Source organism: Pongo pygmaeus, chromosome 21 (assembly GCF_028885625.2).
Source record: "Pongo pygmaeus isolate AG05252 chromosome 21, NHGRI_mPonPyg2-v2.0_pri, whole genome shotgun sequence".
In the NCBI taxonomy this organism is placed as follows: domain Eukaryota; kingdom Metazoa; phylum Chordata; class Mammalia; order Primates; family Hominidae; genus Pongo; species Pongo pygmaeus.
Genome location: NC_072394.2, coordinates 50,528,560 through 50,600,435, shown reverse-complemented (window position 1 = coordinate 50,600,435; position 71,876 = coordinate 50,528,560). Strand labels below are relative to the sequence as shown.

The 71,876-nt window shown below is 47.8% G+C and overlaps 3 long non-coding RNA genes across 3 annotated transcripts; 1 reads left to right on the top strand and 2 right to left on the bottom strand.

Annotated features, from left to right (window-relative positions):
- The first annotated feature begins 25,200 nt into the window (after positions 1–25,200).
- Positions 25,201–35,529, top strand: LOC129021707 (uncharacterized). Its single transcript, XR_008496124.2, has 3 exons — positions 25,201–25,302; positions 26,564–26,693; positions 34,846–35,529. It is a non-coding gene; the product is annotated as an uncharacterized LOC129021707 (long non-coding RNA).
- On the bottom strand, positions 31,296–32,417 carry LOC129021706 (uncharacterized). Its single transcript, XR_008496123.1, has 2 exons — positions 32,090–32,417; positions 31,296–31,699 (listed from the first exon to the last, which is right to left on the bottom strand). It is a non-coding gene; the product is annotated as an uncharacterized LOC129021706 (long non-coding RNA).
- A 16,009-nt stretch (positions 35,530–51,538) lies between the features above and the next one.
- LOC129021705 (uncharacterized) lies at positions 51,539–59,271 on the bottom strand. The gene is made up of 4 exons (XR_008496122.1): positions 58,883–59,271; positions 57,010–57,252; positions 53,308–53,420; positions 51,539–53,160 (listed from the first exon to the last, which is right to left on the bottom strand). It is a non-coding gene; the product is annotated as an uncharacterized LOC129021705 (long non-coding RNA).
- Between the last annotated feature and the right edge of the window lie 12,605 nt (positions 59,272–71,876).

Genomic DNA, 71,876 nt, shown 5'->3' with positions numbered 1-71,876 from the left:
TCCAAACCAAACAGTATTCACAGGAAGTTTCCAAAAAATCAAGGTTTTAAATTTTAATTTAATGTATCTGTTTCTGCCAAATATTAACTATTGTGTCTTTTGCCTTTCCTTTTTTTTTTTCTTTCAGGAAATGATAAAAAGAGGCTGATGAGTTTCGGGTGTGGTTCAGCCTGGGAAGCCTCCTTATTCACAGGAAGCCAGTGCTGGGCTTACACAGCATCAGGGGATCATCCATCACACTGTGATCTAAACTGAGGCCTGCAGAAGTTGGAACAATGTTAAGATGAAAGCTTAAATCAGCCCCAATTAAAAGATGGTATGTCATTGAAATCACAAGGATGTTCTCTATGAGGCCTTAGAGCTGAAGTTCTCACGCAGTCGACTCCAGCACCCATCAGTGCATCTCAGACCTTTTCTAGGTTTGGTCCCTGCATTCATCAGGACTCTAGATTACAGGTGGCAGAAATCAAATCAAATGGCTCAAATAAAATGGACAATTACTAGTTCATCATATCTTTTTAAAACTCCAAATATAGACTTTCAGGCATGGTTAACTTCAGGTTCTAGGTCTAGGCAGCCTTCTTCCCCATCTTCAGGTCTGCCTTCCCCTCTGTGGGCTCCATTCTTGGGCAGCCTCTCTTTGTGGTGTGGCGTGGCTTCTGGCAGATCCAGCAACTCCCATAGAGATGTGAGTTTTGTATCCCTCAGTTTCCATGGGAGAGCTAAGTCTCATTGGCTCTGACTGGACCCCTTGGCTATCATTGAGCCAGTCTCTCTGGCCAAAAGGGCTGGAACACTCTGACAGTTCAGTCCTAAGTTAACTCATGCCACTGTAGAAAAGCCCCCAGTCTCAGATTTCGAAGAAAGATGTGGCTCTTTGTAAGAGCTGTGTCATAGGAAGGGGGAAAGCACTCACCAGTTTCCTAATAGAGCAAAACGTCACTTGTAATCTAGGGTCCTGATTAATGCAGAGACCAAACCTAGGAAAGATCTGGATGCTGGAGTCTACTGTTTGAGGACTTCAGCTCTAAGACCTCATAGAAAACATCCTTTCAAGCTTTCTTCTATACCCAAGGTCCCTCCAACGTTTGCCTGGAGAGGAGAGACGGTGACTCTTGGGTGAGGAACAGGCTGAGCGGCAGAGGGGCGAGCAGACCTCCTCATTGTGGATCCACGTCTTCATAGAGGCTTTTGAGAGGACCCTGACCACATGCATTTGGAAGAGGTCACTATATTTTTCCAGTAAAACATTTAGGATCTGTAAAGAGGTCACGGTATTTGGCTAGGGGATAAAAAGAACTGAGAGTTTCTTTGCCAGTTGGGATTTTTAACTTGTAAAATACGTGGCTTGAAATTCTGTTGATTTGGCTGGGCGTGGTGGCTCACGCCTGTAATCCCAGCACTTTGGGAGGTTGAGGTGGGTGGATCACTTGAGGTTAGGAGCTCGAAATCAGCCTGGCCAACATGGTGAAACCCCATCTCTACTAAAAATACAAAAATTAGCTGGGCGTGATGGTGGGTGCTTGTAATCCCAGCTACTCAGGAGGCTGAGGCAGGAGAATCGTTTGAACCCAGGAGGCAGCAGTTGCAATGAGCCAAGATCACACCACTGCACTCCAGCCTAGGCGACAGAGCAAGACTCTGTCTCAAAAAAGAAGATAATTGGGAAATGTTATTTGAATATTTAAGTGATCAAGTTGAGTATGCATTTCTAGGGGATCTTGGATGACTTAGAGTCACTGTGCCTCCTCTCCAGGCAAACCTTGGAGGGGTCTTGGGTACACTTGGGCATAGAAGGAAGCTTGATATTTTGCTCTATTAGGAAACTGGCAAATGCTCTCCTCCTTCCTATGACATAGCTCTTACAAAGAGCCACATCTTTCTTTGCACAATGTCACTCCTGCCATCTCTCCAGTCTCATGTCCACCCCCATTCCTACCACTCCACATTGGTCTCCTTTAAGTTCCTCATGTGTGACAAGTTCTGTACACAGATGTTCCCTCCATCTGGGATACCCTTTCTGCCACACCTTCAGCCAATGAGCCTATTCTTATCCTTCTGGGCCAAACTTGACTGTTACCTCCTCCAGCAAACCTTCCCTGACAACCCTGTCCACCAGGCTTTCCTCTCCCTCACCCCCAGGATTCTCCACCTCACTTCATGTTTGTTTCATTCCATGTGTGTCTGTGGAGTACCTACTCTATGCCAGGCACTTTCTAGGGGCCAAGACTACATCACTGAGCAAGCAGACAAACATTACTGCCCTCATAGAGTTTATATTCTAATAAAGAGAAGAAAGAAGTAACCCAAATAATAAGGAAATGTTATAGTTTATTAGAGGGTGATGAGTGCCATGGAGATCAATATAGCAGGAAGGAGAAGAAGGCTGAGAGGATTCAATTTAACAGGAATAGGGAGAAAAGGGCTCCCTGAGGAGGCAACCTTTGCACATGAATCTGAGGGAGTAAATGATACAGTGATGCAAATATCTGGAGAAAAAGTCCATGAAAAGTATAAAATAAATAAAAACAGTGCCAGGTTGGAAAGGGAGGGAGTCAGGAGTCAGTGGCAAATATTCAAATATTCCCCTCTTGATGTCTCAGCAGACAATGAGACACATTCTACATGGTTTCTGAGAGGGTCTCCAGTGGATCGAGCCTAGTTGTCCGCCTGTGTGCCCAGTTGTCTATTGGTGCATAGCAAACCACCTCAAAACTTTGTGACATAAAACAAGAACCAGTTTATTCTGCTTGTTGACTCTATGAGTCAGAAAATCAGATAAGATATAGCCCTAATGTGTGTGAGGCCTCTGCTGGAAAGAGTTGAAGTTCTGCCAGTGACTCAAATCACTAGAGGCTTGAATCATGACAGAATTCTTCACTCACTTGTGTAATGTCTGCCTGCAATGGCTCACAGATTAGCCTTGGCTAGGACTCTCCAGCAGAAGGCCTAAATGTAACCTACTCATGTGGCTTGGGCTTCCTCCCAGCATGGCAGACTTCAGGCACGGTAGCTCAGGATTCCAACAGCAAGTGTTTTAGCAAATAAGGTGGAAGCTAAATGATCTTTTATGACCAAGCCTTAGAAAATCACATAGCATAACTTCTCCTAGCTGGAAGAGTCACAGGAAAGGACAGGGAGCATAGAGCCCACCTCTAGATTGGAGGAGCATCAAACATCTGCAGCCATATTTTAAAACTGCCACACAGTAACTAACTCAAAATGCATCCTTATATTAGCTTCTTCTCTTTCTCTATTTCACTCTTCCCAGTCCCTCCACTTCAGTTCCTCGGATTGCTTCCATAATCTATCTGAACACAAGCCCTTGACTCAGGCTCTGCTTGTGGGAGAACCCAAGCAAAGACACTCCCCATAGCTTCAACCTCAAACAATTTGGGGACCTTCCAGGTTTGCAAGATGTCGTTTGGTTTCGGCATAAGTGAGTTCTAAATTGAGTCCACTTCAATTGGAATTTCTAATGGTCATTGGAGCAAAGGAAACACGCCAAAATCTGACATAGTCACACACTCTTTCTTTCACAGGACTACTTGGGTTTTCCAGTTTTATTTCTCTCCCCTTTAGCAGCTGCTTACTTTTACTGGACAGAATAATTCATGGGAGAGCTTTATAATAACCTTTAAATTCTCTACTTTATGAAGAGAAAGAACAATACTAAATGCATGAATATTAACACAGGTGAATGTCTCCCCTCTCTTTTCATTTGGCTTCATAAACCCTGTGACATGGCAGGACTTGGATCAACTCAAATTGTATCAAATTTAAGTGGTCTCACTTTTTAAAAGTCCTCTGGGAATTCAAATATATTTCCTCTACAGGTGATTCATTTTTCTCCCACCCACTTTGAACATATAAAATTCATAATATATCAAGCATAGCATCGATTTATTTCAAAATTCACCATTAACTAGGACCATTTTTAGACCCTGTGTTCTTGCCCTTCCCTAAAAGTAGCCTGCAGCATTTTCATAATAAAAAGCAGTTCGCATGCTTAAAATCTTGAATGAATTAGAAATTATTTCCAAGAAATCCATGGGTCGATTTATAAGCAATAAGCTTTTTTTTTTCATTTGAGGTGTGCTTTACAAAAGCATTTTCCTACCTCCTCCAACTCTGGGTGATGGCTGTTGATTCTGATTGTGGCTGAAACCATGATGATGAAGGTAATAATGATGCTGCTGATGGCAGAGGTGGTGATGGTGATGATGAAGTTGATGCTGCTGCTGATGGTGGAGGTGATAATAAAGTTGAGGGTGATATTGATGATGGTGGCTGTGTTGCTAGTGATGGTGAAGGGGATGGTGATAATAATGGTGGTTGTGGTTGTGGTGATGATGAAAGTGAGGGTGATATGATGGTGATTTGTGGTGGTGGTGATGATGAAGGTGGTATTGATGATGGCTGTGGTGGTGGTGATGATGAAAGTGATGGTGATATGGTGGTTATGGTGATGAAGGTGATGGTGATATTGATGGTGGTTGTGGTGATGATTAAAGTGATGGTGATATTGATGGTGGTTGTGGTGGTGGTGCTTATGAAAGTGATGGTGATATTGACGATGGTGGTTGTGATGATGGTGATGATGAAGGTGATGGTGATATTATGGTGGTTGTGGTGCTGGTGGTGATGATGAAAGTGATAGTGATATTGATGATGGTGGTGGTGGTGGTGATGAAGGTGATGGTGATATTGATGGTAGTTGTGGTGGTGGTGATGGTGAAGGTGATGGTGATATTGATGGTGGTTGTGGTGGTGGTGATGATTGAGGTAATGGTGATATTTATGATGGTGGTTGTGGTGGTGGTAATGAAGGTGATGGTGATATTGAGAATGGTGGTTGTGGAGGTAGTTACGTGAAGGTGATGGTGATATTAATGATGGTGGTTGTAATGGTGATGACGATGAAAATCATGGTGATATTGATGAAGGTGGTGGTGCTGGTTTCTCACATGGGAAACACTGATTGAAGATAAAAAGTATTAACTGTGGATAGTTCATTGAAAAATACAAAATATTCCTTTCACATTCCTGGTGCATCTGGTTACACTTTTAACCTCATTGAAGTGTTCACAGGTAATCACCAAAGATCCTAATTTGAGAACCTTAACCACAGAAACATCTGAACCCAGATGAGTCCTTCCAGACAACAGTGCAGGTCACGTCACTGGGTCAGGGTTTCCTTGGATGGGATTGAAGAGGTGGTTACCATGCAGATCTCTAGGAGAATGCATTGCTTCAGCTCAAGAGGAAGCATTAGGGATTCCTCAGTTGGGTCAACTGTGGAATAACTTAGGAAAAGAAGTCCCTGTTTGAAGACACACCATATAAACGAATCTCTCTCTTGAAAAAAATGAGCCTTTGATATGGTTTGGGTTTATGTCCCCACCCAAATTTCTTGTCAAATTATAATCCCCAGTGTTGGAGGCGGGGCCTGGTAGGAGGTGATTGGAACCTGGGGGCAGACTTCCCCTTTTGGTGTTCTTGTAATAGAGCTCTTATGAGATCTGGTTGTTTAAAAGTGTGTAGCACCTCCTCCCCACCTTCCTCCTTCTCTGGACATGTAAGACGTGCCTGCTTCCCCTTTGCCTTCCACCATGATTGAAAGTTTCCTGAGGCCTCCCCAGCAGCCGAGCAGATGCCAGCATCATGCTTCCTGTACAGCCTGCAGAACAGTGAGCAAATTAAACCTCTTTTCTTTATAAATTACCCAGTCTCAGGTATTTTTTATAGCAATGCAAGAGCAGACTAATACAGCCTTTCTTTATCTGCCCTCAGTGGAAACTGACTAAGGAACACATCACATCACATCACATCACATCACATCACAAGCAGATGTCAACCTTCACAAAAGCATCTCAGGCTGCACTCATCTGGTGAAGAACTTTCCACGCCATTTGTGAGAAGGGCCACAGGACCTCCTGCACCATCATGCTTTCATCTAAAGCAGACTAGCCAGGTTCGTAAGTCATCTGCACAAGCCTAGCCAGTGTACAGTGACCTGCTTTGATGCGGATGACCACAAGGAAGATGTATGTGAAGAGTCAGCTCACCTGGGAGCCACCACACCCCATTTGCCTTTTCTTTTCTTCCAAAATAAACAAGTAACTCATGCAGCAGTTTCACCCATTATCAAAGGCAAGAAAGAGATGGGGATAGAAGTGAATATATTAATCAAACTCAGCTCACAGACCTACTCCCTTCTTCAGTTAGAGCCTGTAATTTGGGTGCTGTGATTTCTGAAGTCAGTGAAATGCTAAATAGAAGCATGTCAGCTGGTATCAAATAGATCCTCAAAATAACATTGCTGGGAATGGATCCTTTGATAAAATACTCCTTAAAAGTTTCAAGATACATTTTTTTTTTTACAAAAAAACATTGGCAGAATTTTCTTCTAGTTTCCAGCTTTACAAGGATGATTTTCATTCCAAAATGTTTTTAAGCTTGCAAAATATCTTACTTCTTTCACTCCCCCTATACTGAGTTGTCTCTTTTGCATTTCGCAGTTAATTTTAAATCTGAGATGGATGACTTCTTTGGTGCTGAGTCACTGGAACAGAAATGGCCTAATTTTCTATTACATGTGAGCAAAATGGGGAGTCTGAGGCTTGTATATGGGCAACATGAAATATCCCTTAAGAGACTGAAAACTACAAACTCTGCTAGCCAAAAGAATCTCTGATGTTCTCCAAGCATGGTTTTTCTCTTGTAGGTTTTTCCTGGCAATAAAAAGGGAGGGTTTTTTTAAATTAAATACTTAATACAAAAATTAAGTATTTTTATCTTCCTAGCTAGACCATATGTGCTATGAATTTAGCATCTGATTTTTAACTGTCCTAGTGCCATTCACTATCCTTTGAATCTCAGAACAAGTGCTTGGTAAATTCTTACTGACAGCTTGATTAATGTCTCAGAGAATCACGAGATGACAGATTTGGGTGTGAGCTGGGATCATTGAAAAAGAAGGAAAAGCCTTGCTTTCATTAAAAACAAAGTAGCTGTTATGGACCAGATTGGATTCCCCTCCAAATTCATATGTGAAGTCCTAACCCCCAGGACCTCAGAATGATGTATTTGGAGACAGGGTCTTCAAAGAGGTAATTAAGGTTAAGTGAGGTCATTTGTGCCAGCCCCAAATCCAATAGGACTAGTGATATGATTTGGATCTTGCCCAAATTTCATGTTTAATTGTAGTCCCCAGTGTTGGAGGTGGGACTTGGTGGGAGGGGATTGGATTATGGAGGTGTTTCTCATGAATGGTTTAGCACCATCCCTGTGGTGCTGTTCTTGTGATAGTGAGCGAGTTCTTGTGAGATCTTGTCATTTAAAAGTGTGTAGCACCTGCCCCTTCTCTCTTGCTCCTGCTCCCATGTGAGGTGCCTGTTCTCCCTCTGCCTTCCACCATGATTGGAAGCTTCCTGAGGCCTCCCCAGAAGCCCAGCAGATGCCAGCATCATGCTTCCTGTACAGCCTGCAGAACCGTGAGCCAATTAAACCTCTTTTCTTTATAAATTACCCAGTCTTGGGTATTTCTTTACAGCAATGTGAGAACAGACTAATACAACCTGTGTCTCAAAGAAGAGAGGACACAGACACATGCAGAGGACGCAGGGAGCAGATGACCATCTCCAAGCCAAGGAGAAAGGCTTCGGAAGAAATCAACCCTTCTACCCTCCAGAATGCCGAGGAAGTACATTTCTTGTGTTTAAACCACCCAGTCTGTGGTAATTTGTTATGGCAACCCTTGAAAATGAACACAACCACTATCTTCCCTTTCGCTGGGGTTCCATTCTCTGAGAGCTGATATTGCTTATTCACATGCAATCCGCGAGTGAAATATGACATGTTTTTACATCAAAGTCAAGGATGAGAGACATTTGAACTTGAGCTTAAATATTCAATTTATACCTGGCCAGACAGACTGTCTGTAAAATGCGTTGTCCCCAAAGAGTTTCAAATGATTTATAATCCCAACAGTGAAAAAGGAAGTGGCCTTCTTATATTAGTATTTGAAATACTTTCCAACTCCCACCAAAAAAGTAACAGGCAGTTAGATCATATCTCAAAAACTAATCTGAGCAGAAATGTCAAGCCCTGAACTGGCCAGCCTCTCTATTAGGAAGCAGATCTGGAGAGACCAGGGCTTGCCACCTGCTTCTCTCATGTTACCTAAGCCTTATAATAAGAGTATGGATCTTCGAAAAAAAATAATGCATTAAAACGAGAAAACATAGAATAACCCATGTTGAGTTCATGCTGAGCACGGAGCCCACTCAATGCCCCTCAGTCATTGCTTCCCTCCCTCCACTTCAATGGTCACCAACCTTCAGCTCCCCTTAAAGCTCTTCCTCTCTGCCGGCTTTTCCAGATCTCCAAAGCTCCCTCTCCTCCCCTGGCTGGCACCCTGTGCTCCCAAAGCCTGGACTGGGCCTGGAAGGGACATTCTCCTCTGTTCTCCTCCACTTTCCCCCTGCAGCCTGGGGCACAAGTGTCGGGAGAAGGTACAGATGCCTCAGCTTGTTGTTCCCCAACTCCTTCCCCAGTACTTGGATCCCTTCTCTGCCCGGGGCTCCCTGTTTCAGAACTGGCCCCTGAGAATTGCATCTCTGGGGCTCCCTGCCCTCTGGCATCCAGTTAGGTTCAGCCAAAGGGACTCTCCCCTGGAGGTCATAGGGCAGGAGGGGAAAAGTCAGGGTGCCTCTTCGCTACTCTCCCTGTGGTGTGACCTTCCCTGCAGGGCTCTCCCTGGGCTACCCATGCACTCTCCTCCACCCACCCCTCCAGCCGTGGGCTCTGGGCAGCTCTCTCTTCTTGCTGGTCCCCAGGTGCTTTCATCATTTAACAGTTCCCTTAATTCTGCCCCAAACCCCCGCTGTGCATGCCTCTGTTTCCCACTGGGGCTGGGGCTGAAAAAAACTGCTAGACCAAGGCCAGGCACGGTGGCTCATGCCTAGAATCCCAGCACTTTGGGAGGCCCAGGAGGGCGAATCACTTGAGGTCAGGAGTTCGAGAACAGCCTGGCCAACATGGCGAAACCCTGTCTCTACTAAAAATACAAAATTAGCCAGGCCTGGTGGTGCACGAGTGTAATCCCAGCTACTTGGGAGGCTGAGGCACGGAATCACTTGAACCTGAGAGGCAGGGTTTGCACCAAGCTGAGATCATGCCACTGCACAAACCAGAGCCCAGGAAACAATCAGGAACCGAGTCCCTGACCCAAAGGGGGCTCAGCAGAGAGGAACCGGAGTCTGCAGCCCTGGGTGCCACAACTCTGGTTCCTGCCACAGAAACCAACGATGCCACACATGGCCACCCCCCATCCCCAGTCCTGCGCCTCATTGGCCCTGTGCACACAATGCCACGGGGTGCCCCAAACCACAACCTGCCCTGGGGCTTGGCTCCTGCAGCTAAGCCAGGCTAAGAGCAGCAGGGAGGGGTACAGGCTCTCCTTGGAACCCTGACTCAGCCCCTTCCAAGCTGTGTGACTGTGGGGAGGTTATTTGCCCTTTCTGGCCTCAGTCTCCTCCCCTTTAAAATGGGTGGCATGATGGACCTGCCTCGTGGGGTGGGAGGGGCTTCAGTGAGATGCTGCAGGCACAGTGTTCAGATCCAGGCCTGCACAGGACGGTCTCAGTAAACCCGAGCTCTGGGGATTTCCCTGTGCCTGGGACGACCTGCCCGGCTTGCCTTCTGCAGCCCAGGCCTCTCCGTAGACTGCGGACACTGCACAGATTTCTTCCATGCATACGTATTCTCCTCAACCCCCGCTCCAGGCCACATTCTTCCCTTTAAGGAAATTCTATGTCCTGCGGTCAGTGTCTACACCCCTGCCTCACCACCACTCACCCCGGCACTCCCACTGGGCTTCCCAGCCCTGCTCCTCAAAGCCTCTCCTGTGGAGCTCCCTGTGCTCCCCCTAAGAACCTGCCCAGTCCCTCCTGGGTGTCCACAGTGGTTGTCCTGGGCTGTTGTTCCTCCTGGTCTATCCCTCTGCTACTGTCTGAAGGTGTCTCCCAAAATTCTCGTGTTAAAACCCAATTGCCAACGTGATAGTGTTAAGAGGCGGGGCCTTCAGGAGGTGATTCCAGCATGAGGCCAGAGCTCCTGGATGTGACTGGCACCCTTCTACCCATTTGGACCCAGAGAGCAGCCCTCACTGGACACTGAACCTGTCAGCGCCTTTGTCTTGGACTTCCCAGCCTCCAGAACTGTGAGAAATAAAGTTCTGTTATTTATAAGCTACCCAGTCTCAGGCATGTTGTCACAGTAGCGGGAATGGATGAAGGCCCCTTTCTTGTTCCCATGCTCAGCCAGGCTTTCTCTGCCACCCTTGTCCTCTTCTCCTGCCCCTAAATCCAGGGGTCCCTCCATTGAGTCTGCCTCTCACTCACTCTGCTTCCCCTCCTGGGGGTCTCAGCCCCCCTTAGACCACAGACACATGGGGTCACAGACACACAGGGGACTCCTTAGCCACACCAGCCAACCACTCTCCTGGCTTCAGACCTGCAGATCCACATGGGTGTCCCACGGCACCTTCAACTCAGCCCGATAAATTCACCCCCAAATGTAGGCTCTTTGGGGGTCACCGCCTCGGTGACAGGTGACCCTGTCCCTCCAGGCCCATCCGGAACCCTGGGCAGCTCTTTTATCCCCTGTCTCCTCCCTCTCCCTCTTGTCTCAAACCCAAGTCCTACTGAGTTGACTGCTAAATGGCTCTTGGCTCTGTTCTATTCCTTCCTCCTCTGCTGTCACCCTCCTAGCTCAGGTGACCATCCTTTCTCACCTACATGATGGTCTCACCCACCTCACAGACCACCCTGGCCCTGGGCAGCCCCTCCTCCTCATCCCCCACACCATGGACAGAGGGACCTTCCGTGGTCACGTCACATCCCTGCTAACCTCACTGAGGTCTCCCACTGCATTTAAAGACACCCCCAGTGCCACATGTGGCTGAGAAGGTCCTACATTGTCTGCCCCTACAGCCCCAACCCCTGCCTTCTTCCCTTGTCATCCTCATCTCAACACTCTGCTTAAACCCCACTGAACTTCACTCAGGTTCTTCAACTTGCTGCACCATCTTTGCCTCCAGGCCTTTGCACATGCCATTTCCCTGCCTGGAACTCCTTTTCCTGCTCTTTTTGCCTGCCTGAGTCCTCATCATCATGAAGTCAGCGCAGCCACAAGCCCTCCTGGAAGCCTGTCCTGGGTTTGCCGCTCCTACCTGCTCCCATAACAGCTGAGCTGCCCAAACACACAGACAAGTCACTGCTGGGCACTTCTCATTTCCACAAGCAAAGGACAGTGACCTCATAGTAAACTACTGAAGGAGCAGCTGTTGTTTCTCCCTGCCCATTTTCCCATCTTCCATCTACAATTTTTTTCCATATAATTCCATTTTTCCTTGAGAAAGTCTCTCTTCCTTTCCCCAAATCCATGTGGCAGTTCCCAGGGCTGGTCCATTCCCGGTGGGCCTGTGACCCAGGTCTGGCCCATCCGTGTACCACATCTTCCTAACCACAGCAATTGACTTAGGATGGAATGTGACCCAGACTGGCCCAAGGATTACCCTGCCTCAGAACAGTTAGCAAGAAGACCCTCTTTCTGGTAGGGCTGAAAGGGCTGAAAGAAGATACACCTGGTGTTCCATTTACTGCATAACAAATTGTTCCAAAATCAAAGAGCTCAAAATAACTATTTCATTATTCCATGGGTCCCATGGGTCAGGAATTCAGACAGAGCAGAGCAGAGTGGTTTGTCGCTACACCACAATGTCCAATGCCTCAGCTAGGAAAAATCAAACACAGGGAACCATCTAGAGCCTCTTCACTCAATCTGGTAGTTGCTGCTGGCAATCAGCTGGGCCCTCAGTTGAGGCTGTCAACCTCAGCACCTCCATGTGGCCTCTTCATACAGTCTGGGCTTCCTCCCAGCATGGCAGCCTCAGGACAGTAGGACTCACATGCCAGCTCAAGCTTCCAAAGGCAAGTGTCCCCAAAAACAAAGCAAAATCTGCACTGCTTTTTCTGACCTAGTCTCACAAGTTGTGCAGCACCATTCTCACCTCTATATACTGGTTTCCAATGAGTCACAAGCCTGTCCAGCATGAAAGAGAGAGGACATAGACTGACTTCTTAGTAGGAGGAATGTCAAGGCCACATTGTAAATGAGTGCCTGAGATGGGATATTGTTGTAGCCATCTTTGAAAAATAGAAGCTATTGCCATAGCTGGTGCTTGCAAAAGCAAAGAGCCTTTCTACTGATGAAGCGAACACAGAGGAAAGTAGAGGCATCAGAAGGGAGGGACCCAATGCTAATAATGTCATGTGAACACCTGGATCCATCCATGCCTAAAACCAGACATTCTGGATCTCGTACATGAACCAATAATTTCTCTTTTTACCCTAAGAGCTATATTTCAATCATTCACAACCAAAGGAGTTGGTGTTTACTAATCTTTACCTGATTAGTAAAGAAGCAGCACAATGCAACAGGTAAGAGTGTGCTCTTTGGAACCAGAAAGCCCAGGTTTGAATCCTGGTGCTTCCTGTTCAAGCTGTTTAGCTTTGGAAACAGATTCTCAGTGGTCTGGTTTGCACCACTTGCCTATATTTTGAAACTAGCCCAAATGTCCCATAGAGCTGATGCTTATGGTTTTTCTGAATAAACATAAAAACTGATCCTCCCAGTTTGGTCTCAAAGCTTGAGAAAGTTACATTTGTGTTATCTGAGTTCCTTTCTCAGGAAACCAACCATCAGGACTCCCAGATAGTAACAAGGAATTGAAACTCACCAGATGACTACATTTAGACAATGAAACACCAGACCCCTCACCCATGTCTGCCTAAGCCATCACTTGCTTCCTATTGAGCAACTCCTCTTCCTTACCCCTCCCTATTTCCTGTCTTCCCACACATGGTTACATTTTGTCCCTGCTACGTAAACCCCTAGTTTTCCTCAGTGAAGGAGACGGATTTGAGGCTGATATCTCATCTCCTTGGCTGAAGCAACTGATTAAAGTCTTCTTCCCTGACAATACTTCTGCAGCATCTGATTAAAGCTTTCTTCCCTGACAATACTTGTTGTATCAGTGCTTTCTGTGTAGCAAGCAGCAGGACCTAGCCTGAACCCCTGGTGTTTCAGCAACACTTTAACCACTTGATTTACAGAAACCATCAAACTGCATGCAGAGGTAGGCAAACAATTTCTTAATCTAACCATGAAAGAAAAGAATGATAATTCAAACTCACTAAAATTCAGAAGTTCTATTCATCAAAAGCATCATTAATAAAGTGGAAGGGAGTAAAAAGGCAAATCTCAGATGGGAAGAAGACATTTGTAATATCGTATACTTGACAGTGACTTGTATCTAGAATATACAAAGAATTCCTAAAAATCAGTAAGAAAAAGGCAACCCAATTAGATAAGGAACAAAGGATTTCAACAAACCTTAACAACAGAGGACATCTGAACATCCAATAAGCATGTAAAAATATTTTTCATATCATGACTCGTAAGAAAAATGCAAATTAAAGCCATAATGAGATACTTCCACACATCCACCAAATAGCTACAATGTCAAAAGACAGACAATACCAAGTGTTAGCAACGATGTAGGACAACTGTAACTCCCATGCTGTTGATGGGAATGCAAGTCACTACAGCCGCTGTGAAAAATGTCTAGAAACATCTACTAAAGCTAAATAAATATCCACCCCCCCCCCCATTACCCAGTCCTTCCACTCTGGGAAATTATGCGACAGTAATGAGTATGTACATTCACCAGAAGACGTGTATGCATGTCCATGGCAATTGTATGCCTAATAGAAAAAAAATATTAGGCCAGGTGCAGTGGCTCATGCCTGTAATCCCAGCACTTTGGGAGGCTGAGACGGGCGGATCACAAGGTCAGAAGATCGAGACCATCCTGGCTAACACAGTGAAACCCTGTCTCTACTAAAAATACAAAAAATTAGCCAAGCGTCCTGGTGGATGCCTGTACTCCCAGCTACTCCGGAGGCTGAGGCAGGAGAATGGCGTGAACCCGGAAGGCGGAGCTTGTAGTGAGCCAAGATGGCGCCACTGCACTCCAGCCTGGGCGACAGAGAGAGACTCCGTCTCAAAAAATAAATAAATAAATAATATTAAACAGATATCCATTAGCAAGAGAATGGATAAGTAAATTGAGGTCTATGCATGCAGTGGAATGCTATGTAACAATGAAAAAAAAATGGACCACTGCTACAAGAAACAACATGGAGACATTTACAGATCCAGCAAGGAGCCAGGAAAGCCAGACACAGAGGACTAAATATGCTATGAACTTATTTATACGAAGTCCAAGGACAAGCAGGGCTAATCTCAAGACTAACCTATGGAAGTTGAAATCAGAGTAGTGGTTTATTGTGGGTGTGTGTATTAGTCCATTCTCACATGGCTATAAAGAAATACCTGAAGCTGGGCTGGGCGCTGTGGCTCACCCCTGTAATCCCATCACTTTGGGAGGCAGAGGTAGTCAGATCACCTGAGGTCGGGAGTTCGAGACAACCCTGACCAATATGGAGAAACCCCATCTCTATCAAAAATACAAAATTAGCCAGGTGTGGTAGCACATGCCTGTAATCCTGGCTACTCAGGAGGCTGAGACAGGAGAATCGCTTGAATCCAGGAGGTGGAGGTTGTGGTGAGCCGCAGATTGTGCCATTGCACTGCAGCCTGGGCAAAAAGAGTGAAACTCTGTCTCAAAAGAAAGAAACAAGGAAGGAAGGAAGGAGGGAGAGAGAGGGGGAGAGAAGGAGGGAGGGAAGAAAGGGAGGGAGGGAAGGAGGGAAGGGAGGGAGGGAGGGAGGGAGGGAGGGAGACCAGAAACTGGGTAACTCGAAAAGAGGTTTAATTGGCTCATGGTTCTGTAGGCTATCCCGGAAGCATAATAGCTTCTGCTTTTGGGGAGGCTTCAGGAATCTCACAGTTATGGCAGAAGGCAAAGGGACAGCTGACATGTCAAACAGCCGGAGCAGCAAGAGAGAGTGAGGGGAGCTGCCACACACTTTTAAACAACCAGATCTTATGAGAACTCAACTCAGGACCAAGGGGGGATGGTGCTAAACCATTCATAAAAACTCTACCCCATGATCCACTCATCTCCCACCAGGCCCCACCTCCAACACTGGGGATTACAATTCTACATGAGATTTGGTGGGGACACAGGTCCAAACCATATCAGTATGTGTTGAATCACAAGGGGTGTGAGGAAGCCTTCTGGCTGTTGGAAATGATCTGTATCTTCCCCTGAGGGTTGTCACATGTGTGTGTCCATGGAAAAGTGTACTGTGTTTATACTTAAGAAGTGATCGAACTTAACTTTAGATGCTCGCACTGAGATTCTTCTACTGAATCTGGTCTTTCAAGTTTAGCCATTCGGTGGATCTATATTTGTTCACAGTTACAAGTACTGTGACTCCTGTGACTATTACCATGTATAGTGTCAGTTGAATTGGCCTTAGGGCGGCATATTGATGAGTTCCTCATAAAAAGACAATTATAGATGTCCCTCAGTATCCCTGGGGAATTGATTCTAGGACCCACCCGCCCCCCACAGATATCCACAGATGCTAAAGTCCTTTGTATAAAAAGACATAGTGTTTGCATATAACCTATGCGTATCTTCCCATATACTTTAAATCATTTCTAGGTTATGATACCTAACACAATACAATGTAAATACTAGGTAAATAGTTTTTATACTATACTGACTTTTAAAATTTGTTTTCCTTTCTAATTTTTGTTTTAGTTTATTTAAATCCAGATTCTGCACAACATATTGATTTTTTAATCTGTATTTTTAAATTGTTGGGGTTTTTTTTCAAATGTTTTTATTCACAGTTAGTTGAATCCACAGATACAAAACCCATGGATAGAAACAGCTGACTATACATCTTACATTCTATGGCTGAAGTCCAGTTACAGGGTGCCCTTAGATGGGGGTGAGAGAAAATTAGCAAAGATGATGTGACCCAAGGTGGGGAAATCCAGCTCTCTTTATTTGGGCTTCAGCAAGAGCTGACCAAATCTCTTTTTTTCAACAAAGGGCATTTTTAAGTTTCATGAAGCCAGAACAGAGGAACTGAACTAAATAATAATGTTGGGTGTTTTTTTTTTTTAAATAAAGAATGCTTCCTAGTGAATTCCGTGCTGCCAATTCATGCCAACATTGAGGCCTACAGCATGGATAATTTGGACCTGCTGCTGAGAAGAGTAAGACTTTGTGTTAGCTGTGGGCAAGATTGCATAGACCTGGGATGCTCCTGGATCCTAAAAGGGAACTGTTGCAAACATGCGCCAGCCAGGCCAGACCCCACCCGTGGTGGTTGCCATGGTGACAACACAATGGATTCCTCAGGGAGAATGTGGCAGCATCTCTGGTCTTAGGGAAGTGCTTGTGGTAATGAATTCCACCCTGGCCTCTTCAAGGGCCAGCCTAAACACAGTTAGGCAGAGATATTGAAGCGTTTGCTCTCCCTGCTCCGTCCCTTGGTCAAGTTGTTTCTCGGGTCAGCAGGAGGCCAGGAGCTTCCCTGTAGACCATGCACACCCTGTTCTGCAGAGAGAAGCCGAGCATCCTCCCTGGAAGTGCTCAGGCCCCACTCGGGTGCACAGAACCTTCAGTTCACAAAATGCTCCTGAGCTGCTCTTCCCACCAGCTTCGCCGAGGTTTGAAAGAGCCATATTAGTGTTCTTTTTTTATTTCTCTAAGACATATTATTTTCCCACATTTCACACACACACACACACACAGAGGCATGCATGTGTGCACATCTGTTTTCCAGAGAACAAGTGTTATTTGTTATGTCATTCAGCCAGAAGGAAGTTCACACAGCTTTTCACAGACCTGTCTTCAACTCACAGAAAAAAATCCCTTTCTGAACATCCCTGACACCTTCTCAGCCCCCCTTTTTGAGACGGAGTCTCGCTCTGTCGCCCAGGCTGGAGTGCAATGGCTCAATCTCGGCTCACTGCAAGCTCTGCCTCCCCGGTTCACACCATTCGCCTGCCTCAGCCTCCCGAGTAGCTGGGACTACAGGCATCCGCCACCACGCCTGGCTAATTTTTTGTATTTTTAGTAGAGATGGGGTTTCACTGTGTAAGCCAGGATGGTCTCGATCTCCTGACCTCGTGACCTGCCCGCCTTGGCCTCCCAAAGTGCTGGGATTACAGGCATGAGCTACCGTGCCCTGCTCCCCGTCTTCTTAAATACCTGAGGGGTAAGGCATATATCAGTTAGCATGTTTGGTGTTGCAAACAACAACAACAAAAGTCCAACTGAACTAAACATTAAAGGAAGCATTAGGTTTCTCCAGTTGAGGTAGAGGGCCTCAAATGGGTTTGATCAGTCTTGGCTCTGTTTCTTTGTGCATCTCTTGCTCTGACTCCAATGCCAGAGACTTCATTCCCTCTGAATTTCCTTGTGGTCACAGACTACTGTTTGCATCCTCACTTTCCAGAAGGGAAAAAGCTTCTGTTTCCCAGTTGTGAATCAAAAGTCTTATCTTCAAAATCAATTAATGTAATCCATCACATCAACAGGCTAAAGAAGAAAAATCACATGATTATATCAATAGCTGCAGAAAAAGCACTTGGTAAAATTCAACACTCATTCATGATAAAAACTCACTGAACTAGGAATAGAGAGGAACTTCCTCAATTTAATAAATAGCTACAAAAATCCCATAGCTAACATCACACTTAATACCAAGAAACTCCACTTAGCTTTCCCACTAAGATCAGGAAAAAGAAAAGGATGTTCCTTCTCCCCACTGCTTTTCAACATTGCACTGGATGTCCTAGATAATGCAAGTCCTAGCTAAGACAAGAAAAGGAAATAAAAGGCATATAGATTGGGAAGAAAGAAAGAAGACTACCTTTGCCTATAGATGGTCTGGATTGTCTATGCAGACACACTGAAATAATCAACAAAATAACTCCTAGAACTAATAAATTATTATAGTGAGGTTGCAAGATACAAGGTTGATATACAAAAGTCAATCACTTTCCTATATAGCAGCAATGAACAAGTGGAATTTGAGATTAAAAATGCAATACCATACACATTAGCACTCTTCAAAATGAAATAGTTATAAAACTCACAAAATATGTATAGGTTCCATATGAAGAAAACTTCAAAACTCTGAGGAAAAGAATTTTTTAAACTAAATAAATGGAGAGATAGTCCATGTTCATGAATAGGAAGACTCAATATTGTCAAGATGTCAGCTCTTCCCAACTTGATCAACAGATTCGATGCAATCCCAATCAAAATTCCAGCAAGTTATATTAAGGATATTGACAAACTGATTCTAAAGTTTTTATGGAGAAGTAAAAGACCCAGAATAGCCGCGCACGGTGGCTCACGCCTGTAATCCCAGCATTTTGGGAGGCCAAGGCGGGTGGATCACAAGGTCAGGAGATCGAGACTATCCTGACCAACATGGTGAAACCCCGTCTCTACTAAAAATACAAAAAAAAAAAAAAAAGCCGGGCATGGTGGTGTGCACCTGTAGTCCCAGCTACTTGGGAGGCTGAGGCAGGAGAATCTCTTGAACGTGGGAGGCGGAGGTTGCAGTGAGCCGAGATCGTGCCACTGTACTTCAGCCTGGGCAACAAAGTGAGACTCTGTCTCAAAAAAAAAGAGACCCAGAATAGCCAACACATAGTAAAGGAGAACAAAATTGGAGGACTGACACTACCTGACCTCAAGACTTACTGTAAAGCTACAGTAATCAAGACAGTATGGTACTGGTGACACTGATAGATCAATGAAACAGAATAGAGAGCCCAGAAATAGACCTACATAAATAGAGTCAACTAATCTTTGACAAAGGAGCAAAACCAATACAAATGAGGCAAAGACCTCTCAACAAATGGTGCTCCAACAACTGGACAAAAAAAACCACAATGAACCTGGTCGCACAGTTTACATCCTTCACAAAAGTAACTCAAAATGGAACACAGACCTAAACATAAAATGCAGACTATAAAATTCCTGGAAGATAACATAGGAGAAAATCAAGATGACCTTGGGTTTGGTGATGACTTTATAGATGCACCAAAGGCATAATCCACGAAAGAAAGAATTGATGAGCTGAACTCCATTACAATTGAAATGTAATGCTCTGCAAAAGATACTGTCAAGAGAATGAAAAGGCAAGCCCCAGACTGGGAGAAAATATTTGCAAAAGACACATCTGATAAAGGACTGTTACCCAAAATATAAAAAGAACTCTTAAAACTAAACAATAAGAAAACAATCCGACTAAAAATGGGTCAAAGATCTTAAACTACACCTCACCAAAGAAGACGTACAGATGGCAAATAAGCATATAAAAAGATGCCCGCTGTAGTAAGCAATTAGGGAAATGCAAATTAAAACAATGAGACCAGCCCCGGTGGCTCATACCTGTAATTCCAACACTTTGGGAGGCCGAGATGGGAAGATCCCTTGAGCCCAGGAGTTTGAGACCAGATTGGGCAATGTAGGGAGGCCTCATCTCTGTTTAAAAAAAAAAAAAAATTAGATACCAGCAACCACCTATTAAAATAGAGAAAATCCAAAACTCTGACAACAAATGCTGATGAGGATGTGGAGCAATAAGAGCTCTAATTTACTGCTGGCAGGAATGCAAAACGGTACAGCTACTGTGGAACACAATTTGTCAGTTTCTTGCAAAACTAAACCTACTCTTACCATACAATCCAGCAGCAGTCATGCCCCTTGGTATTTACCCAATTGAGTTAAAAGCTCATGTTCACAAAAAAAGCCCTGCTTATGGATATTTACAGCAGCTTCATTCATAGTTGTCAAAACTTAAAAGCAACCAAGATGTCCTACAGTAGGCAAATGGATAAATAAACTGTGATAAATCCAGATAATGGAATATTATTCAGCACCAAAAAGAAATGAGCAATCAAGACATGAAAAGACAAGAAGGAACCCTCAATGCCTATGGCTAAATGAAAGAAACCAGCCTGAAAGGCCATGTACTATATGATTCCAACCATACAACATTATAGAAAAGACAAAACTATGACAGAAGATCAGAAAATTAGTGGTTGCCAGGGATTGGGGAAAGGGAGCAATGAACAGGTGTAGAACAAAGGATTTTCAGGGCAGTGAAAATACTGTGTATAATATTGTAAGGATGAACATATGTCACTGTACATGTATCCAAACCCATAGAATGTATAAAACCAAGAATGGAGCCTAATGTGAACTATAGTCTTTGGATGATAATGATGTGTCAATGTAGGTTCATCGATTTTAGCAAATGTGTCACTCTGGTGTGAGATGTTAATGGGGAAGATGTACAGGTGAGGGGGCCAGGGATATGTGAAAAACCTCTGGAACCTTCTGCTGATTTTGCTGTTAATCTAAAACTGCTCTAAAAAATAGTCTATTACAATTGAAAAAGTTCTATCTTCACTCTGATTGGATCAATTCTGAACCAATTCTAGTGGCTAAGGGGAATACTGTGCATTCATTGGCTTAGCCCTGGGTTATGTGATCACCTGTGAACCAATCTCAGTGGCGAGGGGAATGTGATCCTGCTGTGGACCCATCTTCAGATCACCAAATGTTTTCATGATGAAATATTTCACCTTTCTTAGTCAGTCTGGATGGTCTAGACTTGAAAAAGTAATTGACTCTGCTTCCAGCTCTCTTCCCATACTCCTGAGTTAAAGCAGACACTATTAACTCCTAAGGATGGGGGCTGCAGGACTCACAGAGAAAATGGATGCAGAGAGCTGGCCTCCAGGACCATCATGCTAACAGAAGAGGCAAAACACACATGCTCACACAAGCACACTGTTCCGCAGCAGCCAGGCCTATGCAAGCCTACCCTCAAAATTCTGAGGAAGCTGAAAGGTCGAACAGAGAGGCTGACAAATCCAGTTTCTTAGGAAGAAACATGTAATAGCGATGTGCAAACAAAAGCCATGTCTGTCTCCTGGTTGGAGGCGAGACAAGGTGGTGGATCCCCACACCATTACTCCCCAAACCCATAGGGAAGCAGTAATTCAGAAGGGATGTGTAGAACTATTGAAGTAAGATAACATCAAGGTTGTTTGAACTAAAGGAAGGATTTACAATAAGTACCTGCTCTTACACAAGGAACGATAGATAAACTGAAAATCTTAGAAGTCTTCCTGAAACTGGGAGTAATCAAAGCCAACATGGTGGATTTGCTTCCAAAATGGAGCTGCTCTGGCCTCCACATATGTACACATGTACACACACACACACCCCCAGCACATGTGCTCACAGGCACACACCCCAGTGCACATAGACATATGCACACACATACACCATGCACTTCTCTGGAAGAGAGGGGTCTAGGGAATAATCTACTTCCTGGAGACCCCCATGGCTCCACCATCATAATGTGGGTTGACAATTTGAGGTATGGATTAGTCCACTTCTAAAAAGTAAAGTTTGTTTTTTTTTTCTCTCAATGGGGTTTCTAAACTGTTGCACAAAAAAAGGAGGCTGAGATGATGTCCAGCAAGAAAGTCACCTGTATAAAAAGATCTCTGTCATGAGTGGGGCCCAGAAGTCAGGGTAATGCCCAGGAAGGACCCCAGACAGACCAGAGGAGTCAAGTCCTGATGCCAAGTGCAGGGGCTCAGAAGTCAGGGTAATGCCCAGGAAGGACCCCAGACAGACCAGAGGAGTTGAGTCCTGATGCCAAGTGCAAGGGCTCATAGCCCAGCCTCCCTGCAGGACCTCACTCACTGAGGTACCCACCCCAACAACAGGGTAACTCCAAGAGCCCCTTGCACCTCAATATTCCATGAGGATCTCCAATGATGAGTTTCCAAGGGCAATTAGTGAGAAAGGAGAAAACAAGAAACCAGTCAGGCAGGCAGTTAGGGTGGGTCCTCAGTTGAATTCTTTCAAACAAAGGAACAGCCTGATAACTCGAGCTACAGGCACAGATAAGGGAACTTGCACAGGGGAGCTTGCCTGAGACATGCTCACATCTGCACAGGTAAGAAAGGCTGCACAGGTGACTTGCCCAGACATGCCCACAATGGAAAATTCCATCCCCTAACACATGCACAGTAAGAAGAACAAACAATATGAAGTAACTGAAACTAAGGGGCCACAGGTGCATTAGGAGGATGGGGTGGAGCTACCAGAAATTCGAGCCTTATACAAATTAGATGCCCAGCCCTCATCAGTTTCTTATAAAAGCCTTTGCATTCAACAGTAAAAACAGCAACCCTCTTTCAGGCCCCCTCTCTGTGGCAGAGAGCTTTCTTCTTTTAGTTATTAAACTTTCACTTCTACCTCACCCTTTGTGTCCATGCTCCTTAATTCTCTTGGTCCTGAGACAAAGAACTCTGGATGAGATCAATTGGAAAGATTGTAACATTTGGAATTGACATGCTACCTAGGGAGGTCTTTACTCTCCAAGCCTAAAGAAAATATTGTGCTTACTTCTCCAACCTCCCCTGCCACAGTTTTTGGCCAGGGATGAGTGAGGTGGAGGGTTGTGCTTTGGGTGAATAGAGGCACAGAATGAAAAATAAACTACTTTTTGAAGCTTTGTATCTGTTTGTACCTACAGTCACTTTGTTTCTAAACTCAAAAATCCCTTTTACAAAGAAAAACCCTAAGCCTTGTAATTAGGGCTTTTCAAAGCAACTCAGCTCCCCCTTACAGGGCCAACTGCAGACAAACTTGAGAATGGTTGTAGAGCATAGCAGATACCTGGTGCCGAATGTGATGGTAACAAGAGTCCAAGTTGACTGATCTCTCTGGCGAAGAGATGAGACTGCTGAAAACGGCATTTATCAGTGATGTGGGCGTGTCATTCAGTCCCATTTTCAAGGGTTTATTTTTGTGGTTTTGTTGCCTGCTTAAAGTGATTTGCTGGTGCCGTTCTTTTAGTCCTCTCCCTCCCTGCCTAGAAGGTGATGTAGAGGTATTTGCACTCCCAGCAGGAGACACAACCCTTGGCAAAAGAAACTCTCAGCATAGGATAAGCAGTTCCAAGCTCTGGCTCTGGAAGTCATGCAGGCTGTAGCGTGAATCCCATGGCAGAGCACCAGAGAAGAAGGTGCCTGCAGCCTTTGCAGTCCTGAGGCTTCCTCCTCCTCCAGAGAGGGGGATAGTTCCTGCACTCCCACTCTCCCATCTTGTAAGTCGCAGAGTCAGAGGCTGGTCCTAACTCTGGGCGGTGGACTGGGGGTGGGTCTCGATGGAGTCTGTGCCATTTGTGGGGGCGGGTGAGAGAGCACCCTTCCGTGTAGACTCTTCACCCTGGACTCTTCCATTGGGAGTCTCACATTCTGGCCACTTACGCTGCACTTGCATATTTCAGAATCCTTCCTCTAAATTCTTCTGATTACTGTCTTAATACTGCCCATTTCAACATATTATTGAAACAGATTATTGCGAAGGTATCACTTTAGGAGAATGTGCTTAGGGGTAAAAGCTATATCCCAGCTTTTCTTCCCCTGCCCCCAGCTCTATTTCCCATCACTACCATGTTATAGCCCTCAGGGGGACTTGGTTAAATATCCAAGGATCTCACCACTGATAAATCATAAAACATTGCTTAGAGGCATATTATATAGAAGCCAAGAGGACAACTGTCTTATTCTCCGAGGGCTGCAGGCAATCTTCTCCTTGTCCCATAACAGATTTCTAGTTAATAGATAACATTGCCAATTGTCAGAAAATAGGTGGCCCCTCTGAGACAGGCCCACAGCCCTTTCCTGGCTTGGCTCCATTCATCAAGCTGAGTTTTGTCTCAGCGGTGTCACATCCAAGTTAGGGTCTCTGCTTGCTGCTTCCTCAGTTATCTCCTTGAAACAAATTTCTTTAAATTGACTCTGCAGAATACCATTCCAGAATTTGCCATCATTTCTAATGAATGTAAATTTCTGTAACAATTTTCAAAATTGGCCACCAGCATCATAGGTTCCCAGCATACACATCATAAATTTCAGAGGCTTCCAGACCTGCATATCTCGTCACTGAATAGATCCGAGCTTAAAATCAGAAGAACTGAATCATCATGTACTCTGAGGCTTAAAGAAACATTTAATCCAAGTAACCAACACACAGTAATAAAAACACTTTTATCATTACTTTATGATATTAACTTGTAAGGATACCCAATTAAAAACCTATTGATTGGTCAAACATTTAGCCCTTTGAAAAGTATTTTTTAACAATTACTTTGTGCACAACACTGTTAGGTGTGATGAAGTGTCCACAGAACCACAGTACAGTTCAATTAAATGAGGCAAATAATGATGAGTTCCTGCCATGCCTCAAGAATTCTGCTAGACTGTGTGATCCAGAAGTGAGCAAAATGCAGATCTTATCGCTGTCAAGATGACAGAGTAAAGTGATGTATCCACTAAATTAGTAACTCTAATTTAATAAAGGTTTTGTGCTAAATAGAAGATAAGTTCACACTGGACACAGGCAAAGGCTGGCAAACGCCTTCATTTCCTATAAGTTACATGCTTCATGGGGCACATGGGTGCTCAAGGAGACAGTGGGCCTTGGTAGCCTACGAGAATCGTGGCTATGAGCACTGACCCTAGACTCAGACCCCTCAGGCGGAAGCCAGCTCTGCTCCTACTCACCGTGAATGTGCTTAGGACATTAGAATGCTCTGGCCTCAGTTTCCGAATCTCTAAAAACCAGACACTGATACCTAATTCATTATGGATGAGACAGTGCCCGTAGAGAACTCCTGTGAGGCGTGCCTGGGCCCAGAGGTGGAGCGGATGGCTGTTACTATTGGAGGGTTACAGCAGGCTTTGGTTCCCACTGGATCCACTGAGAGCTCTGCCCGTCACCGCAGCCAGCAAGACTGTCTTCAGTACACAAGCACCATCCTGCCTCAGGGACATGACGTTGCAACCAGACGTGGTACCAAGCTGTGTGCCTCCCAGCCTAGCAGAGGCTTCAAAGCCATCAAGCCCAAACCCCGCCATGCTCCTTGTGCACTGAGCCGTCCCTACACAGTGTGGGAGACAACTTAGTGTGGGGCCACAGTATGGGTTAACCTGGCTGCTCTCTGGCTGGCTACAGTCTGCCAAAGCAATAAGCAGCAGTGAGAAGTTAAGTAAACATCACAAAGTAATTAAGTTGCTATGGCAGTAAATCTTAGTGACTCAGGTTCAGAAAAGGAGTGGCTCTCAACCAGGGGCAGTTTTTCCCTCCAGGGACACTTGCTAATGTCTGCACACAGTTTTGGTTGTCACGACTAGGTAAGGGCATAACTGGCATTTACTGAGTAGAGGCCAGAGATTCTGCTAAGCATCCTACAATGTGCAGGACAGTCCCACAACAGAGATTGCCCAGCCCTAAATGTCAACAATGCTGAGGTTCAGAAACCTGTACACAGCAGCAGCAATGGCTGGTGCTTGTTGGAGGAGGAGGGTGGCTTAACTAGAGTCTTGAAGGACCACGAAAGTTAGAAGAGCAGGCAGGAGAGGGAAGCCTTCCAGGAGGGGTCCCAGCACAAGCAAGGATGGGAGGGAAGAATGTCTGAGGGGCAGTGAGCAGGCTGGCTAGGCTGGAGGGGCGTTTGTGCAGGTGATGTGTGGAGGGCGTGTGGGGTTTGCTCTCCAGGCCTAAGCAAATGCGTGGGCTTCCGCTGAGAAACTCCCCATCCCTGTCCATGTGGTGAGGAGGGACTTTCAGTCAAATGACAACACTGTCCCCGAGTCCAGGGGATAACATGTGGCCAAGACAGGACCATCCTGTCCTCCTGTGGGGACCTGAATGGTGAACAGTGACACATGAGTGGATTCACCATGATGGCCACACAGAGGACCCAGGAGCTGCCCTGATGTCCCCAAGCCCCGTGAATCTGGCTCTTCACATTTAATTTTCCTACAAACTTACCCCATTTCTTCCCATAAATGTCTTCAAAAAATTAAATCAAGGAATCCAGAGTCGGTTTCCATTGCTTGCACTCAAAGTTGGATAGGGGTCTGTGGCTTGGGTCTTCCTCTGCCTTCCTGCCACATATCTTCTAGTGCCTGGACCCTGAGCATGGTGACAGCAGAGTCTGCCGAGCAGATAAACACTCCACTGAATTACAGGACTGTGGTGTGTTGTGCACTGATGTCTGCAAGACACACACACACACACACACACACACACGAGAGAGGACAGATAGGGACAGCCAGGTTCACAGCAGACACTGAGCAACCACTTTCCTTTCTTCCTTGGTAACAGAGCCACACTTTTGTTCACCCCTCCAGTAGAAAACAATGTGCTGAAGGAAGGTGGCCCTGCCTCAGCCCTAAGCGGAGCAACGTGATTGGTCAGTGGTTCAAGGCCAATCACAGTAATCCTCTCCCCTTTGCTTGTGATTGGTGTGAGAGTAGGTCTGTCACCCAGTTCTATTAATAGCTAATGGGACCTAAGGGACATCTACTAGAGGCTTCTGGGAAAGATTTCCCAAGCCACACAGGAGAAAAATCTCCCAGCTCTCCTTCCCTTCCTCTGTTCTGGACACAGGCTGGTGATGCTGGAGCCACGACCGGAAACCCCAAGGCAAAGACCAGAGAATCCCAAAGATGCAGACAGAGACCTCCTAGAGCTACAGAGTAAGCCAAATTGGAGTTGCCTTTTCTGGACTTCTTGTTAAGTGAGTTAAAAAAAATGCCTTTGTAATTTAAGCCTGTGCTTCTAGAACTTTAATATTCAATAGCCTTTTCAACAAATAGTGTCAGAAAAAAATTGGACACACAGACAAAAAATTAATCACACCCTAACTGTCATACAGGATACAAAAATTAACTCAAAAATGGATTTTGGACTCATAATGTAACATGTAAAACTATAAAACTTTTTAAAAAAATACTTAGGAGAAAATCTTCAGGACCCAGGGCTAGAAGAAGAGTTCTTAGACTCGACACAGAAAACACAATGCACAAAAGGAAAAATTGATCAACTGGACCTCAATAAAATTTAAAATTTTTGGCCGGGCATGGTGGCTCACGCCTGTAATCCCAGCACTTTGGGAGGCCGAGGCGGGTGAATCACGAGGTCAGGAGATCCAGACCATCCTGGCTAACGCGGTGAAACGCCGTCTCTACTAAAAATACAAAAAATTAGCTGGGCGTAGTGGCGGGCACCTGTAGTCCCAGCTACTCGGGAGGCTGAGGCAGGAGAATGGCGTGAACCCGGGAGGCGGAGCTTGCAGTGTGCCGAGATTGCACCACTGCACTCCAGGCTGGGCAACAGAGCGAGACTCCATCTCAAAAAAAAAAAAAAATTTAATACTTTTGCACTGCGAAAGGCCTTGTGAAGAGGATGAAAAGACAAGCTATGTGCTAGGAGAAAATATTTTCAAACCACTTATCCTACAAAAGATTTAATACCTAGAATAATATAAAGAATTATTAAAACTCAACAGTAAAAAAAAAATCCGTTTAGGAAATGAGCAAAAGACATGAACAGCTATTTCACCAGTGGTGATATATGAATGGCAAGTAAGTACACAAAAAGATGTTCAACATCATTATCCATAAGGAAAATGCAAAATAAAATCACTAAATACCCACAATGAAAGTGGCTAAAATAAAAAATAGTGATAACAGTAAATGATGGCAAGGGTATAGAAAAATTGGATTGCTCATACAATACATTGCTGTTACACAGATGCTCTGGAAAACAGTTCAGCAGTTTCTTCCAAAAATTAGACATGTGCTTACCACATAACCCAGCATTTGCACTCTTGGGCATTTGTCCCAGAGAAATGAAAACTTGTATTCAGACAAAAATTTATATACGAATAATCATAGCAACTTTGCTGATAATAGTGAAAAATTGGAAAACAACCCAAATGTCCTTCAATGAATGAGTTAAACAAACTGGTGCATCTCTACTATGAAACACTATTCAGCCATGAAAAGGAGCAAACTATTAATACCTGTGATGGTGTGGATGAATCTCCAGGGAATTAAGCTCAGTGAAAAAAGCCAATCTCAAAAGGTTATGCCCTATATGATCCCACTTAGATAACTTTTTTTTTTTTTTTTGAGGCTGAGTCTTGCTCTATAGCCCAGGCTGGAGTGCAGTAGCGCAATCTCGGCTCACTGCAACCTCCACCTCCCAGGTTCAGGCGATTCTCCTGCCTCAGCCTCCCAAGTAGCTGGGATCACAGGCGCCCGCTATCACACCTGGCTAATATTTGTATTTTTAGTAGAGACGGGGTTTCGCCATGTTGGCCAGGCTGGTCTTGAACTCCTGACATCAAGCGATCTGCCCACCTTGGCCTCCCAAAGTGCTGGGATTACTGGCGTGAGCCACCGCACCCAGCCCCTATAGCATTCTTTAAATGACAAAATTATCAAAATGGAGAGCAGAATAGTGGTTTCCAGGCATTAGGAGTAGAGGAAGGAAGGAGAAGAGTATGGCTATGTAGGAAAACAGCCTTTTGTGTGGCAAGAGTGACACCATCTTGAAGCAAAACTGCCATGATGACTGGTGTTTGACTCTTGCATACTAAGGTGCTCTCGAAGTGTAGATAACCTCTCATATAAAGGGAATTGAACAATGAGAACACTTGGACACAGGGTGGGGAACATCACACACCGGGGCCTGTCATGGGGTGGGGGGAGGGGGGAGGGATAGCATTAGGAGAGATACCTAATGTAAATGACGAGTTAACAGGTGCAGCACACCAACATGGCACATGTATACATATGTAACAAACCTGCATGTTGTGCACATGAACCTAGAACTTAAAGTATAATAAAAAGAAAAAGAAACAATGCCTATAGCATAGACAACCCCTCATAAACATGTGTATCTAACCTCCTTAGTGGTCACAAGTGTCACAATCTGAGGTGTGAGTAGTTGCACATATTTTACAAAAACAAAAGCTTCCTATCTAAAGGATATTTTCTGGAGAGTGGGTGTAGGGATCCACAGTCTGGCAGCCACCTGAGATATTGCTTTAGTAGGTCCCTACTAAATGTTTCTTTCACAGAAGCTGGATTTGTCAGCTTCTTTCTTCAGCCTCTCAGCTTGCTGGGCTTTTGGGGAAAGGTTTACATAGACCTGCTCTTCATGGAACAGGCTATAAAAGGACAGCGTGAGGAATGCTTAGGAAGGAACTGTTTTGAATCTTAAAGGTGGTGGTCACATGAATCTAAACATATAACAAACTTTCAAAGAACTAAATACACACTAATTAGTGCATATAAAACTGGTGAAACCTGGGTCAGATACATGGATTGTATCAGAGTCAATATTCTGGTTGTGAAACTTTACTATAATTAGGAAGATGGTATTATTGGGGGGAAATGAGTGAAGTGCATGTGAGGTTTTTCATGTTTCTTACAATCACGTGTGAATCTAAAATTATTTAGCCAAATTGCACTAAATTTTTTGTGGCTCCATGTATTAATGTGGGGAACCCATTTCCTGAACTCCACGAAGGCAGTTAAATAATATATATTACATATCAGAAATCAATTCCTTTTGGTATTGTAATTTTTTTTTCAAACAGGAAAACGCAGCGGGGGCATTGGGGAAGCTTTGGAATTAATATATAATTAGATATTTAGCCAGGTAGAAAGCTTAAGCAAAATAAACTTGACTCTAAGTAATTAAAAAATTTAATATGCATACGAATCACCTCGGTAATCTTGCTAAAAAAAGAAAAGCAGATTATGATTCAGTAAGTGTTGGTTATTACCTGAGATTCTGCATTTCTAATGAACTGATATTGCTGGTTCATGGACCCCATTTTAGGTAGCAAGAAGATAAGCCACTTTTAGCTGCATGTTCTGTTACTTGCTGGCAAAAGCATCCTAACTCTTTTGATCATTTGCATAGTAGCCCCGCCCACTGGAGGAGCCCAGAGTCTTATCTTCCCATCAATCAGATTCACCCTCCACCTGTGGGAGGAGCCAAGAGACAAGTGGTGGGGAGAAGACCGTCCTTTTTCCAAAAGGCAAGAGCACTTCCGTGTGTTGTGAGCCTGGGTGAGGGAGAGACCGAGGAGGATGGAGGTACAGCCAGATGGCAGGCACAGATGCTGATCTGGGGATGTTCTGGGTCTTCGGGTGCCTCTTTATGTTCTGTTTATGAAACCCAGACGCCCTTTCAGTGAGAAGCAATTCTGCCATGTTTATTTTTTGCTGGGGAAAGAAGCCACAAAACTCGAATATTTATATCCATTGTGCAGTCTTCTCCAGTTTCCAGGCACATCTTCCTTTTCTATATCTTGGAGAGCATTTCAAGCCTCCTGGAATTTTTCTTCAAGGAGGGGCCTCAGGGCCACTGCTACAGGGTGACTCATTGAGCCGCCAGGAGGCCTGGGCTTCCCTCCTGGAATCAGGGATCCCATGTGGGCCTCTCAGACCCAGCTCTCCTGTGAAGTTGAGAGCTTCAAGCGGGTCTTCTAGGGAGGTCAAGGGGCAGAGGGAATATTGGAAATGGCTCTGCCACTAGCATGCTCTGTGTCCTTGGGTGAATGATTTGGCTTCTCTGAAAACCAGTTTCTTCCCCTGCGAATGGTAGGAGTTGCATCAGGTGATTTCTTAGGATCCTACCTGCTCTAAGTGTTTCTTGGTCTCTAAATTCTCATAAACAGGACTTAGCTTAGGTTAGTACTCTCCATCTTGGCTGCATATTTGAGTCACCTGAGGGACACTAAAGATACTAAACCCAGATGTTCTGATCTGATAGATCTGGGGTCCGATGTGGGCGTCAGAAATCTTTAAAACTTCCCAGGTGTCAGTAACATACAGCCAGGGTTGAAAGCCACTGGGCTACACCTGATTTTACAGAAGAGGAAACTGGGCTCTCATCTCTGGTCAGCAGGTCAGCCACCAGCGGAATCCAGTGAATCCCGCTTGCAGTTGTGGGACCTCACAGCCACCCTCTGCAGTGCAGCGCATCCCTAGGACCTGGGGAACATTGCACCTTTCCATTCTTCAGTAATCTTCTCCTCCATCTCTTTCCCTCTCCGCCCCGCCCCTCGCTCCAAAGAGCTAAATCTTTCTCAAGTAGCTCCTGCCTCTGTCCTGTGAAAGTCCCTGCCAGGAGGAGTCACCACACCTGTTTACCTCCTTGAACTAGAAGGAAGGAGGGAAATACAGGCAGAGACAAGCAGAACTCAGGGTCTCCCATGTTACTCTGCCGCCCACCCAAAGCACCTTGCTCCAGGTTTGTCACAGGACAAGGGGAAGCTGCTGTGAGGACACTGAGGGTGATGGAAAAGTTGAAAAAGAAGGAGGAGAGAAATAGCACATCTGTATTTAGACATTATCCCTGGATGCTTCTTTGCATGTTAGGACAGGCTCACTACAATCTAGTCATGTTTAGCCCTTTAGGAGCCCTGGGGTAGTGAGTCCAGAGCCAGCACTGGGGGCTTTTCTCCCAGCCCCTTTTCAAAGTCATGTTGACCTTTGAGCATCTCCTGCCCCAGGAGAGCGCTGCAGCCACTGCAGACAGCATGAGATGCTTCTCTATGTGGGCCCAGCTTCATCCTTCTGTGCTCCTGATGATGGAGGACAGAAAGTGGTTCTTCCTTCCTTGCAAGCATTTCCGGTCTCGGAAGACTCTCTGGGGAAAGAACACCAAGAGGGAGAGGCTTCCTAAGTCCCTTCACTGGGGGCTTATCCATGACCGACGTTCCTGGGGAGACATACATTTCATCAGTCACTTTCCATCTCCCTCCACTCTCCCTCCTCCTCTCTGCAAGCTTACACTGTAGCCCGATGGAATTACACAGAGTGCCTTGCATATGCCAAGGTTCTTCCACCTCTAGTCATGCTGTTTCCTGTCCTGGAACCCCCTTCCCAACTCGATCCTGCTGAGCAGCCTGGGATCTGTGTACGGGATGCCCCTCAGAGTGACCCAGACACAGAGGAAGCTGGGGTGTTTATTCCCCGCCCCTCAGTCACGGGTGCAGGCCTGCTCCTGGGGCATTCATCCCCCAGCATCTCCAATGCCAGGCAGCTCAGAGAGCAACTTTCCTGTCCAAGGAACACTTAGAGACCATTCCTAGGAGGAGCGAATGTCCACCTTGTGTGGCATCGTCCTGGGGCGCTCCTTCTGGGGGGGACCCCAGTCCCTCCTGCCCTTCCACCCAGAATCCTCCTGTCTCCTGGGTGAAAACTGGAGGCCGGATTCTAGCTCTGCTGTGTCTCTCAGACTCTAGTGAGTGTCAGAATCTTCTGGAGGCCTTGTTAAAACTCCGATGGCCAGGCCCACCCTGAGGTTCCGATTCAGGAGGTCTCAGCAGAGCCCGAGAGCTGGTTTTCCCAGCAGGGCCCCGGGGTGCTGATGCTGCTGCCCCTAGGACCACCCCTGAGAGCCCTGGCTCTCCACCAGAGCCTGCCCACCTGGAGACAGTGACCACAGGCCACAGGTCACCCCTCACTGCTTCACTCCACGCCCTCTCCTGTGACCTCATGTCCTCCCACTTCCCCCTGAGTCACGTGGCTCCAGCCACACCCACCTCCCCGCTGTTCCTCACCCAGGATCACCAAGGTCTCTCCTGCCCCGGCGCCTGTGCACCTGCTGTGCCTCTGCTTGGGGTGCTCTTCCCAGGGCTCGCTCACCTCCTCAGAGAGGCCTCCTGACCCCTGACACGGCCTTGCCCTTCACCTCTATCGTCCTTTAGAACAGCCCCCACCTCCCGCACATCATGCAGTTGCAGGTTCAATGGCTACTGCTTGTCCTCCAGACTCGAAAGTAACCTCGCAGTGGGCGGTGGGCAGGGGGCGGGGCGGGGGCGGTGTTTTGTTCCCTGCCCTGTCCCAGCACCCAGAGCAGTGCCTGGCAGGGGTGGGTACACACCTGTTAGCAAGTGACTCCGATGCAGGGACCGTTCTCTCTGATCTCTAAATCCACCTTTCTTATGTTGTAGTAGCAATATTGAATGTTGTTCCATACATCATCCATTTTCTTTTTTGACTCTTAGATCGTAGTGCCTTAGAGAACAACTGGGCAAAAAATGGACTTTCAGACACGGCAGGTGCCCAGGTCCAGCCCCCACCCTGTGGCCCTTCAGGGACTGCACTCATTTATTTTTCTCTTTTCTGGCTGTCTGCGAGCCAACAGCTCTCTCCTGGCTTTAATTTTCACCCATTTAAGTTGAAAAAAAGTCAAAACAAATGAAATGCACTTAAGAGAAAGCCTTGAGGAGTTACTGGGCCACCTGAAGTGAACGGACTTCTTTCGAGGAGTTATCAATTGTTGTTATCAATTACTTATTGGGCCATGATATGTTCCTGGCGCCACCAAGACGGAGAGGAGACAGGGTCCCTGCCCTGAGGCATCCCAAAGAAGAAGGGAGCATTTGTGAAACGAAAAAATGTCCCAGATGATAAGACAGTTACACGTCACACCTCAAGGCTGCTCTACGCTTTTATTATATTTTTATTCTTAAGGATGTTCTTTTTTTTTATTTTAAAAAGTAATTGAAAAGTTCATAAAATATTCCTAGAAAATAGAGAAAAAATAAAATCTAACTCCAGTGTTTTTAATGCACATAAAAAATCTACTTGGTTTATAAAATTAGGATTTATTATAAATGTTTAATTTAGTTAGTTTGGAAGTTTTGTTAATTTACTCATCAGATTCTGCCTTGAGTTTTCTTCACATATATACCATGTGCATTTCTTTAGGCCATCAAGCAGCCTTCAAAAACATAAATTTCATTAGTTACAATGTATTTCATACATTGTATTTCACCAATCTTGTATTTCTGGACAATACAATTTTTTTTTCTTGTTTTGCTTTTGGTTATTATAATCAATATTGCTGTGAATATGCTTAGTTTAGAAAGCCTTGACTCGCTGTTATTATAATTTCAGTTTATAATCAGGAAGAGGGAAAGCCTAACTCTAAGGTTGAAACTAAATCTTAAAGCTAGTTACACAGCCTCTCTGAGCTTTGCTGTCCTCTTCTGTCCTATGGTAAGAATGATACTGAGGTCCTAGGGAGTTGTGAAGCATATGCTGTGAGACAACACAGCTGAGCAGCCCAGCCAGAGCCCCCTAGGGAAGCCATCAGAGGTCAGCAGCTCCCATCTCCATCCCTCTTGACTCCTAATAGGCTGGGACAGAACTTTGCCCTCCCTTCTTCCTGTCCAAAAGGTGCACAATGATAATGATGCTGATGGTTATTTAGTAAGAAACTTCTCAACAGGAACAGTCATCAGGAGGGGGCACAGTTGGATTCTCTCCAGCGAAGATGTCAGGGTGGACAGAAATGTCAGCGTGATCCAAAGAGGACACAAACACTCCCGCTATTTTATTGTCACCATAGAAAGGCCAGCTCTAGGTTTGATGAATGTTTAGTGAAAGAAAGTTTGCAAAAGTCAAAAAGAAACTGACATAATGATGGCCAAACAGGCTTTCTCTGCATTAGAAGAACTCAGTGGGTCCTTGCATGTCTGATTAGAGAAAAACAAAACAAACAAGCAAAAGCTCCTCTGATGCACAGAGTTAGTGCTCCACTGAACTAGACCAGAAGAGCTTGTCCTGCCCCTTGGAAACAGGGGCCAACATGATCTGTTGGCCCATCATCTGACATGAAGGGACCCATCATCTGACATGAAGATGCCCCGGGGGCAATGGAAAGCACGGTGTGTCGGGAGAAGATGGCCCTGAGGGCAGGTGCATTCGGGTGCATTCGGGTGCTAGTGAGCGCTGCAGCATGTTGGGTCTCTAGTTTTGTATCAGTCAGCTACTCTCACAATCACACTATGTAACAAACCACTCCCAATCTCAGTTACAAACAATAGCATTTATTTCCCATTCTCATGTCCACAGGTCTGATGGGGTTCATCACATCTGAGCCAGGACTGGCTTTTCTTGGCTGCAAGCTGAGAGCTGGGTCCAGGTCTGCTGTACTGAGGGTCTCCCGTCTTCCTTGGACAGGGACAACCAGAGCCTATTTATCTCATGATGGAAGGCGGAGAACAAGCAGGCAAGACCAGCTGTGCTAGCACTTGCCACCTCTTTGCCCACGTCACACCTGCTGACGTCCCATTGGCCAATACAATTCACACAACCAAAGCCGACATCAATAGGACAAGGAAACAGACTCTGCCTCTAGTTGCACAAACTACAGAGTCACGGACAGAGGACACGGATCCAGCGAAGGAAGATGGAGAATGAGAACAGTGACTCTCAATAACACAACCTCCCACAGGTTTCCAAATCCCCAACCCAGGCATATATCAAAGAAAACGGAATCATGGGTTCAGGTTTTAGAGCAAGCAATTTCTGCTCTCCCTGCCTAGTTTCCACACCCTTAACACAGGGGCAATGATGTCACATCAAATCATATCACACAAGTTTGTGATGATGTTTCAACAACTAAACACCAGAAAAATGCTTAGGGCAGGGCCGGGTAGGAGGGGCAGAAGCCAATAGTAACTTAACATCACTGCTAACCCACAAAGTTCTGGGAATTTCTTTGAATGTCTAATTAGAGAACCATGTCCCCAACAATTAACATTTCTTTTGCCTTTTTTTGAATCTGAGAAAATACTAATTGTCACAGGGTAGAATATTTGTCTGATGAGCATATAGAAGTTAAGGGCTCATTGAAATCACAGTGCTGGGTTTGGGTCTCATCCCTCTTCCTACCTGCCTCTCTGAGCCTCAGTTTCTCATCTGTAGAATGGGTACGATCCCAACCTCATGTGTTTGTGGCAGTCAGGGTTAAATTGGCTAATGATTCTAAAGTGCTCTGTGCAGGCCTGGCAGGTACTGAGCAACCTCGGGCCATAGAGAGAGCACTGACTTGGGAGTCAGGAGCTGGGACCTCAGGTCCTATTCCGCGGGGATCTGGGAGAAGTCCCTTGGATTCCCTGAGCCTCATCTGCCCCACATGCTAGTGAGGTGGCTGGACCAGTCAGATCAAGGACGTCCCTGTGGCTGTCTAACTTCCCCTTACTCCCTGTTCAGCAAAGGGCAGGTGCTGGGCCTGGCCAGGCTCCCACAAAGCCCAGGCTCAGCTCGTGGCCCTGCTCAGCTCACAGCGGGTGTGGGGGATGCATTTCTGCCCTCAAAGGACTGAGCTCCAGTTTCTTTCTTCACTGAGTCCTTTACTCTCTGCCTGCGGGTGGTTATTTAAGACATCTCCCGCCTGCAGGGGCCTCTTAGAGAACAAACAGATCATTCCTTCAGCTGCAGTGCAGGCTTTACTGGGCTTGTTCCTGCGTCAAGTGGACAGACCCTTCCTAAATGGAGTCACCCCACAGGCCCCACACTTGGAGAGGGGCAGCCAGGAGCCTCCGAGGCTCTGCCCAGCCCGTTCTGAATGTGCTCCCTGCCCTGAGCGGAGCACTTACAGCTCCCCGCATCAAGGTTTCTGTCTCCCCAAGGATCTTCCTCATAAAAACCCTTCTTCTCCCAGATCCCACAAACCGACGTTATAAAAAACACAAACACGCTATAAACACCATGTAAATTGATCACATACAAATAATATCCAAAAAGAAGAACTTGTATAACCATTTTAAACTATAAAACATGTCTGTTGGGATTTGTGGGAGATCATGGATCACAGCCTCTCCCTGCTTCTGATTCAGCACCATGAGAAATGGAAGCGAGGTTCACCCTGGGATGGGAAAGCGTCAGCTGCCACTCATGAGGCTGGGGGGCACGGGAAGCCCCTCATCCGTGGACACAAACAGGCGTCCTAACATGACCTCCATGAGCAGAAGTGGGCAGACAGGGCTGAAAAGCTGACCTTACAAGGCTGAGGACCTGCCTTGAGCTCTGCCTGACTGCAGAGAAGGCAAGTTCTCTTCTTGCAACCTCAAATCTTCCAGGTAAGAACCGAACGAAATCCGGCCTTTGCGTTCTCTCCACCAGCTCCCGGCTCACCCACCCAGCAGCTCAGCACCTGCGAAATCCATCTCCCGATGCACACTTGCTAACCGGGTGGGTGTGAGCACAACGATGGGAAACAGCGGGAGTCCCCGGAGTGCAGACTCAGGAGTGAACCTGCCTGAAGAGTGGCGTCTAACGCACACGCTGTGGTCAGCTCCACCCCACTCTGGGTCCCGGGAATAGGAGCAAGTGAGTATTTTGCTTGCAGGGCAGGTGTTTCATCCACATTATTGCAGGAACAGATGAATTTAATTAAAAGAACACCACAGTGGGCACCTCATCCAGTGATGCCTCCCTCTAAGAACATGACACTGAGATGATCAAGGTTCTAAAAGGGCGATCAAATTACTCTCCGAAAATGAAGCTGCTCAGACAGAATGACAATTAAATTAATAACAAGGAAGACAATGCCCAGATTTCATCTCAGCTCACAGCCCCTCCTGTGTGCTGTATGATTGGGTTCTTGGGGGTGGCTACAGATGCAGGGAAGAGTCAGGATTTATCCACAAGGGTGAGCTGACTGACAGCATGAGGGTCTCCTACAGCGGAGCTTGCCAAGGTCCGTGGCTCCCAGGGGACCCGTTCCAGGGCTAACAGATGAAGCATGGAAATGCTGTGTGGAGTGACCTGAGCAGCCGTTCTCAGGAGAAAACAGACAAATCCTCCTGCACCCTGGCTCACCAGCTTTGTAGCCTGTATTGTGTCATCTTTGCTGAGCTCCACCAGGTCACCCCTCCTGCTGGCTTTGTGATACTGACATTTCAGGCACTGGCGCAGATACATTGGCCTTCCTGGCTGGGATTTCATGGACGGAGTGAGCAGTGCTGGCTTGGAGGAGCCGTGGCAGCACAGGGCCTGTGCTCTCAGCTGATCAACGCCTTGATAGCCAGGAAAGGCCTGTCCTGACCCCAAAGGGCCCTCGCAGCACTGTTTGAAATTGCTTTTGCCATGTTTGGAACGGATTCCTCAGTACGTTTCAGACTCATTGTTGTGACTTTGGTTTCAATCCAGGGACACACCTTGGCCAATGGAGTGTCCACAGCATCTATGATCGCTCTTTCCCAGAGACAGCATCTCAGATACCGATGCTGAAAGAGAAACAGCAGCTGTCCCCAGGTGGCAGGAAATAGTCCATTTTAATGGCAATTTCATAAGTGGCAGATGATTTTTATTGTAATTTTCTGGTGAGCTGATTAAGTGGAGGCAGAGTCAGTTCTGAGGCGTCAATATCTTTAATAACTCGGGGAGACCACGGCCATGCTCAGCAGGAACACTGAGTCCATGGAAAACAGGCCCTGGCCTGCTGATGTGCATAATTCCACGTTTGCCCCCCATGTAACCAGGATGGTAAATTACAGGTGTCAGATAATCACGCTCTGGAGTGGCTACTTGAGGATGCGATCGACCAGTTTAAGCTCCGTCTGACACATGATCAATAGCCCGTGATGCTGCATGGAACTGCAGGCACAGCGTCCAAACCTGTAGAGCAGTGGCTCCCAGCTGTGGCAACTTTGCCCCCCAGATGACATTTGGCAATGTCTGGATATGTTCTCAATTGTCACAACTAGGAGAGGGGGATGCTATTGGCATCTGGTGGGTGAGGCCAAGGTTGCTGCTAAACCTCCCATGATGCACAGGAGAAGTCCCCACAGAGACACATCCTGCACAGACTGTCCATAAAGCTTAAATGAGATGCTCTGACTTGGAGCCACAGTTAACATTCCATTCCATTGTCTGGGTATCTCCAGGGATGTACGTAGCTGGATGTCTAGCTTTTCATCTGGGTATGACTGGCCTCACGCAGAGTCAAAACCGTGTGTAGGTCGAATCTCTTATTTGCTCTTCTGCTTCCTTTCATTGTAATTTTCTCCTTCTCATTAGTATTTTCTGTTACTGGAGGAATGGTAACAAAACATAAAATGCTGGAGAGTTACGATTTTGTTTTTGTCAATAAAAAAGTAATTTGCCAGTGGCTCATAAAAAGCAGAAAATTAATTAGAGAAGACATGAGCTCTATCAAAAAGCTGATCAGGGTGGCTCACGCCTATAATCCCAGCACTTTGGGAGGCCGAGGCGGGTATATCACCTGAGGTCAGCAGTTCGAGACCAGCCTGACCAACAAGGTGAAATCCTGTCTCTACTAAACATATGAAAACAAAATTAGCCAGGCGTGGTGGCAGTTTCCTGTAGTCCCAGCTACTCCAGAGGCTGAGACAGGAGAATGGCTTGAACCTGGGAGGCAGAGGTTGCAGTGAGCTGAGATTGCGCCAATGCACTCCAGCCTAGGTGATGGAGTGAGACTGCTTCTCAAAAACAAAACAAACAAAAAAACTGATCAGCTTGGGAGAGCAGCAGAGAGAAGAGTCCAGATGCGAGCTCGTCGTTTTCTGGAGAGTGCACAGAGCAGGACCTCGCGGGACTGGCCCAGAGCTCCTCAAACTAACGTCAGTTCAGCAGATGCAACTAGCATTTTAAAACATTAATCACAGAGTTGAGTAGAAAATATCAAAAGGTATCAGTATTATTTTGTGAAACTTTGTATTCATATATATGGGGGGTGTGTGTGTGTGTATGTGTGTATGTACCAGGTTCCATTGTAAAATAATTTCTTATGATGGGTTGTGATCAAAACAGCTTGAAAAACACTGGAGTGGCTTCAATGACGGAGGATTGAGAAATAATTAAGTATCTGTGAGTAAATTTTGCAAATAAAAAGAACAAGAAGGCCAGGCACGGTGGCTCACGCCTGTAATACCAACACTTTGGGAGGCTGAGGTGGTCGGATCACGAGGTCAGGAGATTGAGACCATCCTGGCCAACATGGTGAAACCCATCTCTACTAAAAATACAAAAATTAGCCAGCGCCACGCCTGTAATCCCAGCTACTCAGGAGGCTGAGGCAGGAGAATTGCTTGAACCTGGGAGGCAGAGGTTGCAGTGAGCCAAGATCATGCCACTGCACTCCAGCCTGGCGACAGCGAGACTCCATCTAAAAAAAAAAAGAACAAGAAAATTACGAACTCTAGGAAAAATGAAAGGTGTATAAGAAAGAAAATACAACTATATTATAATACTTAGCTCTGCAGAGAATAGCATTTACCTGGTCACATGACATAAAGGCTGATTATGATGCAATTAAAAATAGTGATGTACCATATAGGGTGGCAGGAAAGGAGCTGGTGGGTGGTATAAGAGCTAACTCCTCATCTAGCTTAGCAGACATTAGATAACACTAGACCTTGAAAGCTCTATGAATAGCTTCCCTGGCTTCCTCTTTCTTTTCTTTTCTTTTTTTCTTTGAGACAGGTCTCACTCTGGTTTCCCAGGCTGGAGTGCAGTGGTGTGATCTTGGCTCACTGTAGCCTTGACCTCCTGGGCTCAGGTGATTCTCCCACCTCAGCCTCCCGAGTAGCTGGGGCTGCAGGCGCACACCACCACGTCTGACTAATTTTTTGTCTTTTTAGTAGAGACAGGGTTTTGCTATGTTGCCCAGGCTGGTCTTGAACTCCTGGAATCAAACAATCCACCGCCTCAGCCTGCCAGAGTGCTGGGATTACAGGCATGAGCCTCAGCACCCGGCCAAGCTTCCTCTTTCAGGATTCGGAAATAATGTGCGGAAACAGCTAAAGGACTACTTGTGGATGTCTCTGAGAAGAGGTGGGCAGGGAACAGACAGATTCAGTGGTGTTTGATTTGATGACCATGTATCTCTTTATTTAAAAAGGGACCATTCAGGACCAGCGAGGTCACGGTGGTGTTCACTGGAAAGACCCCAGGGACCCAGGTGGCTCTTGGCTCCATCACCTACAACCCTGTGACCTTGAACAAGTCGTTCTCCAGCTTTTGACACCAGTTGACCAACCTCTAAAACAAAGAGGCCAGGCCAAATTATTTTGACTTGTCCTTGGAGCCCTGTGAGTCTGTCTCACTGTGGAGTGACTTGGGAGTCTGGGCACCACCCACCCTGACTCTATGTCAAATACCGTGCACATCTCAAGCACAGTGCCTGGCTCAGCACAGGCAGCAGGAAAGCTGTGTGGGTATACCTCAGGGTTGGTGGACACGGTAGACAGCCTTCACTCTCCCAAGATGGGGGAGGTCCTGTACCATGACTTAGGGAACGGCTCGTGCCTAAGCCCCCATCCCCTCCACAGTAGTGCAGAAAGGATGCTCTCCTAATCAGCTAATTTTCACAAAATGTGGTATGCCCTGGTGGCATCCCCTGGTAGAAGAGTGGATGACTTCCAGGAGCACATAGAGGGGGCAGAGGCTGCAGGCTGACCCTTGATACCCCTCATCCCCTACATTTAACACTGCAAATCCCAAAGTTTAGCTGCCCAGACCAAAACTGAATTTCCCATCCTGCCTTGCAGCTGGTGTGTACCTTCCCAGTGTACCCTTAAATGCATGGGTTCGCCCCACTTCCCCTTTTCCTCTTCCCTCCTGTCTGATGTGACTTGCACCTCCTTAGACCAGGTGGACAAAAACAGACTTTGTCAATGACAGAGCACAAGACTGGAGGGCCGAGGCTCAGCCCAGGGAGCTGCCCAACCAGCCAGCGGGCCCCCATGCCGAGGCTGTCACATAGGAGAGAAGCAAACCTCTGGCTCATGAAGTCATAGGTACGTGGGGTCTGATGAATTTACTTACAAATAAATATGGGAAGTATATTTTTATATCAATAGCTATTTATTCACTTTAATATCCATTAGAGAAAAATATCTCAACTAGTGGAATCACCCCTGCGATTTCACTAGATGAACCCACCAGCAATCCTGGGGACGCTGAGGACCCTCTTCAGCACATGGCCCTCCTGACTGTTGAGGGAGCCAGCATGAAGCCCCCGTCGGTGCCCAGCCGGCCCGAGCTCCTGGACTCAGCCTTGACCGACACTGACTCTGTTCCCACAGCAGCCGCTTTGTTCGTCTCCTTTGTGGACACTTAGCTCAGCGCCTGTGCTGCTCGGCTGTGACCTGACCTTCGAGGGTCACCCCCTGAATTCACTCGCTGTGACCTGTGCTGCAGACCCCGTCAGGAAGCTCCTGGTCTCCCCCGGCCCCTCCCCCGCCTCATTTGCACAAAAGACCTCATTGTTCGGCAGGGTCTGCTTCAGACGTGCCCTGGTTTCAGTTTCCGCAAACACCCAGCACTGGCTTTGGGTCAGGGGTCACTCTGGAGTGAACGGCGCGCCCTGAGCAATCCCACATCGCTGTGTGATCCGGGCTCATCCACAGGAAGCCCCGGCCCAGGCACCCAAATGGGTCCCAGAAGTGGACCAGATGCAGCGCAGACGGTGATGCGGGGACGCCGGCATCTCCAACAGTGGGAAAGAGGAAACTTTCTACTTTTCATTAAGCCCGTCCTCTTCTCCCCCAGGGTTAGGGGGACACAGTGTCTTCACTGGCCATGTTGGAACGTTCTGGGGAGTGAAGGGAACGTCCCCAAGAGCAGTGACTTGACCTTCGCTTTGGCAGAGATTTGAAATTCTCTTCTTATCGATCTTTAAATCTACACGCAGGAGTCTGTTTTACATCCAGCCGTCCCTGTGACCTCGGGCGAGTTCCTTACCTTGTGTTTCTCATCTGTAAAGTGGGAATAATGACCGCACGGCCTCGCGTGCTTGTCAGAACCAAATCGGACAATGCACGAAGACCCATTGGCCCGGAAAGCCGCAGCTGGGCCCTGACGATGCCACGCTGTCCATCTGGGGAGGGGAAGTTCATTGCTAATTCGACGCAAAGGAGGAAAAATGCACGTCCCCCTGAGCTGAAAGAAGGAACGAAGCCAAGTCCACCAGGCCACCGGGTCTCCTTAGGCTGAGGAAATGGACAATGAGGTCGACATCGCAACTGCAGAGAGCAGCAAAGCCCTTCACTACCACTGCCCGGACCCCGCAGCGGCTCCTACAGCCGTCACAGGTCACTGGGCCCGGAGCCAGTTAGGGAACAGCCGCGTCACCATCCAGGGAAGCCGCTCCCAGGCGCTGATCCCCGGAACGGTGGATTTGCTAACAGCAGCCACACAGACACCTCACCTCACGCCAGGCTGCTGAGCTCAGCGGGGGGCACGATTGCCCAAGCAGGGGTGGGGCAGGGCAAGGCAGACCCGGTCACATGGTGGGAAAAGCCAAAAAAACCTGCCTGATTTGGTAAAATGCCAGGAAACTGCCTGAACTGGGCATTTTAAAGTTAGTTTTTAAGGCGTAGCCATTTGTTGTTTGTTGTTGTTGTTGTTGTTTTTGCCTCGTGCTCTCCTGTCTCCCTCCTCGTCACACAATAAACTGTCTCCAAGGCAGCCGCCCTCCCCTTGCCAGGACGTGCGAGGCGGGGAGGTCAGGAGCTCTGCTGTGAGGGCACCACCCGGCTTCCGGTTTGTGCATGAAAACCCGGCTCTGCTTTTCCATTCCGTGAAGACTGGACTTCTCCAGGCTGCTCGGTAAATAATCACGGATTCCACTGGGAAGAGGAAACGTCCCCACAGCCCTTTCTCCATTGTGCACCCAACCTCCAGGTGTTTTCAATCTCTCAAAGAGCCCCGACTCCTGAAATTTAACAGCTAAAATCGTATTTTTCATTTCCTGAGATTCTCTTGGTGGAATCAGGCAGCCTGGCAGTGTGCAGCACCTAGGGTGGCTCATGATGAAAAATCCAGAGGGGACTTTGCCTTTCTGCATGTCCTTTTGTCACCAGAACCCGGGGACCAGCAGGACCCAAAGCTCCCTGCGGGATCAGCTGGGTCTGGGAATCACTGCCCTGGGCCCAGTTGGACTTTTCGGATGAGGCCGGTGTTTGGCACCTGGGCTGCGCAGGTGGGAAGGACAGAGGCGCTGATGGAGAGGGGGAGGGGAAGGGGATTCACGGCGGTCCTGGGGGAGCCCCACAGGTGCCTTTGGCCTCTGGCTGCTCTACCTGCCCTCAAGCTGGTTAAATTCCCCCCTGAAAGAGAGTTCCCCATTGGGCAAGTTCCAGCGAGCTTGGGCCAGGCCTGTGACCTCAAGGTGGGTGGAGCTCTAGAAGGCCTGGCCCTCACTCCCGGAGTCCACATTCACCCTCAAGGCAGTGAACGGCGCCCCACTGCGCATCTACTCACTAACCAGGCACGGGATGGTTTCCATGGTTCCTGTGTCTTAGACCAGCTCGCTTATGGTGACATGGGACACCCTGAGACCCCACCATGGTGCAGAGTGACATTAATGCATTAAATTAGCAGCCTCTGCAACACAAACACATTTCCTTGTGAAGCCTGTGACGTTCTTTGGTAAAAGGAATCATTACATGTTTGCAAACATTACACTCGCTGAGGAAGGGCCTCGGGCTCTGACAAATGATAAATGGGAAAATTAGACGCTTCAGGAAAATGCAAATATCATCCTTTGTAAGTCTGTCCCTTGGCAGGGAAAAAAAAAAGGTTTCCCCAAAGCAGCAAGGCATTCCTTCTACTCTTTTAAGCGCCAGGAAGAAGGGCTGTGACTCTTTCAGGCACTTGCACGGATCTTGATTGTCTTCCACAGTCTCCCCAACGCCCTGGCAATGTGTGGGAGAGAAGCCTGTGATTTCAGTGGACTGTCCTCTAACTCAGCCTTTCTCACCTTTAATTCATGATCACCCCCTAAGGAACCTTCGTGAAGGTTTTTTTCTTACTCGCCCCCACCATGAATTTAATACTACAGAAATACTGCAAAATGGTTTATGCACTGTGCGTACATCTGTATTTTTACATAATGAGAGAAAAATCTTTTCACCTCCGGGAACCAGCTCTGGCCCTCTAGGGAGAAGTATTCCCCGCTGAGGAAGCATGTGCTCATTCCTTCTTTTGTTCATTCATTCAAATGTGCAGAAAACGTGTGTATCTGATGTAAATTCTGGGCCCTGGAAGGAGGTGTGGGAGCTGCCTGGGGCCTGGGGGCAGAGCGATGCAGGAGAGGGGACAGCGAGGACAGAGTCCAGAGACACGAGGGGAGGGATGAGGCTGAGGAGCAGCCAGGAGCCCCGTGTGGCTGGGGTGAAGGGGTGTTAGAAGATGAGGCCAGAGGGGTGATGAGTCACAGTGGGGCAGAGAGAGATGGGTCATCTCAGGCCTTAGGCGACCCTGTGAATACTTCAGCTTTTACTCTGAGGGAAGTGAGAGCCATTGGAGGGTTTGAGCAGAGACAGGACGTGGTCTGGTTTACTTTTGAATGGGATTCTGTGTCTGAGGACAGGTTGGGGGTGTGGGACAACAGCTGGAGCAGCAAGACCAGCAGGGAGGCCAGGCGGAGGTGATGGTGACCGGAGCCGTGCGGTCAAAGTGGAGGAGGTGAGGGAGTCCAATACTGCAGATCCCTTGCAGGTAGAGCTGCCAGGACTTGCTGATGGATGAGAAGCGGAGTGTGGAAGGCAGGGAAGAGTGGAGGATGACTCCCAGGTGTTGGCCTGAGAGCTGGGAGGGTGGGGCTGCGATTTACAGAGATGAGGAAGACTGCAGGAGGACTGTGCTCTGACAAGGCCCTCTGCTGACTCTGAAAGACACAGGAGAGCAGGACAGAGTGGATGAGGGTGACTCTTAGTAGATTTATTACATTCTCCCAGCAGATCCAAGTACATAATTTTCAGAGCCTGTGCAAAATGAAAATGTAGGCCACATGCTCAAAAGCAGGAACAAAATGTCATTATAGGTACTAAAATAAGAAAGCTTTTGCTTTCTTTCTGCAGTGTCTCTCTTGACCTGTCATGGTGTTTATTATTTGCTACTCAATGTTGCGTTCCCTCAGATATGAGGATGTTCGTAGGGTAGCTCAGACCCCCCACAGTCAAGCCCTTTCAGGGGCAGAAGGTGAAAGCAGTCACCAGCAGGGTTATTCTCCTGAGTAGCATCTCCAGGGTGGCACCTTTTCAGTAGCCTTTTCCAAAGGAATAAGTTAGTATGACAGTTGTCACAACTTCAATGAAAAGCAGCCGATGCAATGGGAGATGGGAGAAGGAACCATCAGTGATGGGAACATGAGACACCTGGGGAAGGTCAAGGGCTAGCAGATCCTTTATATGGGCTCGGCCCTTCTACAACCTGCAGCAAGGCTCAGCCCCCACCATGGCCCCACCCCCACCATGGCCCCTCTCCACGGTGGCCCCGCCTTCATTCTGGCCACGCCCCTGCATGGCCCTGCCCCTAACAAAACCATGTCCCTCTACCCCGGCAAATCTGGTCACACCTCCAGGCTGTCAGGCATCATTGTGGCTAGGGTAGACCCTGACAAATAGCTTTCAGGGGTGAATCTCCTCTTTCTGTGCAGATGAAACCTGTCCAGGCAGGAATTCTTGCATTTCTTCCCCAGCCCAGCCGCCTCCTTTATTGACACCCTGGAGGCCTCCTCGTAGTGTATTTGGGACAGGTGGGCTCCTAATCACTCAACAGATACCTACTGAGATCTGCTCTGTGCCCAGGTTTCAGGTCCTGGCCCCAGCGGTGAAGGAAGAGGGCAAAGCGCCCTCCCTCTGAGGTGACGTCTCCAGGGCTGGTCACAGGGACTCCAGGGCCACGAGCACATGGTTGACCACTCCGCAGATTAGCCCACCCCAGTCGTAAGCTCCTGGAGCAGCTCCCGGCTTTCTGGGTGGTTTCTACCCCGTGGGGCGATTTATAACCGAAGTCCAGAGAGCGAGAGGTTGATGGGGGGCCTGTCCTGTCCCCATCTCAGGGGGGCAGGAACTGCTTAGAGCTCCGTGCGCGTGGGACCAGTGGCTCCGACAAAGCCTTGGCCAAACTCTGCTTCCCGATCCTTCCCCTCACCCAGTTGCCTCCTGCCTACAGCATCTGCGGACGCTCAGCCCCAGGAGATGCGAGCTGCTCGGGGACCGCCCTGAGTTTCTGAGAGTCCTGGGGGCGATGGCACCTGGGTCCTGTGCAGATGACACTGGGGAGCCTCGAAGGCTTCGACTCGGGCTGAGCGTGGGGGTGGGCTTGGGGGATGCTCAGTCCTGACCCCACCATCGCGGCCCAGGGGACATATGATGGGGGTTGTGTCCCTTCAGAAAGAGACAGCAGGTCCTGCTGTGCGCACACGCTGGGAAGAGACGGTCCAGCCTCCACCAAGTGGAACCCAGAGCCCAGAGGGAGGGCCCTGCCCCTTCCACTCGGCCTGGCCAGTCCTGTCTGTGGGTTTCCATTGTCAGCCGTGAAGAGGAATTGAGACTCACAGGTGGGGTTAAGCGGAGTGAGGAAGGGCTTGTTAAGCTGGTTAATTCTGGACGCCCCGGGAATCTGAAGATGGAATTGTGAAACATTCATGGATTTGCCCCAGTATTCCAGCCAACCATGCCTGTGTGGGTCTGTGTGTGTGTGTCTGTGTGTGGGAGGGGGAGGGAGGCAGGGGCGGTATGAGTGTATGTATGTGTTGGTACTGGTGTTGATGGTGTATAGTTCTCTCACTTGGGACTCTTGCCTCCCAACCTGATTTAACACGGGTTGAGCCCACATGGCCTAGTGGTTAAGAACATAGTCTCTGGAGCTAAACTGCCCAGGCTCAAGTCCCAGCTCTGCCCCCTGAGCAAGTGCCTTGACCACTCTGCCTCAGCTTCCCCATCTGTAGCATGGGGAGCTTAGTAATAGTGCCGTATCTCATGGGGTTGGTGTGAGGACTAAGTGAGATCATAGATACAGGGCATGGGGAATAGTGCCCGGCGTGTGCCAGCTCCCGCCACTCTGCAAAGAGGACACGTCCTGCCTCCCCACGGCCGACTCACACCCAACAGCTCCTGCATGGACCTGGATAGAATGAATCTGCTGTTCTCCGGGGACCTCCATGCACCTGACTTCAGCTTGGCCTTCAGGGGTCATTCTCAGGATGAACTCAACTCCATTCATACCTAAAAGAATTTGAGCACTGGCTGGGGATCTGCTGGGTCTTCACTGATGAGCACCCCAGAGGAGGTGATCTCAGGTCAAATGTCCCTGTCTGAGAATTTAGGGGGGTGGTAGACTGGGGAAGGTAACTGGGGACTTGAGCTTATATTTAATGTCTTGGTTTTCTTACAGGGAAATACATTATGTATTACTTGTGTCATGAAAATTAATTTTAATTTAAAAATCAATTTCATGCAATATAGATTTCACCATAAAGTAACATAATTTTTAATTTTTTTGATTGAGATATTTGACAGTAGACACTGCATCATCCTGAAAGAACGAACTTTACAGTAAACAAATTTTAGTCCCTTAATAACGAGATCAGAAATAGCTACAATGCTTGCCCCTCCTGCTAACAGTTATGCAGGGCTTTGCTCATACCAAAGCTTTGCCTCTCATGACTTGTTTCCATCCTTATGACAACGCAGCAAGGTTGGAAGAAGAGGAGTATGATTGTTTCTGTTTTGCCAAAGAAGATGGAGTGACTTTCTCCCTGCAGTGGGTTCCTATTGAAGTATTACAGCAACAATTCACCAGGCCCTTCTTCACCTGACCCCAAATCTCCCAGCACAGTAGCCCATGGCCCCGTCCCTGCCCCCAGCACCAGCAGTGGGCTGTGATTGGCCTGATGCAGTCAGCTCTTCCCACTCTCTGACCTTGACTGATTCAAGAATGGGCACCTGGCCCAGGAGGGCCAGTGAAAGGTAAGATGTTGCCTGGGCTCCCTGGCTTTTCCATGGTTTGCTCTGGACAAGGTGGATGGGGTGCAGCTCTTAGAACCACTGCAGCCTTCTCTGCTACCACAAGAAAAGGCAGTCTGAAATCATGACCCGTGAGAGAGGAAACAACCAAGAGAACTTTAGGGAAACTGAACCACAGCCTGATCCAATCATTCCTGTTGCTGTTTATCTCTGGGATTTTTGAAGGCTTGAGCCCATGAATCTCCCTCCTGCTCACACCTGTTTGCACTGAGTTTTCCATTCCCTGCAGCCATAGCTCTCTATCTATTCTGGCTCTCGTGTCGCTTGATGGTAAGGGGTAGATTATTAAACCAAGGCCTTCCCTGGCTGGCTCGTTGTGTGCAATACACACCTTCTCACAGCCAACCTGGTTCTTTACATCTAAACTTCAGAGTCAGACGAGAGACCCTAGAGGTCATCTAGTGCAGCCCCTTAGTGTAACCCCTGAGCAAAGTGAGGCCTGGGAAGAAGTCGTGAGCCCGGATCACAGGGCTGGACTTTCTATCCCCAATTGCTCCTGTTTTTAGGTTAACATGATCTAAGAGACCACCTGTGACAAGACAACCAGAGCTTCATCTGTCAGTGCAAAGTCTGTATCTGCACTCCCAAAATGAAGTGGCAAACATCAGCCATTGCAGACCACTCAGCGAGAAAACCTCCTCTGTTCCAAATATCTGGATACAGTCCTGATTCTAAATTGGAGAGTGACTTTACTATTTTGACTATCTGATATTTTTGCTTTTCTCTGCTAAATTCGATGACTTTTTTGAAAATTATTTGTATTCGATCATTTCACTGGGGTACAGATCTGCAGTGTTTTTCTAAGCACATATTTCCATACCAACAAAAAATCTTAAAAAGGAGCAGAAATGGAGAATGGATTAACTTACCTTTTATTCTATCCCTACTCCCTATAGACTCTCTCACGAGGCTGGGGGTTTTATTTTTCTTCTCTTCTAGTTTCTATTAAGACAAGGACATATGGACTGACATGCAATCTCCAGGTTACTTGAAGCATGGCTGTGAGAGATGCATCCCAAATTGGGATTTTTCCATGCATGGCCACGTTCAAGGGTGCAAAAGGCAGGAGCCACTCAGAGAGTGTAGCTTGGGAGGGCTTTGTGTCACTGTCCAGGTGAGATTTCTCACTCTCAGAGTCTCACGTGGTTGAAAATGTTCATCGCGGTAACAGCAGACCCTTCAAGTCTGTGTCACTCTTACAGCAAAGATGCTGTGTTGAATTTTCATGGCAAAAACAACTGCAATTTTAGGCCACTGTAAAACATCTTTTGTTTTGTGCTGAGCCATGGAGAGTGAGAACTTAAGCGATAAACACTCAGCATCTGCCGTCCTTCCAAAGCCTCTTTCACATTCACTTACTTCCCTCAATCCATTCAGAACAGTGTCATACAAAAGTGATTTTCAGGCTGGGCACGGTGGTTCACACCTGTAATCCCAGCACTTTGGGAGGCTGAGGCGGGCGGATCACTTGAAGTTAGGAGTTCAAGACCTGTTTGCCCAACATGGTGAAACCCCATCTCTACAAAAATAAAAAAATTAGCCCGGTGTGGTAGTGGGTGCCTGTAATCCCAGTTACTTGGGAGGCTGAGGTGGAATAATCGCTTTAACCCAGGAGGCAGAGGTTGCAGTGAGCCGAGATCATGCCACTGCACATTGCACTCCAGCCTAGGTGACAGAGCGAGACTCCGTCTAAAAAAAAAAAAAAAATGAATGCCAGGCACGGTGGCTCACGCCTGTAATCCCCCTTTGGGAGGCCGAGGTGGGCATATCACGAAGTCAGGAGTTCCAGACCAGCCTGACCAACGTGGTGAAACCCCGTCTCTACTAAAAATACAAAAATTAGCTGGGCATGGTGGCACGCACCTGTAATCCCAGCTACTCAGGAGGCTGAGGCAGGAGAATCGCTTGAACCTGGGAGGCGGAGGTTGCAGTGAGCCGAGATCACGCCACCGCACTCCAGCCTGGGCCACAGAGCAAGACTCTGTCTCAAAAAAAAAAAAAAAAGTGATTTTCATCATCCCCCTCAGAGATTATTGGAGGGGACAACATCTTATTAATTTTTTACAATCTTATAATCAATTTTTAATTAATGAGACAATGATGAAAAACAGACTTTATGGAAAAAGAAAAATCACTCATGTAGTTGCAGCTACAGCCAATGTGTTTGAGACTAGGAGCTTTGGAATTGGGTATCTGTGTTCAAATCCTGAGTCCACCATGTCCCTGCCGTGTGAGTCCGGGGACATCACTCACTTGAGGACATCACTCACATGACAGTGTCACTTACCTGAGAGGCCACTATCTGGGGAGGTCACTGGCCTTCTCTGAACCAGTTTTACTCAGTTTTAAGGATTATTATGAAGGTTCAAAGTCAAAATATATTATTAAGGTCTTGCTTCTTGAAGTGTGGTCTGCAAACCAGCAGCCATCACCTAGATGATTGTTAAAAAATACAGAATTTCGGGGCCCATCCAGGTCCTACTGAATAGAAATCTAAATTTTAACAAGCCCCCCAGGTGGTTTGTGAGCACATTAACATGTGAGAAGCATTGTCTTCAAGCATGTGCATGCCGTTAGGTGCACAGCAGGGCCTCAACTTAGCCTCCTGATTGGTGTACATCTTATCACATTATACTATTTCTTACTTAACGAAATGCATTTCATGCTGTTTTACAGTTTTCACTTGAGTTCATACTACTTCCTGGTCTACATGGAGCTATTTTGAATGTCTGCGTAATAGTCTACTGAATCATTATATCATGCTTTCTTCTCCCATTTCCCCATCTTGATCATTCCCAGCATTTTGCTGTTAGAAAATAGCACCTTACTGAGGCAGGAGACTGTTGGATCCGGGAGGCGGAGGTTGCAGTGAGCCAAGTTTGCACCACTACACTCTAGCCTGGGCAACAAAAGTGAAACTCTGTCTCAAAAAAAAAAAAAAAAGAAGAAAAGAAAAAAGAAAAAGAAAATAGCACCTTAGTGAGCATCCTTTTATGTAGAGATTTCCAGAGACAGGGAAGAAGGAGGGAAAGGAAAAGAGAAAAAAGGAAAAAAAGAAAAAGAAAAGCATGTATCTGTCTCTTTATAGTCAGGAGTGTTGAATGTCCCCTTTAATCTCATTGTAAACTAAGGGAGAAAACCATGCCCCTGGCTGCATCCACTGGGCAGTGATGGGGGTACAGAGACAATTACCTCACTGAGTCACAGCACAGAGCTTCAGGGATGCAGGATGCAACCAGGGCAGAGGTGTCAGCCACACCTCCATGGCACCGATGCCTCATAATCGACTTATGGAAAAATTATTTTGAAATTTGCTTACCTGCTCAGGAACTGAAACTAGAGAGAAACCCAGATTATGGGGGGACACTTGTATTGAAGGGCCTCCTCGTGAGTGGTCTCTGCACATACAAATCACCTTGCTGCTCAGGAGTTCAAAGCCCTGGCCTGGCACTTATTTCACAGGCTTGCAGGAGCTGACATCATTATGCATTAATGGGTGGCTCAATTGCAGGGAACCCTGGTGACAAGTGACTTCCTCGCCACACTTGGAAACGGAGCCCCGCCTAGCCTCTCCTGTGGCCTGTCCAGAAAGTTAAAGGCAGGCAGCACTTGAGCTCTGGTCTTCCGTCCCCACAGCCTTCACTGTCCCCCCAACGCAGGTGCCTCTGGCCCTAAGCCACTTCTCCAGTGGCCAGCCGTGGCACTTCTCCCTCTCCAGAGCCATGGCCTATTTTACATGAGATAAAAATCTGCAGACAAAAGCTCTTGCTGCCCAGAGCATGCGTTCTAGAACTCAGATAAATAAATGAGCAAGAAACTGAGCGTGTGCAAGGGTAGCCATGCTGTGGGGAAAAGAAGATGGAGGGAGGATAGTAAGGGGACCCCAGACTCAGGGAGTAGGAGGGGGGCAAGGGGATCAGGAAGAGTTGGTGGGGGGGGTCCTCATGCCTCAGAGCTGGGGGAGATTGGAGTGGGGATGAGGGAGGACTTGGGTCCTGGGCTTCTTGGCTGCTGACATGACCAAGGATAGAGGAGACATGAGAACAGCCTGCCAGGTTCCAGGTAGGTGATGGCAGAGCCACGGCTGTAAGCGGACAAGGGAGCTGGATCTCGCAGGGGCCCAGAGCTCTGGGCATCTCTTCTGTCCCACCTCTGGGGCTGAGCCTGGAGGAGCCTGGTCCGCAGCATGTTCCTTGTTGTCACTGACCCTGTGGAGTTTCAGGAACCCCAAGGGCTGCCCAGGGGCCAAAGCGTCTCCTGTGACCTCCCCCCTCCCAGCAGAGGGAGAACCTGGGACCCCCCTCTTTTGGAACACTCCTTCCAGAGGCAACTGCAGGTGGATTCTCATCCGACAAGAGACAGCATCACTCAGAACCCCTAGAAAGGCCATTGATTAAACGCCACAGAGGACAGCAGTGATGAGGTCTGCAGAAGGCAGCACGTAGCCAGAGGCAGGGCCAGGCGATGGATGGCCCCTGCTTTCAGAAACTCCCCGAGTCCCACTGCTCCCTGCCCTTGGGCAGGTCGCTCTGGAGTTGAAGAGTCATTAAGAGAAGCAGTTCCTTTTTATAACCAGTTCTCTTTTCTCTCTCAGGTGGTTCTGGAATAAAAACATAAAAGCGATGTCAGGTCACAAGGAAGAAGCCGCCTCAGGTGAATCTGGCTTCAGAGATGGGGACCCCTGAAGTGAAGCAGGAAGTGAAGGCTAATACTTTTAGCTGGATTGAAATGCAGGAAAGGAACATACTGCACAAGCCGGTCTCCCTGTGCCTGGGGATGAAGAGGTCTCCTTCCCATCCAGGGCTACTCAGAGCCCTCATCAGGGTCCCTCAGTGACTCCATCAGGTCTGAGAACATCCTCTGGGATAGAGAAGAAAAAAACAGAGATTCATCCAAAGCTCTTTGGAATTTAATAATAAAGGAGATAATAAACAGGCAATGGGGGCAGGCGCAGTGGCTCATGCCTGTAATCCCAGCACTTTGAGAGGCTGAGGCAGGAGGATCACTTGAGGCCAGGAGTTTGAGACCAGTCTAAGCAACATGGTGAAACCCCAACTCTACTAAAAACACAAAAATTAGCCAGGTCTGGTGGTGCAGGCCTGTAATCCCAGCTACTTGGAAGTCTGCGCCATGAGAATCACTTGAACCCAGGAAGTGGAGGTTGCAGTGAGCTGAGATCATGCCACTGCATTCCAGCCTGGGCACAAGAGTGAGTGAAACTCTATCTCAAAAATAAATAAATAAATAAATAAATAAATAAATAAATAAATAAATAAATAAAATAAACAGCCAAAGGTTCCCGTGCCCTGAGAGGGCCAGTACGTGGTCGTCATGCCCCCAGAAGGGCAGGCAGCACCGTGCCAGCCATAACATGGGGGCACTGCTCCATCGACTAGACATAGAAACAGTGTCCGGCCATGCCACTGTCCGGTGGAAATCCTTGGAGTCTGTTTTCACTTCTTCCTGCTGGAATGGAAGTCCAGGGACACAGCCCAGCTTCCCCCAGGCAGGCATTCTATTCTGCCCCATTCATTTTTGTTGTTGTTGTTAGTATTATGATATGACTACTTGGGAAAGATGACTCACATTTGCTTTGTATTTAATTCATGTATTCAGACCTATTTCACTTACGTATCCACAATTTTCTGAGCAAAGTATTTGTTTATTTATGGAGTGACTTCTCTGAGCACTAGAGCTGTGAACAGACGGACCTGGCCCAGGCCCTCAGAGGGTGAACGTTCTGGTAAAGGAGGCACAATAAACAGGGAAATAAACAAGATTGGTGAAGAGGGTGAAACTGCTCTACAGGAAATAAACTGGGAATTGAAAGAGCAAAGGGAAGAAAGGCCGCATTGGATGGGGAGGTGAGGACGGCCTCTCTGAAGAGGTGAGCTTTGAGCTCAAGCTGAGGACTGAGAAGATTCCAGCCCAGTAACAGCCATCAGGAGATCACGCCAGGTCAAGGGCACAGCAGGTGCCAAGGCCTGGAGGCAGGACTGGGCTGGACAAGTCCAGGGAACAGAGAGGACGCTAGGACTGAGGACGTACGAAGAGCAGGTTGCAGGGATGCAGGAAGGGGTGGGGGGTGTGGATCAGGTAGAGCCTCCTGGGACAGGGTGAGCCCCCTTGGGGTTCACATGGGGAGCAGTGGGAAGTGATTAGAGGAGTTTATATGGTGGGGGTGCAGCACAGCTGGTGCGCATGTCCGGACAGCCACTGATTGGCTGCTGGGAGGGAATGGAGGGAATGAAGGGTCAGGGCAAGCATGGAAACCGTCGGACCAGGCTGAACCCAGACCTACAAGATGCGAGACCTTGTGCAAATGTATCTTTCCTGAGCCTCAGGTCCTCGTCTGTGATTGAGGGAATCATGAGTCATCCTGAGGCTGTTCTGAGGCTGTAATAAGAAGGCGCCCACGGCAGAGCCCAGCACACAAGGTCAGTGTCTTTCCGTAACGATAACAAGCGAACCTTGACCTTCCCAGACTCACGTCCCTGACTCAGGAGATAACTCAGACCAAAATAACGTGCCCTTGGGTTGCCCTATGGGTGTGCTTGTGTAGACCCAGCCCATTGATCTCGACTGTCAGGGTTTCTTCAGGTGGTGAGAACGTGGCCCTGGTATTGGGACTGCAAATTCTAATTGACATCTCACCTGGGAACGGCAGGGCAGCTCATTAAAGTGACTCAACCCAGAACACAGCCATTAGGGAATTTGATGGTGAAGCCTGGGAGCAAACACCTGCCTTGGTAGTTCAACAAGAATCCAGGAAATCATCTTAAAACACAGGCCAGGCACGGTGGCTCACACCTGCAATCCCAGCACTTTGGGAGGCCAAGGCAGGCAAATCACGAGGGCAGGAGTTTGAGACCAGCCTGGCCAACATGGTGAAACCCCATCTCTACTAAAAAAATACAAAAATCTGCTGAGCATGGTGGCGGGCGCCTGTAATCCCAGCTACTCAACAGGCTGAGGCAGGAGAATCGCTTGAACCCGGGAGGCAGAGGTTGCAGTGAGCCGAGATCATACCACTGCACTCCAGCCTGGGCGACAGGAAGAAAAAAAAATACCTTCCTTTGCTCAAGCAATGGCTTGACGATCGCTCCTTTGAGCTCCAACACCCCATTCTGGGTTTAATTGAAACTGACACACCTTGGCAAGGATGTCCAGCAGCATCCACCTGCGGAAGGAATTGAAATGACACCACGAGGCAGCAGACAGACAAATCCTGGATATGGGGCATCCCACAGAGCAACTGCTCCCAGGAATTCAACAAGCAGTGGCATTAAAAGTAAAATGAAGGAGAGGGGATCACTGTCAACCAAAGAGAAGTTAGAAACTTAACAACCAAATGCCGTGTGGTCCTTGTTGAATTTCTGGAAAAGAAACCAGAAAAAAAAATCTGAGAAACACCTGGGGGAATTTGAACATTGGAGATGATTAGGATATTGCAACTTTGTTAGAAAATGTCCACTTGAGGTCTGGGATTTGCTTTAAAATAATTTGGCAGAAAGAGGGGAAAGAGCTGGAAGGAAGGGGGCAAACCCTGAGAGCTGTTGAACCTGGGTGTTGGGTAGATGATGATTCACTATATTCCTCTGGTTGAAATATCTGTAGTGGGCCGGGCGCGGTGGTTCATGCCTGTAATTCCAGCACTTTGAGAGGCCAAGGCGGGCGGATCATGAGGTCAGGAGATCGAGACCATCCTGGCTAACACGGTGAAACCCTGTCTCTACTAAAAATATAAAAAAATTAGCCGGGTGTGGTGGCGGTGCCTGTACTCCCAGCTACTCGGGAGGCTGAGGCAGGAGAATGGCGTGAACCCAGGAGCCAGAGCTTGCAGTGAGCAGAGATCGCGCCACTGCACTCCAGCCTGGGCGACAGAGCGAGACTCCCTCTCAAAAAAAAAAAAAAAGAAGAAAGAAAAGAAAATAAATATCTATATAGTGATTGTTTAATTGTGCTCAGTCTATTTTTAAAGATTGGAGATTTCTTGAGGAAGTGTTGCAGAATATTGCAGAACACAGCCCAGGAATTGTCATTGTATCATTTTTGCTCCTGCCCCTGTAGCCCAGTATGAACAGGGCATTTCACAAGGACATGAGGCTGGGACTGTAAAATATTACCAACTCTTCTGCAGATGTGGTTCTCTCTGCAACCCCCAGCCAAGTCCTGGATGCCAGGACGGGATTTTATTTGCACGCCATCTGCAGATACCAGCTTGCTCACTACACAAGACGACAGACTGACGTGACTCTATGCAGCTCTGAGCACAACAGCCGGGGCCTGTCACTCAGCTTGCCAGCAGAGAGCCAGGGGTGTTTTCAAGCAGAAATAATGGGCCACCGTGGCTTTTTAAAGAGATATGCTTTATCTCTGGGGCCGCATCCAGGCTGGAGCTGCTGGAGGACAATGACAGGCTCCTGGGCCAGCGAGGAGGCTTTCATACCTTGGCTTGTCTGCAGACGGAGGACAGCTGGGGCTTCGCAGGCCGAGGCACCCAGGGGTTGCGGTGATCAGCGGGGGGCACAGAAAAGCAGCCAACTCTGCACTCTGAGGAGGGTAGAGATTTGGAGAATTTCTGTTGGATTTGAAATGCACGACAGTTCCTTGGAGGAACCGGGAGTCCAGGTGGAATCTTCGCAGGCAGGGTCATGTGGTTTGGTCGCCTTCATTACTCAAAAGCAGGAATCTGTGTTTGGGAAGATATGAACTATGTACTTTTGATTGAAAACAGCTGCACACCCACAAATCCCTTTAGCCAGTTAATTGGACCATGACAGGCACTCCAGATGTCTACCCACATGCCCTTTTCTTACCAACAGGACCCCGACGATCACACGCTCCCTGGATGGTGCCCAGCTTCCTGGCCACTCAGCCTGTGTGACACAGCTCTAGCCCAGTGGAGGGGGAGAACAGGCAGCTGCTGGGGATTCTGGGAAAATGTGGTCTCTTATGTAAGCTCTCTCCTGCTCTCACCTCCTCCTTCCTCCTCTCCCATCTGGAGGCAGACAGGAGGCCGAGCATGGCAGCACCAGCAACCGCAGGAGGCCTCGAGGTAAAGGCACCAGCTGAGGATGGTGGCAGAAAGGCAGAAGGAGCCAGGCCCAGGGCGATATCCTGCAGCCCCACACCTGCTCCGGCCCCTTCGCCCCCGGACCTGTGAATCTGGAATAAGGCAACTTCCCCCCAGAGATGCCACCGTGCCTGGGCTTCTATGGCTTTGAGCTGAGCACAGCCCTGGGTGATGGAGAAAGACAATAGTGGTCACCCTACCCAGCAACCACCTACTTGCACAGGTATAAATTTCAGGTCGGCTGAATCCCTCAAAGCTAAATCCAGAATTTATGAATCTTCTTCCACACCAACCACACCAACCATCCTATTCCTTCAAGATTCTTTGAATGTGTGGCTGGGCTGTCCTACAAGTGCCGTTAGAGGAGGGAACAGGTCTTGTTGCATCCTCCTGCCTCCGCTTCCCCTTCTGTATGACGGAACCTGATTAGCATTTGAGGATTCACCTTCCCCACTCAATCCATGTGTCTAGGGTGAGCTGACCCTGAACCTCAGGTCTCAGGGTGGACACGAGAGCTGGACCTAGCCCAGCCAGCACCACTTGCCCTGGAAAGCAATGGGCTCAGTGAAGGAAGGACCTAAGCTGACCGTTTAGAGTGACTCTCGTGGCCTTTGTGGGATCTGCTCTTGTCCCTGGATTTGAACCTGAGAGTGTGAGGCTAGAGCTTCGGTGGGCAGCTAGCACCAGGCAGGGGCACCTGAAGGCTGCTGGGCCTCCTCCTGCCGAGGAGCCACGACCATGGCAGTGGGTGGACACGTGGAGGCCAGGGGCTCCAGGGGACAGTGTCCAGGGGTCAGACCCAGCTTGCCTGAAGGTCGAGCACAAGTGGTCAAGCCTGTTAATGCACTCTCCGCTAAGCCACCGGAGTCATCAGGTCTTCTGTCACTTGCCCTGAGAGAATCCTGCAGCTATTAGGGCTGAAACTTCACCGGCCCTTGGGAAACCTCCAGCCTGCCCAGAAACCAAGAGAACATTTCCGCCTGCTGAGTTTCCCACCACAATCGTCCTCCCTGGGCCTCACCCACCTCCATGTGGGGCCATTTCCTTTGGCTGAATTCACTGGACTGTCAGGGAACAGCAGCTGGGGTTGACTTTGCTTGCTTCCGAGCGGGAGAACACATTTTGGTCTGTTTTAACACCTAAATGACACACATATGCCCTGCGTAATGCAGAAATGGAAAGTTCCTATGTGCAGAGGTCATCATAGGCATCTTTGTTTCTGAGGTTTTGCTCAAAGAAAACAAACCTGTAGCCAGCACTCCTTGCTGGGAGGTCAGACTCTGCTGCTGCAGCTGCTCCGAGGGCTGAAGTGCCTCATCCCTGGCCCAGGTTCCCTCGATGGCCTGGCGGCTCAGTCTCTCCTAAAGGCCTCTCCCCTCCCCCTGCTGACTCCGCTCCCCACCACCAAAGGCTCTGGCCTCCTGCGAACTTTGTTTCTGGGGATTAAAAAGGCCTCGAGGATCTTGCAGCTCCATCTGCAGAGGCTGAAGGAGCAGCAATGTCAGTGGCTGTTTTGCTAAACTGCAACCAGCCACCTCCCTGAAGTGGGTAAAATACTGTGAGCCCCAAGAGAAAAGTCCACTCATGGAGGTGCCAAAAGCAGAGAGGCGAAATGCCTCTGAAACACGAAGTCACCAAACAACCTTCACAAACCACGAGTGTCAGGTCACAATCACAGGCGGGGCTGGCCAGGGGTGGCTGTTCCTAACAGCCCCTTTGTGTTTCTGTCCATGAAACAGACTCCACGATGGCCCCATGGCCACTTCTGCGCTTCGTTTCTTCTCTGCTTCCTGGAGGCCCCTGTCCACTTCTTGTCCTTGTGGTTGGATTCCCTTCCCAATTCCTAGAACTCCGTGCTTTCCCTGGACCAGGGCTTCCCAGCCTTCCAGGGAGTGGGCTATAGAGCAGAGCATTCCTCTCCTTTCTGTATGTCTGAGGTTCTCTGAGCCCTGTAGTTTTTAGCTGCCCAAAGATGACACGTCTCCCCAAACTTGAGGCCTGATCCTCCCACCAAAGACGCTGTGTCCTATTACCTGCTCTCTTTTCATGTTGGCATTTATTATTTTCTGGAATTGTCTTGTTTAGTGACTTATTTACCTCCTTTAGTGTCTGACTCCTCAGACTAAACGTGAGCTCTGTGTAGTCTGAGGCTACATCTGTGTAATTCTCTTGTGTTTCCCTGGAGCCCGCAGCCATAGAGGGTGCCTGATAGGAGCTCAATCAATGTGAGGTGAAGAGATGAATGAAGGAAGGATGGAATGAATGAGTGGGGGCCTCTTGGTCACAGTCCCCCTTATTGTTGCTTTTTTTTTTTCTTGCTACTGCCTCTCTCCAACTTGATGTTTTCTGGACTCAAAACCTTATATGTCTGTCTCGTGTTGTTGAGTACAACTTTCTGCACATGGTGAAAATGTTCTGTGTCTGCACTGTCCAATATGGCAGCCACTAGCCACATGTGACTATGGAGCACTCAAAATGTGGCTAGCGTGACTGAGAAACTGAATTTTTAAAGCTATTTAGTTTTCATTGATACAAACTGAAATAGCCCCAGGTGCCCAGTGACTGCCATGGAGGACAGCACAGGTCTTGATCTTCAATGTCATTCTTAGCTGTGGCCTTTGAACCTCATCCTGCTGTCTGCCTACATCTGGCCCATCCAGACTCCCAGCTCTCACCCCACCATCAGCCTGGGGGTCACAACCTCCTGCTAGCCAGGCACCTTATTCGCCTTTGGTTTAGGGGCCCACAAGACTGGACCAGGTCTCAATTTGATTAGAGCATCTGAGGCCATTTCAGTCCAGTCTTAGCTCAAAGGTTTCCCAAGAATACAGGACAAATATGAATCTCTCTACAGCCTAGGGCCCCCAACAGCAGACCTCCAAAAGCTCTAAAAGTCACTGAGACAAAAAGGGGGAACTGTCATCTATCGGGCAGCACTCTTTTTTTTTTTTTTTTTTTTGAGACAGAGACTCTCTCTGTCGCCAGGCTGGAGTATAGTGGCACGATCTCGGCTCACTGCAAGCTCTATTGGGCAGCACTCTTGATCACAAAGGACAGAACACCCACTCAAACTTAAATGAGCCACAACATGAATATCTTCACTCCAGAAACTTAATGGCCCAGCAGTATTTGACTACAGGCACAGCTGGATCTTGGTGCAAAATGACGTCATCAGGAAGGGATCTCTTCCATTTCTCAGGCTGGCGTCCTCCTGGATGGGCTCCCTTCTGGGTCACACAGTACTCATGAGATGACAAAGATGCCCCAGCAGATCCTGATCCTCCCATCATCCCAGCAAGGACAGTAGAAAAGAGAAGCCTCTTCCCCAATTCCCCAGCAGAAGTCCAGGGACTGACTCAGATCAGACAAGCTGGGCTCAGGAACCCACCTCCTGATGCCATCACTGAGTATGTTTGATTGGCTGGGTCTGGGTCACTTGACAATCTTGGAGCTGAGGAGTTGGGGGATTAAGAGTTGGGGAAGGGGGCACCAGGCACAGTGACTCATGCCTGTAATCCCTGCACTTTGGGAGGCAGAGGTGGGTGAATTGCTTGAGCTCAGGAGTTTGAGACCAGCCTGGGTAACATGGCGAAACCCAAATTAGCCGGGCATGGTGGTGCACACTTGTAATCCCAGTTACTAGGGAGGCTGGGGTGGGAGGATCGCTTGACTCTGGGAGGTCAAGGTTACAGTGAGCCCTGATCTAGCCACTGCACTCCAGCCTGGGTGACAGAGTAAGACCCTGTCTCAAAAAAAAAAAAAAAAAAAAAACCATAGTGGAGGAAGGTTGTTTCCCACAAAGGGAAGCCCGTGAAGAACTAGCAAAACAGAGAGAAACTGTCCAGGTAGGTGAAACCCAGAGATGCCCCTTCAGGGTGTTCAGAAGACCCCAGCCCCAGCCCCATGTGACACGTGTTGCTCTCTTCTGCCTACAGTGCCACGAGAACTGGGTCTGTTCAAGTGGAGTCCTGAAACCCCAGAACGAGTTGACATGTCCCCACCACAGGTGAACGCAGCCCCATGCGCCACGTCCATGTCCCAGGAGAACCTGCAAATTGATGATCTGTGCCGAGGTTGAAGGTCTTGTCTGATTAAAAACTGCTGTCCACTCCTCCACACATTCTAGATTGATCAATATCATATTCCCAGTGCCCCCAGCCTCCCCACCAAAATAGATTTAACCTAGAAAGAGAAAAGAGCTGCAGAAAATTAATCACTTTTTTATCCTAAAGGGACACCAGGGTGATGAATTTAAGCTTTGACTGGGGAAATTAGAGTCACAGAAATGGCCAGGTGGAGCCTGGAAATGTGAGTTCAGGCGGCCTGTTGTCCACAATGGCATCAAACAGGGTCCAGGATATTATGTCATTTCTTCTCCCTTGCCTCAGTTCCCTTATCTGTAGAATGGGGATGATGTGGTAACAGCAGTGCCTACCACACAGGGCTGTTGCAAGAATTAAGTGAGTGTATATGCTCGGCACATAGGAAGAATTAGCTACTATTTATGGAGCCTGAATGGCAATTAAACAACATTAATAACACGCATTCACAAACACATCCGCACACACACACCCACACACTGCAGACTTCCGCCAGGCGGGCCATCACCATGCTCTTCCTTAGCCCACTCCCTGACTTCTACCCAGGCATGGGCCAGCAACTTAACATGGTCACTTCTCTTTGCACAGCTCTCTGAGTTGGCCAAGCACCTTGACATATGTCACCTTGGTCTTTGAGCCCCAGCAGTTGAGACTGATGGATATCGGAGTATTGGTTCATGCCACAAAGGAAAAAACCTTGACCCAGAAAGAAGGCATCTCTCCCAAAGTCAGGTGCCTGGGAACAGCTGAATCAGGACTTGAACCCTGGACTCAGATGCCAGGCTCACCCTAGGAGTCATCAGCATCATGTGCAGCCAGCACCTCTGGGCTGGGTACCGCTATAGGCTCTGGGGACACAGGTTCGTAAGTCAGGTCGGACACTGATTTTCCTTGGAGCTCACACACAGGTAAGGAGGGGGAGAGATGTTTCCCAAGTCAACACATGCTCAAATTCATTTCAGATGGTGATGAGGGGTCTTGAGAAGAAGAAATGGGGTGAGATGCTAGGAAGTGCCTTGGTGGAGAGGGCTCCTGGGGACAGGGTGGCCAGGGAAGTGCTCACCCAGGAGGTGACACCTGGCAGAGCCCTGAAAGGTGAGAAGGGGCAGCCATGCACAGGGCTGGGGACAGCATCCGAGAGGAGAACGGTCGGTCACACAGAGTCCCTGGGTTGGGAATGAACCTGGCTGTTTGTGGCACAGAAGGAAGGTCAGTGAGTCCAGGAGAAGGAGGAGGAGGGGTGAACAGGCCCCTGGCGCCTGCCCGTCTGGAAGCATCGCCAAGTTTCCAAGCATCTTCCAGGGCAGAGAAAGCTCCCTTCTGAGTAGGAGGGGCTTGCTTCACCAGCAGGAGGGGTGGGAGAGTAGGAGGGAGCCCTCATGTCCCGGCTGCAAGTCCAGGGCTGGAAAACCAGGCGGGCCTCCACGGAGGCTGCTCCTTCCCCATCGGGCCTCCGCCATCTGGTTGGAGCATCTCAGACTGAGGAGCAGGAAGTGTGACTGTCACAGGCCAGCGCCTGCTGACGAACCTCCCAGCCCAGGTGGTGGCCTGTGGTGGGCTTCCCAGTGCAAGTGAAGGCGGCTTTGGCAAGGGGCTTCTCTCCCTTTCAGTTTCCTGCTGGTTCTGCCCACATGAAACTGAGCTGGTTGGCTGGGCTTCCTTTACTCTATTTGGTTTTCTTACTCTCTGAATAAAAGATGAAAAGTCAAAACATATGCATAATGCAGAATTATAACACTTGGATTTGTTTAACTTTATCTTTGCCGTTTCTCAAGTGTTCTTGCACCTAAAGCACACCATTGCATAGAAAAAGACATGCTTTGGAGAAAGTGATATGACTCCTGCTTCCAGGAATGGAAGGCATTTTTAACTCAGCTGCTCACATGTGTGAGTCTGCGTATGTGTGTATATGTGCGTGTCATGTCTGTGTATGAGTACTGACCATGTCTTTTCAGTATTCTGATGCTCTGACATTTCCAGGCCTTGCCGACCCTGGACAGCGTGCTCTTCCCATGCTTGCCAATTCCTAAGAGACAGGAAACAACTCATCTGGAGCATGTCTTGCAAATGAAAAACAAATCAAGAGCCCACACGCCCCAACCACCTCTTTTATTGGGCTCCCCCTCTCCAGGGCCAGGTACCAGACAACTAGGAACAGCCCCTGTTTCCCAGAGCCTGCTGAAGTGACTCAAACTCACAACCCTAAGCCTGGTGACTCTGCCTACCCATTCATTGCTCAATAAAGTCTCACTTCCTCCCTCTTCCTCTTGAAAGGAAGCATTCCCCACGTGGCCCTGCAGAGCACGGTTCCCCGGGTTCCCCATGTGGCCCTGCAGAGCATGGTTCCCGGGTTCCCAGGGTTCCCCATGTGGCCTTGAAGAGCACGGTTCCCGGGTTCCCCGTGTGGCCCTGCAAAGCACAATTCCCCAGGTTCCCAGGGTTCCCCATGTGGCCCTGCAGAGCACGGTTCCCGGGTTCCCTGTGTGGCCTGCAGAGCATGGTTCCCAGGTTCCCAGGGTTCCCCATGTGGCCCTGCAGAGCACGGTTCCCCAGGTTCCCCATGTGGCCCTGCAGAGCACGGTTCCCAGGTTCCCAGGGTTCCCCATGTGGCCCTGCAGAGCACGGTTCCCGGGTTCCCCGTGTGGACCTGCAGAGCATGGTTCCCAGGTTCCCAGGGTTCCCCATGTGGCCCTGCAGAGCACGGTTCCCAGGTTCCCAGGGTTCCCCGTGTGGCCCTGCAGAGCACGGTTCCCAGGTTCCCAGGGTTCCCCATGTGACCCTGCAGAGCACGGTTCCCGGGTTCCCAGGGTTCCCCGTGCGGCCCCGCAGAGCATGCCATGTCTCCTGTTTCTCGGGACCTAGAATGTAATGAATGTCTTCCCGGATGACAGTACTTTCTGTGTCTGGGGGTCTTACCATACACAAATCCCTGATGAATAGAGTGAGTCCCTGCATCCCATTCTGCGGGCATGCACACAACAAATACACACATATTCACAGTGTCCCTTATGTGTGCTCAGACATGTGAACTTTGCATCACAAAACCACTGAGTGATGTCAGAGGCGCCATGAATCATAATGACAGCTCCTGGTCTGGTATCCAAGAGACCTCAACACGCTGCTAAGTCACTGTTCCCCGCTATGAGAACCAGTCACTCTCTTTGAGCCTCCAGTTGAAGGGAACTAAATTAATCTAGGATGACCCATATTGTGCCACAGCTAATGACCCAGTTCACCTCTGGTTAGTTTTCTGCTTCTAGGTGTCCTGGGAACGGGTGGTGTTTACTCCACTTGGGACAAACCTTTATTAATGAGCCGGAGTGTTGGCTGCTCTAGGCTGAGTGTTTTAATAGAAATCGGCCCATGGGCCAGGGCGTGCTGAAGTTGCAGAATATGAATAAGGCCCTTCTCTTTACCCTCTCTCCTCTGCCTTGATTTGCATGACTAAGCTTTTATGCCTTTAAAAAAAAAATGTGTTTGTTTGTTTCTTGATTGTCGCTCCATCTCCTATGGAGGAAACAAATTACTTACTCACCAGGCAGGGACCTCAATTTGGCAGAAGTCCAGGTCTGTTCCTCCAGCAAAGGGGAGTGAGACAGCCACACTCATGCTAGTAGGGACAATTCCAGGAGAGCCGACATGGCCCAGGATGTGGGCTAAATGATTACACAGGTCCCCAGCAGACTCCTTAAGTGGGAAAATACTCCCTCTTAAGGAGTCCTAGCAAAGGACAGCGGTTGGGAGAGGACAGAAAAGAGTCCTTCCTTGTAAAATGTGGCTCAAACTAACAAAGAGCTCCAAGGTGTCTCTCAGTGAGGCAATGGGTTCCCTATGGAAAGAGAAGATGTTGCTAATTCTTTGTAGCTGTGTGATTCTCGATTCTATCAGAGTCAATGCCAGGCTTTTAACACAAATATTTTATCACTTCCCCTTTACTCAACTGAAATGAAATTCATAGAAAATATAACCTAGCTACAGGCATATTTCTTAACATAATTTCCCCAGAGGGATATAAAGAGAAAAAGAAAGGAATTTATGATAAAATAAAACATAGTTCAACATGTAAGTGCCCTGGTGATATGATTTGGCTGTGTCCCCACCTAAATCTCATGTTGAACTGTAGCTCCCGAAATATCCACGTGTCATGGAAGGGACCTGGGGGCAGGTCACTGAATCATGGGGGTGGTTACCTTCATGCTTTTCTCGTGACAGTAAATGAGTTCTCAGGATAATCTGATGGTTTTCTAAGGGGATTTTCCCCCACTTCACTCTGCACTTCTCCTTGCTGCCACCATGTGACGGAGGACAAGCCTGCTTCCCCTTCCGCCTTGATTGTAAGTTTCCTGAGGCAACCCCAGCCCTGCAGAGCTGTGAGTCAGTTAAGCCTCTTCCCTTTATAAATTACCCAGTCTTGGGTGTTTCTTCATAGCAGCCTGAGAACAGACTAATACACCTGGCATGACTAAGGTAGAACATGTAATTATGTCATCACATGCTTGAACTTGGATGCAGAATCACAGTGAACGAAGTCACAGATGTGGACTGACTACAGCTGTACTGTTCTGGGCAACTCAGACTCCACGAGAGGCTCTGCCATCGGTAAGGTGATTTTTTTCAAACAGGTGAGCAACATGCAATCATCCTGAAAAAAACAGAGTACAATCTTCCCGTAGTTTACACCATGGGAAGAGTGTGGTAAAACTCAGTTTAAAACAGTAAAAAAATACATATATATATTTCTATGTAAAATGGAATTCAGTTCTGGGCTCAGATCATTTCAAGCAGCTTTTTAACCTATGTGAACATCCAACAGGGCATTCAAAATTAGTGCCAGTGCATGAAGCAGCAGCAGCGGTGGTGGGCTTCAGAGGATGGTACCAGAACTAGTCCCTCAGGCAGGTGTGGGTGTCCCATTTTTAGGCGATGAAATGCATCCAGAGAGAGAAGACACTCACCCAAGACCTCACAGCCAGAAAGGGCCAGAGCTGAAATAAAATCCTGTGGGACTCTAAACCCACTGTGGTTTCCTGCCTTTCTTCTAATGTCACTTGGCAGATCCTACAGCAGCCCAGCAAATATCACAGTCCCCATTGCAAGACTCACCCACTCTGTCTTTGAACCTGAACCTGAACTTGAAGAGGAGGATCACCTTGACCACTGTCTATTAATAGACTGTTGGAGTGGGAGTGGGTGCTATCAGACCCTTGCGTGGATCCCCCTTACTGAGCATGTGCGACTATGTTTGTTTTTTGTTTTATGTTTTTTCTTTTGAGACAGAGTCTCGTTCTTGTTACCCAGGCTGCAGTGCAATGGTGCAATCTCAGCTCGCTGCAACCTCTGCCCCCCAGATTCAAGTGATTCTCCTGCCTCAGCCTCCCAAGTAGCTGGGATTACAAGTGTCTGCCACCACGCCCAGCTAATTTTTTGAATTTTTAACAGAGACAGGGTTTCACCATGTTGGCCAGGCTGGTCTTGAACTCCTGACTTCAGGTGATCCGCCCGCCTCGGCCTCCCAAAGTGCTGGGATTACAGGCATGAGCCACCGCGCCCAGCCTGCCCCAGCCATTTTGAGTGGTGTCTGAAAATGGCTCACAGGTGTCCCCCTCCCCAGAGTACTGCCCTAGGCCACATGAGAACTTCCTTTTCCAATAAGCTGCAACCCCCATGCTCATCCTAGGGCAGCCCATAGCCAATGACTAGCATGGAGATGCAAATGCCAGCCCCCTGCCTCAGACTGGGACCAACTCTGGGGTACAATTCATGCTCCCGGGGTTTCCATGGGACCAGGCTGAAGTTACTCTCCTTCCTTGCTTAGCTTTTTTTTCCTGACCTATTCTGCACCTTCACTCCCTTCTCTCAGGAGCAGCTTCTCAATAAGTCACATGCATAAGCCCTCTGTCATAGGCTCTGCTTCTAGGAAACCTGACCTAATACAGGGTCAAGACAGAAACCAAGAGCCTAGTCAGGAGACTACTGCAATAGTCAGTTGAGATATGACGATGGCTTGGACCAAAATGGCAACAGTGGAGATGGAGAGAAGGGATTGATGACTTTAGAATATTAGTGACTGCATTAGGTACTCTTCCTGTATATCAATAAGCTAAGCCAGGAGTCAGCAAATGACCTTCTACAAGGAGCTCTAAACCCCATCCATAGGAAGGTGCCCTTTTCCAAGTTTGTCCTTCCTTGGGTTCATTCTCTTAGCCCTAGGGAGCCATATATACTTTTAAAAATATTCTACAGTTATTCTTTTATCATTGTTTAATACTTATTTATGTAACATTTTCTCTGTTTAAATCGCTGTGTGGTTTCTATCCCCTGATTGGCCTCAGGCTGCTATCCCAAGTGGATGGAACCCGGCAAGAAACAAACTTGATAAAGAATAAACGTAAAGTCTCAGGTTCAGCATTATAGAATGCAGTTTAAAAGGTTGAGTTTGGGGATGAGAAACAGTAGCTTAAGAACCAGCACAAGATCCTTTCCAGCTTTAACATTCTATTGTTTATAATCTTTCCAATCCTCCCATAAAAATGGCATATTGAAAGATCACTTACTTGGAAATCAAAGAACACAGATTCCAAGCTGGTGTCTGCAATGAACTCTCTGTCTAATCTTGAAAAAAAATACTTCCCCTCCCTGAGTCTCAGTTTCCTCACCTGTCAAAGTACAGTTACACTAGATGTCCCCTAAGATCCTTTCTACTGTGAATTGCCCATGGTTAAGTGAGAGAGGATATGTACAAAGCAGCATTTCTTGAACTCTAAAGTGCTTAATGATGGTAATGGATTCTCCCATGATAATCTGTGTCCATTTGACTAAGTCTGGCACTCACTTTCTCTCACACCCCACACCCAATCCATCAGCATTTTCTGACAGCGCTACCTCCAAAGTAGATTCTTCATCCACTCACTTTTCTCTTCTCTATCACCCTGACCTTTATCCAAGCCCTCATTATCTCTTAGTCAGAAAATTACAATAGCCTCCTTGCTGCAAACAATGTGGTTTAGGCTGGGCATCTACTTTCCTTCCATGTGTCTGGAATCCTGGTGCGTGCTAAGCAGAGGGTGCCTATGGGACCCGCCCCAGTAAAAACCCTGGGTGCTAGGTCTCTAAACAGCTCCTGTTTTAGTCTGTTTTGTGTTGCTATAAAGGCATACCTGAGTCTGTGTAATTTATAAATAAAAAATATTTGGCTCATGATTCTGATGGCTGGAAGTTTCAAGATTGGATGTCTATATCTGACGAGGGCCTCGAGCTGCTCCCACTCATGGTGGAAGGTGAAGGGGAGCTGGTGTGTGCAGAGATCACATAGCGAGAGAGGAACCAAGAGCAAGATGGGGAGGTTCCAGGCTCTTTTTAACAACCAGCTCCATGGGAACTAACAGAGTGAGAACTCCCTCACCCACAAGGGAGCACATTAATCTATTCATGAGGGATCTGCCACCATGACTCAAACACCCCGCATTAGGCCCCACTTCCAACATTGGGAATCAAATTGCAGCACGAGGTTTGGAGGGGACAAACATCCACTCCATAGCAGCTCTCCACTCGTGTTAGGTGCCCCTACTCCCTGCCACTCCCACAGGCTCAAGCTCTGCTTTCACAAATACACATCGTGATGTCACTCCATTGCTTAAATCTCACCAATGACCCCCTACTGTAGTGAAATAAAACCCAAACTCCTTACTGCGCCCGAAAGGCCCTGCACAATCTGGCCCTTAGTGTTCCTTTAACATGGAGACCTTTCTTGCTCCGGGCTGTTGCTTCTCCCACAAGGACACGTGCTCTCCAGCACCTGGCATGGCTCGCTCCTCCACATCCCCAAGGTTGGCTTCCTCAGAACCCTTCCCTGACCACCCTGGCTAAAGCAGCCTTCCACAGTCATCACTTTTTATCAAACCATTCTTCACAGCACTTATCACAATCTGAAAATGTCTTATTTATTCATTTTCCATCTCTTGCTATCTCTCCAACCAGAATGGAAGCTCAGTGAGAACAGGACCTTTGTCTTGCTCAGTACTTTACCCCCAGCACCTAGCACAGCGCCTGGGATAGTTTGTGCACAATAGATATTTGCTCAATGACTAAATAAAAGGAAGTGTGTATGATCAATTGCAGATAGCCCACCTCGTGTGCCAGCTTCCCGGTTCCAGGGTCCCAGTTAAGTCCAATTACATGTGCCCCCTTTTATTCCCATCTTCCTCTCTGGTACTCTGTAGGCAGCTTCACACACCTGTACCGTGTATGAGTCAGGGCTTTAGTTGCAAACAACAGAACTCTGTCCAGTAAATTTAAGTAGAAACTTGCTAAAACATAGCAGGTAACTAGGAGATCTACCCAGAAGGGCTAGATAATTAGATTTAAAGTTACAGAGCCAGGAACTTGGTCCAAATCTTACCACAGAACTGTTCACATGAAAATACCTCTGGGTACCAATACTATAGCCTCTACTACCCAAAATACCAATATGGGACTCTCACATCTGATACATATCCCCTGTCAGTATATCCTGTGGACCTGGATGCAGCTCCTGCCGCTAATGGGCCATCCTGAGAAATGATTGAATGAGGCTGCTGTTTCTTAAAGTTACAAGATTCCAGTTCAAAATGTATGTCTATGGGTACATAGGATTAGAACAACCAGAGCCATTGGACCTAGCCCTTCCAGAGTAAGTCAGCGGGTCGGATAACTGAGTAATTGAAGTCTACAGAAGATATAAAGTTTGCTGAACACAAGAAAGTAGTTCCAAGTTTCTATATGGCTGAAAAGAAGAACAAATACTCACAGAACTCTTTAAGCAGCAGCCATGGATGATCTGTTTTCCCCCTTTAGGCAACTGGCTCTTATCACACCAGAAAAGGTTACAATAAATCATCCTCTAGTTACCTCTCTCCTCAGTGATGACAAATGTTGCCAAATCCATATGCCTGAAGGCCCCTGTCTTTTTAGATGGTTGAATCGCAGTCAACGTGACTCCCATCATTACTTATTCTTCTTCAACATACAGTCAACCTCAGCATCGATGTGGAAGAGTTTTGGGTGCTACAAATCTGGGACAGACACAGCCTTGGAGACCATGGGGTCGCTCCCAATTTACATGTATAAAAGGGGAAATCAGTGAAGAAAGGGTTGCCCTGGCTCAAGACTCACCTTTCCTCTCCTCCCTTCTCTCCTTTTTAAATATTCACTGAGTATCAGCCACAGGCCAAGCAATGTGCTAGAAGCAGAACATACATAGATACAAACAGAAGCTGAGAAAAACATAGATGTGATTCCTACAGTCATGGACAGTTCATTTGGGGTAGAGGTTGGGGAGGAGAGATATTAACCTAATAGTCATTGAAACAAATGTAATATGGAGACTAAGACAAGTACACCTTTTAAAGACAATAAAATCATGTGGCTCCCCTGCTCAAAATCTTCCTGTGACTTCATCCCACACACACAGAGTGCAATCCAGCCTCCTACCAGCCCCCTGAGATGCAGCTCCTGCCTACCTCTCTGACTGTCCTCTTGACACTCAGCCCTGATGACTGGGCCCAGGCACGGGGGCCTTTTCTCTGTTTCTTATACTTTATTTGGGCCTCTATCATTCTAGGCCTCTGCTGCTCACAATCAAACCCAATTCCACCAACACAGCACATTCAGGAGCTTCCATCTTTATTTTTAGGGCCAGGTGATGCCATAGAAGCATTTAGACAGCAGGAGTGATGCGTAGGTTTGATGCATTGAATGATCACTCTGGCTGCATGGAGGAGATGGGGTGGGTGTTGGATGTGGGGTGGGTGTTGGATGTTGGGTGGGGTTGTGGGGAGATCCTCTGTCCTCACACAGCATAGAGGATGCTGAGGCTTCCCAGACACTGAGCCTGCGGGCAGAGAGATGATGTCGAGTGAAGCTGAGTCTTAGAGGCCAGGTAGACCCTGACTGTTCCATGGGTGGGTCACATTTCCAAACCCCAACGTCCCTGTCTGCAAATTTGAAGATTTGAGACTCTGGGACTCGGATAAGGGCCCTGCTGCCTCTAAAGTCTTATGTGTCTGCCCAAGCTCCCACAACCCATGAGGGGCAAATCTTGAACCAGATGTTGCTGTCTGAGTTTCTTGCTCAGTGTCTTGGCTCATTCACTATCCCAGGCAA